Source organism: Adiantum capillus-veneris, chromosome 15 (assembly GCF_014529385.1).
Source record: "Adiantum capillus-veneris isolate H3 chromosome 15, ASM1452938v2, whole genome shotgun sequence".
In the NCBI taxonomy this organism is placed as follows: domain Eukaryota; kingdom Viridiplantae; phylum Streptophyta; class Polypodiopsida; order Polypodiales; family Pteridaceae; genus Adiantum; species Adiantum capillus-veneris.
Genome location: NC_140945.1, coordinates 72,359,086 through 72,431,174, shown reverse-complemented (window position 1 = coordinate 72,431,174; position 72,089 = coordinate 72,359,086). Strand labels below are relative to the sequence as shown.

General features: G+C 44.5%; 1 protein-coding gene across 3 annotated transcripts; it reads left to right on the top strand.

Moving 5' to 3' along the window:
* The first annotated feature begins 19,361 nt into the window (after nt 1–19,361).
* LOC147440879 (potassium transporter 7-like) lies at nt 19,362–69,267 on the top strand. Of its 3 annotated transcripts, none has more exons than XM_086482692.1 (10): nt 19,362–19,508; nt 21,177–21,335; nt 21,908–22,142; nt 28,616–28,861; nt 28,949–28,999; nt 34,541–34,801; nt 34,876–34,928; nt 35,030–35,144; nt 35,579–35,833; nt 67,975–69,267. In XM_086482692.1, the coding sequence occupies exons 2-10, from the start codon at nt 21,297–21,299 to the stop codon at nt 69,057–69,059; spliced, it is 2,340 nt and encodes a 779-aa protein (XP_086338818.1). In that variant the 5' UTR covers nt 19,362–19,508; nt 21,177–21,296; the 3' UTR covers nt 69,060–69,267. The 3 variants fall into 3 exon arrangements, with proteins under 3 accessions (XP_086338818.1, XP_086338817.1, XP_086338819.1); XM_086482691.1 differs by lacking the exon at nt 19,362–19,508 and adding an exon at nt 19,809–20,489; XM_086482693.1 differs by lacking the exons at nt 19,362–19,508; nt 21,177–21,335 and having other exon boundaries at nt 21,913–21,970.
* The last annotated feature ends 2,822 nt before the right edge of the window (nt 69,268–72,089 follow it).

Here is a 72,089-nt window from a genome sequence, read left to right as displayed (position 1 = left end):
TCTTTAGGAGGTTTTTTCCCCCGTGCATTGTATATACGCCCATCACTCTAGGGCTATCTATCTTTCCATTGCACACTAAGTAACACACTCTCTATCGTGTGCCTTGAGCTTCCTTCGTCTTCTCCAAGCTGTGTGTGTTTCTCTGCAACCCTAATTCCAACAATTGGTATCAGAGCAGGTCACGTCCTCCCGGGCTTGGTCGCCAGCTGCTCCAGCACACGCCTGCTCACTTTCTCCGATTTCAGTGAGCTTTGGCGAGCGTTCGCAGGTCGACAAATATTTTGGGAAAGCTCGAAGAGCTTGGTCTGCTCAGAATTTTGATTTGGGCTCATTTCGGCCTCCGTTTCCACTACGGGCAGTACTGCACAGGCTATTTCGTCATTTTGTGCAGATTTTCTGTCAGTGCCGTATTCTGCATAACAGGTGCCTTATAGTCTTCTACGGTTTGTGCTATATAGCACAAGTTGTTTCCGCTCCATTTCTCCTATTTTCGGGCAGTTTTCACATCAGGTGCAACATTTACCATGGTTGACAACAACAACACAGATGTGTTCAAGATGTTTGCTGCTGAGGACAGGTTGGATGGGGACAACTACCCTATGTGGGCTTATATGATGCAACATGTTCTTGTGTCAAAAGGTGTCTGGAACATTGTGCAGGGCATTGATGTACGTCCTGGTTCTGAAGATGTAGGCGATGTTGAGGATGTTGCAGGTCTTGCTGCAAGGATTGCAGCTATTAGAGTTGTTTTGCCTACGGCAGAACAAGCTCGTTGGGATCTAAGGATGCGCAGGCTCATGCATTGATTGCGTTGTCTGTGAAGCGCACCATTATTCCTCACATCCGTTCAGCAAAATCTGCAAAACAGGCTTGGGATATTCTAGCAGGTCTTTATGCAAGCCGCAATGAGGCTAAAATTGCTTTGCTGCGTAAAGAGCTAGAGTCGAAGATTATGCATGAGGAAGATAATATGGACACTTTCCTTGCTAGTGTCAAGGATATCAATGAGCAACTCATTTCTGCAGGTGAAGTCATTTCGGACAGTTCCCTTGTGCAGACTGTTCTTGATGCCTTACCAGATTCCTACCAGACTTTTTCTAGTACTTGGAGACTGATGACCCAAGGAAATCCTGAAGTTGTCAAGTTTGATGCATTATGCACATTGCTGTTGCAAGAGTCACTTTCTAGAAAAAACAGGACTAGGCAGCGTGCAGTTGAACAGGCTTTTATTGCTTCTCAAAGAAAGGGTGGTAACAGTAATGCAGCCACTTCTTATGGTTCTGTTGCGAGTGGCAAAAATTCTGTTCCTAATGCTTCTGCTGGCAGCACTTTGTCTGGCAATTCTCGTGATAAGGGCAAAAACAAGATGCGTTGCCATTATTGTAAAGCCAATGATCACTTGATCAAGTCGTGTCCTAAGTTGAAGGCCAAAGAGGCTAAGAAGAAAGAGGGTGGTTCCACTGCAAATGCTGGTTCCACTACAAATGCAGCCATTGTTGAGTCTTCTGTGAAAGGAGATTGTGATGTTGATGTTGATGCAAAATGGGCTTTTAGTGCTACAAAGCACATTACCTCACATCGTGAATTGTTTACCTCTCTCGAGTCTGTCCCTCATGGGAATTCAGTCACTTGTGCCAACAACGCCTCTTATCCAGTTCAGGGAGTTGGAAAGATTGTGCTCACTGCTGCTAATGGCAGTTCCTTCACACTTGTTGATGCACTTTATGTACCTGGGATCAAGAAGAATCTCTTGTCTGTATCCGCACTTGCTAGACTTGGACTTGTAGTCAAATTTGTGGATGACAGATGTACAGTTCATGATCTCAGTTTTGGTGATGAAATTGTTGCATCTGGGCTTTTGTGCTGTGGGCTGTATAAGCTCACTTTGTATGACAAGTGTGGACAAAATTTTGCAAATGCTGTTGCAGATTCAAGGGCTATTTCAGATGCAAAACTGTGGCATGCACGTTTTGGTCATCTGAATTTTGCCAGTTTGCTGCGTTTGCAGAAATCTGATATGGTTGCTTCTTTGCCGCCTCTTGAAGCACCTGTCAAACATGTTTGTGAAGGCTGTATTCTGGGTAAAATGCAGCGTTCTAAGTTTCCAAAGGATGGTTCAGTTAGGGCCACATGCAGGTTGCAGCTTGTGCATAGTGATGTTTGTGGGCCCATGCAAACTCCGTCCTTGGGCAATTACCTGTACTTCGTGACTTTCATTGATGATTACTCCAGGCATGCATGGGTATTTTCGCTTAAAGCGAAGTCCGAAGTTTTTATGTGCTTCAAACAATTTTTGGCTATGGCTGAAAATGTCTCAAAATGTACTATGGGCACCCTCCGTTCTGATCGAGGGGGGGGGTATATGTCTCATGAATTTAATGCATTTCTGGCTAGTCGTGGGATAAAACACCAATGTACAGTGCCTTATACACCTCAGCAAAATGGTGTTGCTGAGAGGAAAAACAGGTCACTAACGGAAATGGCACGACGTATGGTCAAAAGTCAAGCTTTGCCGCATTCTTTTTGGCTTGAGGCCATCATGTGTGCCACTTATGGACTTAACAGGTGTCCTACGAAAGCTTTACAGTCTATTACTCCATATGAAGCATGGCATGATAGAAAACCTTCTATTGAGCACATGCGTGTTTTTGGCTGTTTGGCATATGCTTTGGTGCCACAAGTGCAGCGTAGAAAATTGGATGATAAGGCTGTCAAATGTATTTTTGTTGGTTATAGTGCTGAAAGCAAAGGTTACAGGTTGTATCATCCGCAAACAAAACGTATTCTGGTTTCACGGGATGTAGTGTTTGTGGAAGACTCTGTTCAGCCCTTGCTGTCATGTACTAGAGACAGTAATGTAAGCTCACAAGACATTTATGACACTTTGTTGCCTCTTTTCAGTGGTGGAAATACGAATGTAAGTTCCAATGAGGCAAATGTACAGCCTATGGGGGTTTCTGAAAATGTTTTAGAACAGCCTATCACTGATGCAGATGTACATGATGTACTTGACGAGGAAAGGGCTGAAAATGAGCAGGCTAGAGGTATGCCAAAATGGCTGGTGCACACTTTGCGTGACAGTAAATTGGATGCACCTTTATCTAGTCGTACTCGTTCAGGCTCTCGCCATGCATCTTATGCATCAGATTGTTATGCTTTGGCTGTTTCTAGTTTACATGATGTTGAGGAGCCTCTGTCTTTTGATGAAGCACAGAATTCAGAAAATTGGATTGCTGCCATGAAATCAGAATATGATGCATTTATAGAAAATGACACATGGACTTTATGTGATTTGCCTCCTGGCAAAAAGGCCATTGGTACGAAGTGGGTTTACAAGTTGAAACGCAAGCCGTATGGTGAGATCGATCGCCATAAGGCTCGACTTGTTGCAAAGGGTTATGCACAACAAAAAGGCATAGATTATGAAGAGACTTTTGCTCCCACTTGTCGTATGACTACTGTGCGTTTTCTATGTGCATTGGCAGCTCATTTTGGTTGGGATGTACATCAATCAGACATTGTTACTGCTTTCTTGAATGGTGACATATTTGAGGAAGTTTATGTAACGCAGCCTCGCGGTTTTGTCATAAAAGGACAAGAGGACAAAGTGTGCAAATGTAAGAAGGCTTTGTATGGGTTGAAGCAATCTCCTCATGCTTGGTATGAGAAAGCTGACACTCATTTGGTTAAACGAGGCTTTCGTAACAGTCCAACAGAAAGCACATTGTATGTAAAGCGTAAGGATGATGTATTTCTCATTGTGGTTCTTTATGTTGATGATTTGCTGATCACTGGACCAAATGAGAGACATATTGCTGAATTTAAGGCTGATTTGAATGCTACTTTCAAAATGAAAGATTTGGGGCTGTTGCATCATTACTTGGGTATACAGTTTAAGCAGTGTGATGGTGGTATTGCCTTGTGTGAGAAAAGTTACATAGAGACATTGCTATGTAAGTTTGGACTTGAGGATTGGAAACCTATTGCCACTCCCATGGAAACAGGTTTGAAGTTGAGTCTACATGATGCTGGCGATCCTGCTGATGTCACTCTTTACCAAACTGCTGTTGGCTGCCTCATTTATGTATGCAACACGAGGCCAGATATTCAGTTTGCAGTCTCGCAGGTCAGCAGATTTATGCATAGCCCAGGGTCTAAGCATTGGCAGGCTGTCAAGAGGATTTTCCGCTACCTTAGTGGCACTTTACATCTTGGCTTGTTTTATCCCAAGGGGGGATCATTGCCGCCAGACTTACATGCTTTTTCGGACTCAGATTGGGCTGGTTGTTTTGACACGCGAGTGTCCACAAGTGGTTTTTGTTTCATGCTTGGCAGTTCATGTATATCATGGTTGAGCAAGAAGCAACCTACTGTGGCCACTTCGAGTTGTGAGGCTGAGTACAGGGCAGTCTTCACAGCTACGGTGGAGTGTGTATGGCTCAGACGCCTTATGGCTGACTTGGGTGTTGGACAGGACACTGCCAACACTATCTACACTGACAGTCAGAGCGCATTGGCAGTTGCGAGGAACCCAGTTTTTCATGCTCGCACAAAGCACATTGAGGTGCATTACCACTATGTCAGGGAGAGGCTCTCAGCAGGAGAGATCAGCTTGGCTTATGTGCCAACACAGGACAACCTTGCAGATCTTTTCACAAAGGCATTGTCTTGTGAGAAGCTTGAAGCTTTCCGCAAAGCTTTGGGCTTACTCCCCTTTGTGGACTGATCCTGTCCTCAGGGCATGGCACTTCCCTTTACTCATGTGCCAGCTCTCGTTCACCGCATCACTCCAGGGGGGATTTGTTACCATATACATGTGGTAGTGATGTGTGTGAACACACTAGGACCGCCGGGGCATTTTTTCCCTCTTTAGGAGGTTTTTTCCCCCGTGCATTGTATATACGCCCATCACTCTAGGGCTATCTATCTTTCCATTGCACACTAAGTAACACACTCTCTATTGTGTGCCTTGAGCTTCCTTCGTCTTCTCCAAGCTGTGTGTGTTTCTCTGCAACCCTAATTCCAACAAGTTTCGCTATCTCACTTTGGCCATCCGTTTGTGGGTGATAGGCCAAAGAGAAATTCAATCTTGTCCCTAGATTTTCAAAGAGACCTTTCCAAAAATTACTGGTCATTCTAGGATCTCTACCTGACACGATGGATGTTGGTAATCCATGGTGTTTGAAAATCTGTAATATGAAGAGAGTTGCCATTTGGTGTGCCTTAATAGTCTTTCTGACAGGAATAAAGTATGCTTGCTTGCTAAACCTGTCAACTATTGTTCATATTCCCGTATTCCCATGGATAGACTTGGGCAATCCAAAGATGAAATCCATGGATATAATCTCCCATGGTGAATTTGGGATAGGCAATGGCTGGAGTAACCCAGGTTGCCTTCCTCTGTCATATTTGGTCTTTTGGCATACTGCACATTTTGAAACATACTCTTGTATATGCACTTTCATGGTAGGCCAATGGAAGTATGTTTCTACTCCTCGAAGAGTAGGTTGAATGCCTCTATGCCCCTCATAGGGAGGAGCATGGGATTCATACATGACTTTCTCACGAAGGGAGTGGGTAAAACATAGCCTATTGCCGTGGAGAAGATAACCATCCTGCAAGGTGAGTGGTTCCTCTTTCTTCCCCAAAGCAAGGGCTGACATTATGTCTCTAAAGTCAGGGTCAGTAGCATACTCATCTATCGTAGAAGATAGATCATTATGAGTTGCTATAGACACCGCATTATCTTTGGTTGTCGTGAAAGTGCATCAGCCACTTGATTGTGCTTACCAGCAATGTGAGAAATATGACAATTAAATTGCGAAAGAAAATATGCCCACCTCATTTGTTTGTCGGAAAGCTTGGTTTGCGTCATGAAGTACTTGAGACTTTGGTGGTGGGTTTGTAGAATAAATAGAGTCCCCAATATATAATGCTTCCATGTGTCTAGGGCATGTAGAATAGCAAAAAGCTCTTTCTCATATATGCCACCTTCATCTGTATTGAGCCTTCGGCTCGCATATGCTATGGCATGCCCTTCTTGAAGAAAGAGTGCTCCAAGGAAATCACCACAAGCATCACATTGGACCTCAAATGGCTTTGAGAGATTCGGAAGCATGAGGACTGGTTGGGAAGTAAGCTTCTCTTTGAGCTTGTCAAAAGCATTTTGCTCCTTAGCAGTCCATAAATACTTAACGTTCTTCTTTGTTAAGTCATGTAATGGTCCGGCTATTTGAGAAAAATTTGCTATGAAGTGTCTATAGTATGCACACATACCTATAAAGCTTCTTACTCATGTAGATTCCTTGAATTAGGCCATGCTTTTATTACCTTTAACTTCAATGGATCCATACGGATACCAGCTTGAGAGATAATATAACCTAATTATTGAATCTCTTGAAGGAATTTTTTTTTTTTCTTTTGGTTGAGAAAAAGCTTGTTCTCCCTCAATGCTTGAAAAATCACTTGGAGATGTTCTTATGTTCCTCCAAAGACTTGGGAGTAGATGATGATATCATCAAAGAACACTCCAGTGAATTTGCGGTAGGGTAAAGATTTTCTCCATTAGACTATTGAACGTGGCTGGTGCATTAGTCAAGCCAAAAGGCATGACTAGATATTCATAAAGGCTCAACGTTGTACGAAACATGGTCTTTAGAATATCGTCATCCACTATCCTTATTTGATGACAGTCACTTTTAAGGTCGATCCTATTGAAGTAGGTAGAGCCTTCTAGCTTATCAAACATACTTTCTACCCGAGGCACGAAAATCTGTTTTGATAGTGATATGGTTTAGTGCTAGATAGTCCACACACATACGGTATGTACCATCTTTCTTTTGCACTAAAAGGATTGGAGAACAAAAGGGAGAGGAACTAGGCCTCACCATCCCTTTGTCAACCAATTCTTGTACTTGCCTCATGATCTCCTCTTGTTGAGCTTGAGAAACTCGATAAGGAAGATTGTTAGGGCGCGTGCTTCCTGGTAGGAGCTCAATTCAATGGTCATGATCCCCTCCTTTTGGAGGTAAGTCCATAGGGATATCATCAATGAACACCTCTTGGAATCCTTTTGGAAAATTAGACAAGTCTAACTCTTCTTGATTCCTACCATTTACATTTGATGAAACATTAGGATCTTTTAGGGACTCTTTGACAAAACTCATGTATGCAAAAAGTAGGCTCTTCATTGACTTACCAAAAGTAAGAGGATTTACAAGTGGTATAGTACGACCACACTCACTAGCATCTATATACATGTTATTTCCCCTGTAGGTGAAGTAAATTCTCCTGTCAAGGAACTTCATGTTGGCAACCATGCGGTTGAACCATGGTGCCCCTAGGATATCATCCTCATGTTGGAGAAGAGAGATGAGCCTCAACTTCCTAATCAAGGGAGTAACGGAGGCTCGTTGTCCCTTAAAAGCAGTGTCGGCCGTTACAACATCTCCCATCTTGAAAGCTTTGAATGCCGAACTTGGTGGCCAACTCCGTTCATATGAAGTTGTGAGTAGAGCCAGGGTCAAACAAGATGGAAGGCATCATGCTCCCTTACCTTTCCCCAAGCATAGGAGAGATCCTCTTTTGGAGCTTTGATGGTGGAAGCCCTAGGAGTCTCATTGCGAGCATTTTTCTTGGGGTAAGAACGATAGCCATGTCCTTGCTCCCCACACCTAAAACACTTATGGTCCTTGCAAAAAGCTTCAAGCTCTTGAGGAGAGAGTTTTTTTTAACCTTTGTAAGCTCCCTTCTCCTTGGACCAATTGTTGTTGTTGTTGGAATTGCCTTGGGAAGAATTTTGGGCATTGGTTTTCCCCTTTGCATCACTTTTCTCTTTGTTTTCCATGGGCTTGACATTTCATCTAGCCCCTTGCTGGAAATTGATGCGCGAAGCAACCATGGTGTGGTGAATTACTTCGGTGATAGAACCAGGCCATTGAGAGTTGACATACTCGGCCATCTCTTCAGGTAATCCCGCACAAAAGTGTTGCTTTTGCTCAACAAAGCCTATCGTTTGGAAGACAGCAGCCTTGAGATGTAAGTTCCAAAACTTGTCTATGTATTTGTGGATAGACTCATGGGGCAGAATCTGTAAACTGCACCATTCGGTAAGCACTTTGTTCTTTGCATCACTTGCAAAAGGAATTGCTTCATGATGAAAACTCATAGAGTTTTCCATGTATTTGGGGCTTCGCCGTTGCCACGAAGGGTAGCCCACCATTGACGAGCTGATTACTAGAAGTGCATAGCTACACGGTGTAGCTTGGAGGACTCCGTGAAGCCCTCGTCTCCAAAGGCCGCATCAAATTGCTGAATGAAGGCCAATACTTTGTTGGTGGCACCAAAGGTGTCATCATAGGTGAGAAATGAGATACTCTTTCCTCCCTCTTTGAACTTCTTGAGCTTTTGTGACCTTTGCCATGCAGGGTATGATTTGCAATGTCCTCTCCTCTTGTATTCTCTAGGAGAATAGCCATAGCTTTCATCGGAAGAGGAGGAATGTGAAGAAGAAGGAGAAGAGGGAGACCTCTTTCTTGCACTTTTCTTCCTTTGTTTCCTCTGTTTCGTTTCGGAGTGACGAGGAAAAGGATTGTGTGTTGATCTTTTCCTCGAGAGGAGTTGGCAATTGTCTAGACCGCCTCCTTCGTGGAGCCACATCTTCAATGGAACTTGATGTTTCATTGCTTTCTTGCTCTTTGGATTCCTCCTCTCGTATGGGCGAGAGTCTTCTTTTGGGGGTCTCATCAAGAGGCCTCCTAAGCTCTCTCTATCTCCTCTTGGATAGGAAAGGGTAATCCCATAAGCGGGAAGTTGTTGAATAACTTTGGCTTGCGAAGTAGGGTTGCCTATAGCTTGCTGCAACCTAGTAACAAGATAATTGGCAAACATGGGGGCATCATCATTAGCACCTTCAAGTGCAAAATCAAAGTTATCAATGTTCATTCTACTCTCTTGGTTATTGCTAGCCATATTAACAAAATTTGAGTACTTGCTTAATGTATGCTTTGGCAATTTAAAACTTTAGTTGCTACTCCTCTTAGCCTTTGAAAATTGGCACTTAAGTATCTACACCCACGACTCAAAGTGGTTAATTATAGAGAGTAGTAGAGTGGGTCTAATATTGCAGAGTTGCCGAGGGCTAGCTCCTTTTGGACTTCTTATGGCTCAATAATGGTAAAGCCGTAGGCAAGTCTAAAAAGATCCCATTATTAAGTCCAAAGATCCCGAGATGTGCACCATAGTGGGCTCAACAAAATCGATAATAGATCCCAGTCCCACTTATCCTAATATAATTAAAAAAATCAATCATTTATAGGCTACTTAAGGACCTCTTTTATTAAGCAAGAAAAGAACCAAATGCTCTGATACCAATGTAATGGAAATGGCCTATTAACTTTGAGAGTAGCGGAAATTAGAGAAGTACTTTTGTGAAATTACTTTGTGAGCATAACAGGTGAACTTAATTGATGGTAGCAATATAAACATAGCATTTAGTTAACTTGGCATGAACAATACTTTTACAAGAGAGAGAGTTTAGATAACATGACAACAATTGAGGACTGGATTTATGTGGAGCCGGTCCCCCCTCCAATAGGCATTTGTATTATAGTTTCTCCCATCAAGAGAGACTTGTTACAATACAATCTTTGTGTTCCTTGTGACCTCGGTGATGCAATGAAGATGGAAAGCTTCATGCATCATGAGCATAACATAAACTTTGTGGAAAGCTTTAACTATCCCAAACCTCAGTCCCAAGACCTCAAACACCTTTCGAAGGTGGAGAGAGCTAGCAGGGAATGAGGGTAGGGAAGAGGAAGAAGAAACATTTCATAGGAGAAAGAGTTAGTTCCTCACTTATCATCACTCTTCTTGCTAGCATACATAAAAGCATAGTAATTAAGATGGAGAAGATGGCAAGCTTAAGCATTGAAGCATGGCTCTTGGTTGGATTTGCATTCCATAGCCAAGAGTGATGGTGTAGGCTCTCAACTTCTCTACTAGCTTGGAGAAGGAGATGGAGCTCTTACACTTTGCACTTCACACAATGAGGGTGTGTGTGAGTGTGTATGGGAGAGTATACCCCTCAAGCAACCCCCTAGCTTGCTTTGGTCGACCCCCCCTTGTAGCTCATGCTTCAAGCTCATTGGACCCCTCCAGGCTTAGCCAATATCACAAGCAACATGCATATCAAGCAAGCATACTAGTCTTGGGACAAGTGTCCCCCTTTCCCCTTTGAGAGAGAGGACTTGATAAATGCAAAAACAATTAATTAAATAAAGTAATTTGTTATTGGACCCCTTGGGAGGCCAACCAATAGGCTTTAGGCACTCCATGAAGGCAACATGGGGAGGAGCTTGACAAGTGTCCCTTTTATTTTCTTTGTACCAAGCTTGCCTTGTGTGAGGGTGTGTGTGTTCTCTCTCTAGCCCCCTCTTGTAGGGCTCACCCCCTCCTTGTAGGGATAGTGATTGACTTTTGCACACCTTACCTCAAGCACCATAGTCAGCAAGCATGACAAAGCACCTCTAGCCTGGGTGGTTTTCCCACAAGCACCTCAAGCTCCCTAGTCGGCAAACACGACAAGCACCTCAAATACCTTAGTCATCAAGCACGACAAGCACCTTAAGCTTGGGCCGGGTTCCCACCTCAAGCTCAACCCTAGCTTACCTAAGGTCAAAGGACTTTTTAACACTAATCTTTGGAGGTCTTTAATGAAGCTAACCCTAAGGTATTTACGCTCCATTAGCTAACTTGCTCTTTGACAAATCATCTCTCATTTGGGCCCCTTTACCATTGGCCCCGTGTCGAGATAGACCTGAAAGCACATGTCTATATTCTAATCCTTGTTCTCGTCTATTCTCCCACATTAAATGATCAATTTAATTTGAGAAAATCATTTGGATTGGCTATATATTAGATTTTCTATCACACCTTCTTTTGCCCTTATCACCTGAATTGCCAGACGAAGTGCTGCCAGCAGAAGCGTTAGGAACAGAAGTTTTGCCACTCACAACAGAACCATAAGAAGTGGTTACATTGTTGTTCCCACCTTTTCTTTGAGTTGCAGTAAAAGCATATTCAACTGCACACTTCCTAGTACTGGTTTTTTTGGAAAGTGACTCTTGTAACAACAATGTGCATAATGCATCAAACTTGACAACTTCAGGATTTCCTTGGGTCATAAGTCTCCAAGTACTAGCAAAAGTTTGGTAAGAATCTAGCAAAGCATCAAGAACAGTCTGCACAAGTGAACTGTCAGAAATGACTTCTCTTGCAGAAATTAGTTGCTCATTAACATCCGTGACACTGGCAAGGAAAGTGTCCATTTCATCTTCCTCATGCATAATCTTCGATTCCAGCTCTTTACGCAGTAAAGCAATTTTAGCCTCATTGCAGCTTGCATAAAGACCTGCTAGAATATTCCAAGCCCGTTTTGCCGATTTTGCTGAATGGATGTGAGGAGTGATAGTGCGCTTCACAGACAATGCAATCAATGCATAACCATGTGCATCTCTTACATCCCAATGAGCCTGCTCAGTCGTAGGCAAAACAAGTCTGACATCAGCAACCCTGGCAGCAAAACCTGAAGCATGCTCAACATCGCTTGCATCCACAGTACTAGGATATACATCAATGCCCTACACAATGTTCCAAACTCCCTTTGATACAAGTATATGTTGCATCATGTAATCCCACATAGGGTAATTGTCCCCATCCAATCTGTCCTCAACAGAAAACATCTTCAACACATTTGTGTTGTTGTTAGCCATGGAAAATGCCTGCACCTGATGTGAAAACTGCCCGAAATGAGGAGAAATGAGTGAGACCAGCACGTGCTATATAGCACAACCCATAGTAGACTGTATGGGACCTGTTATGCAGTAATTGGCATTTACAAAAATTCTGCACAAAATGACAAAATTGCCTATGCAAGCCTGGTTGTAGTGGATACGGAGGTCGAAATAAGCCCAAAGTGGAATTCTGAGCAGACCAAGCTCTACGAGTCGTCTCAAATTTTTTATTGACCTGTTGACGCTCGCCAAAGCTCATTGAAATCTAAGGAAACAAGCAGGGGTGTCCTAGCGACGCTGCGACTAAGCTCGGGAGGACGTGACCTACTCTGATACCAATTGTTGGAATTAGGGTTGCAGGAAAATGCACACAGCTTGGAGAAGACAAAGGAAGATCAAGGCACACAACAGATAGTGTATTACTTAGTGTGCAATGGAAGGATAGATAGCCCTAGAGTGATGGGCGTATATACAATGCACGGGGGAAAAAACCTCCTAAAGAGGGAAAAAATGCCCCGGCGGTCCTAGTGTGTTCACACACACTAGGATGTTGTGGTAGTGATGTGTTCACACACATCACTACCACAACATGTATATGGTAACAATGAGAAGAGTAGGAGTTCCCAACTTCTTGCCACCAAGGAACATATCATTCTGGAAGAATCTCATCTGCCATCCTTTGGACCCACTTACATATTTTCCTTGCCAGGCCTTTGATCGCATGGCATTCCATGAATAGGTGGGCCAAATCCTCAATAGCTAGCGTGCACCCCAGGCATCGAGCTGACCCAATTCCACTCTCTTGGATCTTTACGCCCATCAGTAGAGCCACCCACATCGCCTTCTAATATCTTCATAAACTATGGCCACTTTGGCTTCCAAATGTTCTCCATGACTTCCTCCCACCATTCTTCAGACCATTGTCTCTTCCATATTTTGTTGAGGGGGCTAGACCAATTATTCTCATGCATAATTGCACGATACATGCCTTTAGAATGTGGTTTCCAAAAAAGACTACTTCTTGGCCATCTACAGGCATTCCAATCAAACCCGGATTCACAGATTGGCATTACAACATTGTCAAGCTCTTTTATCACTTTGTTGATTAACACTATCTCACAGCCATTTAGTTGATACTGGGTTGTGAGAAGGGCAATGGTTTTCCAGCTCTTACTGTTACCATCCCAGAAGTGAGCTAGCCGATTCAACCCCTTATTATTCACTTTCCTAGCAGTTTCTATCCAATAATAGGGGCTTTGTGGTTGTCCTGCAACTTTAGAGAGTCAGGGGGACCATTGCAAGATGGAGTTCTTGAAGTACCTGGTTTCTCCTCCCCACTCCAAACCCCCAGCTACTCTTTTACACTTCCTTACCAGTTCCCCTGAGATACCCTCCAAACTCAGGCTAGCCCACGTCGGGGCTAAGAATTTGTTGTCAAACTCTACTCCTTTCCACTTACCCCCTTTCAAACCCATTTTAGATGCATCTAGCATTATCATTGGTCATGATAGCCCAAGCTTGGTCCTGCTTAGCCAATGAGACCACAAATTTGGCACAACGGTCTCAGCATGGGCAACTGGGTTAAGAATTCTGAGACCTCCTTGGTCCACTGGTCAAGCAACTAACTCCCATCTGGCCCACTGCCATGATGTGCAGGATTTTGTGTTGTTTTTCCATAAAAAATATTTTTACTGGTTTTAAAAACTCTTTCCAGTGACACTTAGCCATCTTGAGAAGTGGGATGGTGAAGGAAATATAGGGGAGCATAAATGAATTTATCGCTTTAATCCGGCTCGGGAATGGGAGAAGGGCATACTGCCACCTTCTCATTTTTGTTCTCACTTTTTCAAAGAACCAATGAAATCTTTGTTGTGAGTTACATCCACCCCCAAGGGGGGGCCCAGGTGCCTGAAGATATTCCCTTTTGAGACAATCTCACCTAACCAATCAGAAGGTCGAATGAGTCGTTTTTCGATAGGGAGATTAGTCTTGACTTCTCAATATTACACTTGGAACCCAAGGCCATAAAAAACGTTTGGATGATCTCTAGAGCTTTTGTGACAACCTAGGGGCACGCCTTCAAGAATTAGAGTGAATCATCCGCAAATAGTTTTGCCAAGGGCTCGTCATTGCCCAGTAAAGTCAGGCCTTGTAACTCCCCTCGCGCAGCACTTGCTTCGAGCATCGTGATGAGAGGATGCGATCCGATGGAAAAAAGCAGGAGGGCCAAGGGGAATCCCTGCTTAATAGACCTTTTGACCTCAAAGGAGCCCACAATTCTATCATTAAACAGGAGCTTTGATTGACTGCCAACCCCTACTATGCAAATGAGGCGACAACACACGAGGCTCAAAGCCTAGAGCTTCCATATATGACCATGTTATTCTGTCATAATCCTTATCAAGGTCCACCAGCTGTAGCAGAATGCACTCTTGCCTGGTGAAGGATGAGTACTCGATGCCCACCATTGTTGTCAAGACGTTGTCATAAATGGATCATCCTTTAATGAACAAAATGGACAATACAATTCTATATTGAAACACAACAAAAACTACATGTGATTGTAAGCACTCATTAAGATCTACTCACGCGGAGGTCTAGAGTGCCAAGTTTGTGGTTGCAATCACGAAGCAAGATCAAGCTTAGGATGTTCTGACAAAGGCCATATGGACAATGCCAAAATGTGCTCGCAAGGTGGCCAGTGGAATGGGCTAGATCTGCTGACAAGCTACTTGAACCTATGTGGTTTAACTTGAAGCTTGGGGGCTTAACTGGCGAGCTTGCCCGAAAGTGCAACAGAGCAGCTGAGGCCTTACAATGGGGAGAGATAACTAGATACTTTCACAAGTCGATGTCTCGTTGGTCCCCGTGGTTGTCTAAGGCGGGACGCATGTTGTTGTATCCTACTTGGAGGGAGGTGGCTAGAAAGATGAACAACAAAGGACTACAACAATTGGGCCAACTTTGGGACTACATTAGGAGTGACTGGAAATGATCGCTTATCAGTTTTGGCTGCTTATCGACCTGTGAGTCTAGTTTTGAGTAAAAAGCATGGTGGTGGCCCATGGACAGGGCCCATGGACAGACACTTCCATAAACCAAGCACCAAGGAGGTGTACAATATCCTCATGGGATCGCTAGACTGGTTCTCCTCCCTGAACAAGCAGTGGGGCAAACAATGGCTGGAGGCAAGATGGGTGACATTGCTAAGAACATCTGGTGACCACAATGGCCGCTTAGAATGAAGGTCTTTCTTTGGAAGGTTCTGTGGGGGGCCCTACCGACTGGGGTGAAGGTCCTAGCTAGAGGGATTGGTCCGGACAAATGCCCACAATGCATATTAGCAAGTGAGAACCTCCCCCACCTTTTCAAGGATTGCCGAGGGATCTGTGGCTTGACAGGAAAGACATGCAAGTGGGTTCAAAAGACATGGAAGATTGGGTTCTGCAAGAACGATCTCTTCTTGGGTGGGAAGGTGTTCATGAGCCAACCATTTCTAATTAGTACACAAATCGTGAGGTTCTGTTTCATGAGCCAACCATTTCTAATTAGTACACAAATCGTGAGGTTCTGTTACTTTAAACACGTCTGGAAGGCCAGGAACTGTCGGCTATTTGAGAATGTTATTGAAACTACCAGATTCACAAAGATCATCCAAGAAAGCAAGGAAGCGATTATAGCCATTGGGAAATGAAGGAACTCTGAAGCGTGGAACAAGGTGGTGAATGTAGTAATTTTGGAACCACATGGGTAAGTGCTTTACAGTTGCCATGGGGTGGCCCCCTTGTTAGCTGATATACTGATGGTTGTTGGAAGATGTCATGGCTCGACACGAGCATGACTACTTATTCTAATTCTTTTGGGTTGTTAATATAATCCACTAACGATTGTGAGTTTTGCCAAAAATTAAATAAAAATCTACTCCCCATAACTCTCACCCCCTTAACTTTAGTAGGTATTCGGCCTTCTCGGCTCTTCACCTTGTTCTTAAAGACTTCTTCTCCTATCTCTTTCTTTTCCCCTTTGGGAGGTTCATATGAGAGTAGGTACTAGGTAGTCACATCGGTTGAGGTGGCCATCAAACTTGTCGCGTTGTTACTACATTGGGTTTATCGTAATGTCCACACTAGTCTATTGGTGGGAGTGGTGAAGTATTCTCTAACTTTGTCAAAGAAAATGTTGCTAAATTTAGCAAAGTTAAAAAACCACGACTTGGTTTGTTGACATCCAGGGGCGGGACTTAATCCTTGCAAATAATCCATTTGCAAAGACAACCTCTCTCACTCTCTTTCTTTCTCTAAGGGCGGGTTCACAGTGGGCGACGGTAGCAAAACCGCATTGGCAGCCAGTAAAACGCACACACATCAACTCGCGTGTTCATAGTGGACGGCAGCAATGTGTAGCAAGTGCCAGCGCATGGAACTAAAAGGGGGCTTTGCTTCCGAACCCCCCCCCCCCCCCGGCAATATCGTTTCCACCCTCCACGTAATCTCACAAGCCTATGACTTGGCAATTCACACCCTTTTAACCCCAATGTTCATGCTCAACATTTAAAAAAAAGGGAATATTACCAAAATACTGTGGAAATTTCTAAAGTACCCCTCAAATCTCCAAAATTCCCAAAATACCCTGGTTGTGAGAGGAAATTTCTCCAAAGATAAATTTTTTTGTAGCTTTTCGTAAGAAGACTGATTGTCTATCAATATAAGATACTAAAACTAGAATTTGAGCTGGTTATGTAGGCTTTGGAGATATATTGCTTCATTATTTATATATATTATTGCCTTTTTTTTGGGAGATGATTTGTGACAAATTACATTTTAAGCACTCAAATACGGTAAGTGATTCTTCCTTTCACTCTTTGTTCCGCCACCGCCCAATGTTCATAGTTAGCGGCGTAAGAAAACAGAGTCACTTTTTGTTCCACCCTCTATGTGAACAAATGAGTGGCGGAAGTGTGCATTTTGTAGCTCTTCCACTTGAAAAAGCACCTTTTGGAGTGTTTCTTCCGCCTCCTCCATGTGAACCCAGCCTTCACATCGAGGCAGCGAAAAACATGACACTTTATGGGCTCTTATGGGTGGAAAAGCTTGCAAACGTTCTCTTCCACCCTCCATGTGTTCACATTGATGGCAAAGGAAAATATGAGGCAATTTTCTACCACCGTCTTATGTGAACGCCAGGCGGCGGAAGAAGAAAGCGGAGGAGGCAAGTGTGGACAAAGGGGTGGGAGGTTTGGTTTAATGTGATTGGTGCCAACATGGCACTTTTTGCCAAGGTGGAGGGTTGGAAGAAAGAACTTCCGGGGGGGGGGGGGGGGGAGGGTTGAAACAAATCCCCTTTTTCTCTTCCACGATGTGGCACTCTCCATCTCACTTTTTCGTCGCCTTAGGCAAATGTTGGCCATGCCTAGGTGGCCGACTCTCATTTGCGAAGGAAAAAGGAAACGATGGCCTGCAGCTTTTGCCAGAGGGGCAGGCAAGAGAGCCCGGCCAACTTGTGAGGGAAACGGCCAGCTGCAAAAAGCGCGCGCGCGAAAGAAGCTTAGAGGTTTCGAGCTCTGCCAGTCAGCTTGAAATACGGACGCTCTACCACCTGGATACAGCCAGTTTGCTAGAGATCTTGGGCATTGTATACCTCATAGCCCAATGTGAATGCGTTTGCCTGGCCACCTTCCAAAAAGCGGTGTGGCCGCCTGCCCCAGTGTGACAGGGGCCTTATGTGAACAACAAGGTCCACAATGGCACTTTCTTGTTGGTTTATAAGCTTTTCCAATCCCTTCCACCACCTTATGTGAACCCAGCCTAAGACTTTTTCTCCTCTCTCTCTCTCTCTCACACACACACACACACACACACACACACACACACAACTTATTCAAGGGTCTCTCTTTCTTTTTGTTGAGTGTGCTGTTTAACCTAGTGGCATGCCAGTGGCTGACTTGGATGTCCCAGATATGAGAATTTGGCACAACTAGCACAACTTTTTTCATGCCATGATGAGAGTTAATTCTCAACCAATGGTCCCATGCACTAGACTCTCCTAGTCATGCTATAAGTGAAGTGCTTTCAAGTCCTTCCTTTCGCTTTGAGAGAGACATTCAAAGTTTCTCTCTCTCTCTCTCTCTCTCTCTCTCTCTCACACACACACACACACACACACACACACACACACACACACAAGCAACACACAACAACAACAACAACACATATTTTCCTCACTACACTTGGAAAACAAAAAGCAATATGCATGTGAAATGGCAAGGCCTTGGAACTTTGGAAGGCCAAAAATTCTCCCTCTTTTTTTCCAAAGAGGGTCAATCGATAGAATACATTAACCGCAAAAAGACTTACAAATGAGATTTACAACTGCTCTTGGGTTGTGTGCATCTCGGGTGGGGTGGTGGTCCCCCTATGGACACAAGACTTGGATTTTCTATGCATTGGTTATGGGCTTTCATCCAATAGAAGGCCAAAAAATTGTATTAGCCATGGGCTTCAAACCAAATAGAAGGCCAAAAATCCTCTTAACATATTATTGCATTCAAGTGATCCATCAAGACAGAGACATCATATCAACAAAACGAAGGGAAGACTCCGTTGCCTTCCAATTATATTCTTCCTTTCCACAACTCGTATTTGACAAACTGTTCATAATATGAAAGCAAAGCCTCGTGATTGACCTTCAAAACCAACAACCTCAAGCCTTTTGTTGCCTGCTTTCACAATAAACTAACATCTCCTTTGGATGCATTCCAACTTGTACTTCATTGAATTATCATTTCCTAATTATTGAGATCATTTATTGAATTCTTTGCAAGCATTTAGTTAACATCAACATCTCTTTTTGAAAGCTTTTAATTGTTGCATTCAACTATGCAAGTAATTATCAATTCTGATGTTGATCACATAAATTAATGGCTTCTTTCATCAATCAACATAGATGTTCTTTGTCTCATCAATTAGGAAATAGTTGCATGAACGGTTATACTAATCAAACCATTCAATAGTTTGCATGAATGGGATATATAGTAATTAAACCATTGTCATGAAATTTGTTTACGAGTAAAAACCCATCGGATAGATCGATCTCAGCGCCTCCTTTTGGATTGTAGTTTGCCGGGTAAATCGATTCGTCTCTTTGTCATTGTCTTTATAACATGTTACTTTTTCTTTTCACTCCGTTCAACATTGCATCCTCAATAATCAACCCTTTTATTGCTCATGTGCAAATTAGCTAGCTTTATGATAACCCATTCCCTTACCATAGTACCACTAACCGCATTCTTTTTTTCTCAGCACACAAGCACACAGGTAGTTTGATCTTTTTCCAAGCAACGTGGAAAATTATCAAAAACTATAGCTTGGTGTTCCATCATTAAAATCAAAGTACTCAGACAGCCTTTCTGTTACCCACCATGCGTTCCTAATGTCAAATAAAAATAAAAGCACTTCAATCACTCCGAGTGACCTGGCTTGTCCTACTCTAGGAGAGAGAGAGAGAGAGAGAGAGAGAGAACACACCGTTTGGCTCAATGAACAAAACCCACTTTCCTTAATCAAAGGAAAAAGCTACCCCATTCTTTAATCACAACTTAGAGAATGTGCAAGTAGAATCACTCTGTGTGAGAGGTGAAGGACCACGAGAGAGAGAGAGAGAGAGAGAGAGAGAGAGAGAGAGCCCAGGAAACTTTCAGCGAGAGAATGGATTTTAAAGGTGATGCTGGAAAACAGATATGCATTTGATACTTTGAACTGATTTTTGTACAATATCTGTGTTTTTGATTTTTGGCCTTTCTGGAAAACTCAAGCTTTTCCCCCCCCTCCAGTAAAACAGAAAATGGGTGTTTCGTTCTTCTTTGAAATTACTCTCGAACAAGCAAAATGGGTTGTTTCTTTTGTGAGAAAGAAGGGTTTTTTAAAGGGATAAAGAAGGGCGGGTTTATGCTTTTCTTCAAAGAAATACATAAAATATGGGGTTTGTGCATTACAGTTGAGATGAAGAGGTGGGAAGGTTGCATGCATGGAGCGTGTGAGCTTTGCTTTGAGGTTGCGGTTAGCAAAAGGGAAGCTTGAATAAGACAAAAAAGAGAGGGGCGGGGAAGGGCGGTAACTAGAAGGGGAGAGAAACGCATGCTCAGTGGCACACACACAGCTACACACAGATGTAATGTCCCAGGCGGCCCACAAAGCTCTCACACACGTCCTCAAGCTCAAAGCTCTATATACACGCACCCCCCCCCCCCCCCCCCCCCACACACACACACACAATACACAGATAAAGAGGTTTGATGATTTTACGAGCAGGAAAAAGAAGCGGGTTCTTCTTCTTCTTCCCTTCTTCCTCTCTCTCTCTCTCTCTCTCTCTCTCTCTCTCTCTCTTTAAGAGCATTTAGTTCAATTGTTGCTCTCCAGCCAAGACAATCACAAGAGGTGGGAAAACCCGCATTTTAGAACTCAAAATATACCCGAGTCTCATTTTGTGCTGCGCTGTACTGCAACAGCGGTAGTTACTTCGCCAAGAGAGGGTAGCAAAAGGCCAACCCGCCTCTCTTTTTCACGCTCTCAGAACATTGTCTTCAGCTCCAGCAAACGCATTTCGCAAAGAGACTGGCAGTTTATAAGAGGGTAGCTTCCATTTCTGCATCATTTTGCGTACTCAAGAGGGGACGAGGGCCAGCAATCGGACTGCACAAGGGCAAGTTTTTTTTTGGATACTCGCTTCATTTTTGGGTCAATTCCTCATGCTACAGGGTTGCCTTTGCCATGCACCGTGCTTATAGTCATGGGTTTCTGTGTTTACATTTGCTTCTTTTCTTAAATCTCAAATACTACCCGCAGCATTCATCTTTTCATATCATCTTAGTTCACAAGTACTGAATGTGATCGTCTTTAGCCAAGTCGTAATTGTTCATGCAGGCTCATAAAGACCTGCACTAGTGCACAAGCTGTTTCCCTGCATTAAAAATGACGCATAAGCAGGCTCATTAAGCACCTCCACTATCTCTACCTGTCCATCGTTCGTGATGAGATTGCTTGTCTATTAGCTCAAAGTGGTTTCCATTTCTGTACAGAACAATGATATTTTTTTGTTTATTAGCTCAAAGTGGTTTCAAATTTCTGTACATTTGAAGGCGGACGCTTGAATTTTATGGGCAATTTCTTTTTAAAGGGTAGTTCAATTTCTCTCTTCAACTGTGGTGCCCTCTTCCTGGTCAATAGGCTGTGGGTGTTTGTAGTATGTCGCAAGTGTGAATGGGGCCTTGTTAGTCACTCTTTGGGCAGCAATGAGGTTATGGTGGTGAATGATCATGAGACTTGGACTTTCTCTGTGTGTGCTACTTTATGGCCATGCTCACTAACAGAAACTTTTGGAATTATGCAGGTGCATTCTGTGTTTTTGAATAATTTATGAGTGTGCTTCGATTCGACTGATTTAAGTAAAAGGTCCTCACTCTTATTCGCATGCGGAATTTCTTCCTTAGTTCACTGCTGCTTGTTCCACATGGATCTTGAAGCTGGCCTTCAACCCAAGAGAGATGGGGTGAGTCTTTGCGCAACCTTATTGCAGTTTAGAAGGCGAATTGGCATTTGTCTTGTGTATGGAAGCTGTTCAATGCATACAGACTAGTGTATTCGGTACTGGCGTCCACTTGGCCCTGGTTTACAATTTTATCCACTCTCACAACTCCACACACACACTCAAAATATGCACTGAAATTAGATTATGTGCACACATATTCAAACCAATGTAGGAGGCTTGTCTGGACGTCCACTAGCCCTTGTCGACAACTTTGGTACAGTTTCCTTAGGCACATTATGAACTGATTTAACCTTTTATTGCGATCACTTATGCTTTATTAGTTTTAGTATTTGTTGATGTGAGCAGCATTGTCTTCGTATTTTTCTTTTTGTCATTGTTTTTGGGGTTTTAGTGGCTTTCAAAAGACATCATGATTTCTGCATTGTTGTTTCTATTTCGTGCAAAAAGTCTTATTTTTTTGGCAATTTAAAGATTTTAAAACAGAAAATATTAGGAGACATAGGTAATGAGATAGCTTTTTGCTGGCTGGATCCATTAAGTTTCCTCAACATAATTTCACTTGTGACATGCAGGGAACCTCCTGGAGAGTTTTGCTGACTCTTGCCTATCAAAGCTTTGGAGTTGTTTATGGAGATGTGAGCATTTCACCTTTGTATGTCTTCAAAAGCTCATTTGCAGGCATTGTAAAACTTTCCGAGGATGACGTAGAGATTCTTGGCATTACCTCTTTGATATTTTGGACCTTCACTTTGGTGCTAGTGATCAAATATGCCTGTTTTGTTCTCAGAGCAGATGATAATGGGGAAGGTACTTCTGTTTCCCTCATGAAAAGGTTTCTAAGGCTTTAAGTGCTCTATATATGGCACACAATGAAGCTGTTCTTTAAGTGTCTTCTGTGGTTCTTTCCATCCGGCAAGGTGAGAGATACAAATTCAACATTCTAGCAAAGGAAAGGCTCTAGCTTGAATTTGGAGTTGCTTTAAACTCCTTTGCAAGAATGCTTGAAAACGAGTCCCTCCTCTCTTTTTGAAGCCAGAAGACGTTTTTAGTCTCTGGCAGTGTCATAGGCAGTAGCAGGGCGTTAACCTGAATTTTGTGAAAAGGATACTTGAATATCCAGGTGGGGAAACAGATTTGGATGTAAAATTTGCTGCTTCGATGTCATGATTTTGATTGTAAGACAAAACAACTCAACAAAAATCAGACTTTATCTACATTCACAATTTAGTTAGCTCCTTTGACCAATGACCAAGGCTACCTGTGCCTAGGGTCATTAATGTAGAATTTTTCTTGAGTTTAAAGTCTTTTCTGGTTGGGTTTTCAAGGAAGAAGTTGCAGGGATTTTATTCAACAATTCTATCAACATCCTAATTGATTTAGGCGCCAATGACTTGAATTATGTGTACATGTTGACCCATTAGTTATTGAGACAATGCATAAACTCTTTGCATGTACTTGCTTCATCCATAAAAGAGGTTGAGACCATTCTAGTGAGTTTCATGATTTAGAACGTGTAAGTGATGGTACTACTCATGGTTTTTTGAGATACCAATCAAACATCAAACGCAGGTGAGCTTGAAAGGAAATGAGTGTGAGTCGGACCTTTCGGCCAAATCAGCCGCAGCCTTGAAATGATATTTTCATAATACCATAAGATTCAACTTTGCAGAGGAAGAATATTGACAACTTGAGAAGTAGAATGACAATGACATTGTGAAAGTCAACTTCTGAGGAATCGCGATCAATCATGTAAGCAAAATAACATTTTATCATCGATAAGTCCATGAAAGATGCTAAAAGAAGACCCGACAATGGGGATCTAGGAGGTTGGGACCTCAGGAAACCAAACAATGAAATGGACAAAGATAGCTGAAAATATGCATCATTTTCCAAAGATAGCTGAAAATAAGCATCGAGAAGTAGATGCAGGTACTAGTGAGTAGTGACTAGTGACTGGTGACTTGTGTGATTGGTGTGGACATTGGAGAAGAAAGTCAAGACACGACTCTACATTTTCATAATTTTCTCCTCGTTGCTCATCATCATCATCATCTGTCCATCAGCATCATGTTCATTCTCCTCCACATCATTGTCTTCATCGTGCTCATCCATAATACTGTGATCAAATGAACTGGTGCCAACAATTGCACTTGTGCTTGCTCTACCATGATCCACATGGCTTCATCATTCACTTTTGTTGCACATCACATCTTCTTCTTCTTCTGTTGCCTCTAGGGTTTAGGCCCCTCGGCTGGGATCTGCAGGTTGGCTAGGGTTAGGCTTGGGAAGTTCTAACCCGATCGGATCTTCAATGGCTTGACACGTCAGTAGTTTGTGACACCCCCCTTCTTGAAAGAAAAGTAATCGTCCATGATTACAGTTTATTTGCAAAACAACATAAGTTATGTAAGGTGCAGCGGAATGAATGTTTGCGCTTTGCTCAAGATGAGTGCTCCGAACTGTGCTCAAGGTTCCTTTTGTTCTTATGGAGGTAGAGCCTTCCGTTCTTAATGAGAGAATGTTATGATCACAAACAAAGTGAATGGACACTGTGCGTGCAAGTGTATGAGACCGACTCTTGAGAGATAGAGAGAGAAGAGAGATACGACACTTGAGACGTAAAACCCTCCTCCGAAGGCCCCACTCTCGTCGGCGAGAGTGGTCTACTTATGATTGCACAATCTGGTACAAATGGTATGCATGAGACTGATGCAAGTCTAGGCTATGTCGACGATGACGATGGTGATGAAGAAGTCAATTTAAGGGCTGAAATCTGCAATCTTTCTACTGCTGTCCAAAAACGCTATGGGCTGAAATTTGCGACTAGTCCAAAAACGCTGATTTGGGGGCTGTTTTCTGTGGGTCTTTGACGCTGAAAATCTGTAGGTTTAGGGCTGAAAACTAATGGTCTATCCGGGCTGAATCTGCTATTCCTTAGGGCTGAATCTGCTACTCTTGGAGGCCTGAATCTGCAACTACCTCATTGCTGAAAAACGTTGCAGTTGTAGCTCTTCAAAAACGCTAGGCATGTTGAGTTTCCAAAAACGCTAGGGAAGCTGGTCCAAAAACGCTAGCTGTTGGAGAAAACGCTGGGGTTGTTGAACTTCCAAAACGTTGGGCGTTGTGATCTGCTTGCGGGAGGATCTGATGCAAAAACGCCAATGCTGAGGCTCGCTTGGGCGATGATGCTTGACGCAAAACGCTGGGGATGCTTGTGGATGGCGATGGATTCTTGTTGGACAAAACGCTAGTGATGGTGTTCTTTGCTTGGAGGGAAACCACCAAGGCTTGGTCTTGCTGAGAAGTTGCCTGTTGAGCTTGGCTCCTGTTGCCTCTTCTGCCAAATAGTGCTAGCTCTAGTTTGCTTATATACAAACTTAGCAAAATTGTCCTACCTACTTTCCAACAAAAGTCACTTAAAAATAATAAGTGGAAAATGTCAAAAATAGGGAAAATAGGCTAAATGCACTGGAAAATTCCCCCGACTGATTTTGATGGATTCTGATGGGAATGCTTATGATCATGCTGTGTGCAACTAGAGGATATGCATCTACACTAAGTGTCTGGACATGCACGGTCTGCGAATAGACTCACAAAAGTGCCAGATCACTTCTAGATCTAGATTGACTGGACTGACGGAACCCTTGTCGTGCTGTAGCTTGTCCACGGACACATAGGGTTGGATGTGTCACGTGACAAGTTAGCTCAAAAATATCCGAGGGTCATTCTGAGGGACATTAGGTTTTCTCATTCTACATCGAAGTCCTTTATATTCCAGTGTAGCAAAATTAGCCATCACACTCAGACCGCGTTGATTTGGAATGGGTGTCTTGATGCACTAAAAATACATACCTAGGAATATTTAGTGGTTGGCACATCACAATGCAACACAATATACTTACATATGCATGTTACAAGACACATAAACATGTAGTCACTGATGAAACACCCCCCCCCCCCCCCCCTCCCCTTCCCACATGCAAATAACCATCCAGGTTCGGGCCATGAGCTGTTCAACTCCTCCCTCATGAGTCCTCCCACAAATAACTCTAAGAGGTCTAGGCCATAAGATATAGAGGCCTTTTACAACCAAAGACTCCCCAGACTGCAGCCTGCGTCGCTTAGAGGTGCAAAGAATAACCATTGCTTAAACCGTAAATAACCATCTAGGTCTGGGCCATGAGTAACAACATCACAAACATTCAATACTCCCCCCGTAAGTAGCCATTCAGGTCCGGGCCATGAGTAAAAACAACACTCAATCATTCAATACTCTCCCCTCGCAATTAACCACAAGGATCCGGGACACGAGTATGTGCAAACATTACCAAGCATCAATTTTCTTTTATACTCCTTCCGGGCGTAAATCACAAATCATTGAAATGAGTATCAAAACCAGAATCAAACAATTCTCAAATCGGCACCAAGACAGATTCAAAACTAATAACATCCATTACAAACAAATACCAAACAGAAGGGCACCACATGCCAATAGAAAAGAATAGACTCAACAGACTTTTAGCACTTTAAAACAATTGAACTGAAAGAGATTCAGGACACACGAGACACGGAGTGGTGGAGTTCCACCCCAAAAGAGCGAAGACCCCCAATAGAAAAGAACAGACTCAATAGACTTTTAGCACTTCAAAACAACTGAACTAAGAGAGATGCAGGACACATGAGACATGGACTGGCGGAGTTCCACCCCAAGAGAGCACTTGCCCCAAACCATGGCGCCCCTTTCGGTATTTCTTTATATTGCTTCATCTTAGTACAAAGGCGACACTTCTGCTCTGCATCTCCAGCCAGGAGCGTGCTAGAGAGTGAGCCTTCAGTTCGTATTAAAGGCCCTTGGCCATCTAAAAGGAGTTTCATCAAAAGCATCAAGCTCAAAAGCATGTGGTCTTCAAAAGTTGCCAGTGCATAATTTGGAAATCCCTACACTTGCCACGTTAGCAACCAACAACGCAAAATGCAGAACTGTCCGTCGAGTCTGCCACATCAGCAGCTCAACTCAAAAACCGTGTCGTCCTTAGTCCTGCCACGTCATCAGCTTCATACTCAAATAGTCTTTGTGTGTGTGTGGATCTTGCTTTATTTTATTATTGGCCCGATTGGACGGGATACCATAAGTTGGTAAAACTTTTAATAATTTGACCACTCGACGAGGAACTATAAGTTGGTGAGAACTTCTTCTTCTATTGCTTCTAGGGTTTAGGCCCCTTGGCCGGGCTATAGGTTGGCTAGGGTTAGGTTCGGAGAACCCTAACCCGGTCGGATCTTCAATGGCTTGACACGTCAACAGTTTGTGACATGTATCATAGTTTCCCGTTTGTTGCCGTCGGGCTCGCTTTGTAACAATTTATGTACTCGCCCTCATAATTGGCACCGTTTTGGTTAACCGTTAGTGTCCTCTCAAGGAATAGAAATCGCCCTCCTTTATTTGCACACGTGCACGCGCGTGCGCACGCGCACACACACACACACACACACACACAGAAATGAAATGAAATGTTATATTAACGTCTTCAAAAGGCCAAAATGACCTATGAGACCAATCAGTTACAAAATAGTGAATCTAATACCATGTCTGGGTACAAAAGAACTAGAAAAGAACTAGAAGTGGAACAAAATACTACTACTACTACTACAATCTAAAACTACGTGGGTGTAGCAGCTGATACAATAGGTACCCGGTAAACTGGATGTAACAGTGTGTGAAACAAAGATGGAAGAAATGGTGAGGATCCATCCTCATCTGCACTCTGGATGTCGAGAGAGTATGGCTCGAATCTTCTGTTGTAGTCTCCGTCGATGCTGTGTAGCTCCTCTCCTCAGTCGCGGTCGTCTGTATCTCTGTAGCTCCAATGCTCGGTCGATGAGAGTGCCAGTAGTGGTCGAATGAGTGTGGGACGAGCTCTGCAGTGGTGGCTGCTCCTCTGGCTGTCCCATATCTAGTGAAAAGAAATCTGTAATGTGTCTCTGGGACTGCCTCTCTCTAGCTCTCCCCAGTAAAGTGTCTCTATACCTGTGTAACTCAAGTAGATATAGTCCAAGACATCTCTGATCCTCATAATTCATGACCCTAGATAGAGGACCAAAACCCTCTCTGAATAAGCAGTGGAAACGCCCCCGTATCTCATAGAACACTGTGCAATGACATATGTAGTGCAACTCTGTCTCTGGCTCTCTCTGGCATAATCGGCATATCCTGCTGTCTGCTGGTATCCCTCTGAATCTACCAGTCTCAATCTCGAGCTGATGTGAGGATGTGCGTATCTGACCAATGGCACAACGCAAACCATGAGACATATGTGTGTCCATGTAGCTGGGTCGAATCACAAACCCATCTCCTGTGAGGTGGAGAAGATGCTCTCTATAGAAAGCCATCTTCGTGCTCAACTCCTGAGGCGGCTCTATCCATGTCCTCCTGGTGTCGAGCTGGGTCAGGTCCTGACGAATGAGTCTAGTGATCTCCACCCGTGTAAGAGACAGCGAGGGTGCCTGAAGAGAATACTGGAAAGGGGGCAACCTGTCCATGGTGAAGCCATGTGTCTGAAACCATGAAGTCATCTGTGCATACCAGCATGAAGTGTCCCCCTGTAGAGCTAACTGTCTGGAAGACTCAAGGGCCAGTCTAGCATATCTGTCTCTAGTAGTATCCCATAGGTTGTGCACAAAGGACACTGATCTGGTAAGCGCTTCAATCTCCATGGGGGGGGCAGCTAGCTCTGCTCGAATGATCGCGTGAGGTACGGAGGCCTTGGATCTAATCAATCGGGAGATCATAGATACCAAGGGCCTCTCCATACGTCTCCAACCATCCTGGCCTACAGAAGGTCCCCATACCTATACCCCATACATCATAGCTGAGGCTACTAAAGTATCAAAGAGCCATAACTTTGTCCGAGGTTCCTGGAACTGAACCTGCGAACACATCCTCTCCAAGCCTCCCAAGGCCGCATAAGCTCTGGTCAGTCTAGTCTCTGCTGCTCTCCCCAAAGAAAACCTCGGCCCAGTGAAGACTATCCCAAGGTAAGTGTATGCATCTGTATACTCCACAATCTCTTGACCATACGTGAAGGTCGGTGCCGATCTCCTGATCCACTGCGGTGTGGTGTTAAACACCATGACCTTGGTTTTACCAAGGTTTACAGACAATCCACTATCCTCTGCAAAACTGTGTAGAGAGAGAGAGAGAGAGAGAGAGAGAGAGAGAGAGAGAGAGAGAGAGAGAGGGAGAGAGAGAGATTTTTAATTGTATTAGTTGTTTTTTGAAGGTGGGACATTTGCACTATACTCATTGTTGTGTCGACATGCAAAGTTAAGTCACTTGCCAAACCTTCAAGGTGTGGATGAAGAGTTAACTACTTATAGATTGGAGTCCTTTTCAAAGGCAAAGCAAGGGCAAAGTTTGAAACCTTTTTTGGAGAAACATTCATACCTACACTCGGTGCTGCTCATTGTAGTGCTTGTAGGGACATGCATGGTCATTGGGGATGGTGTTTTGACTCCAACAATATCTGGTATTTCATTTTCTGTCATAATACAAGTATCATCTGAAAGCTTTTGTTAGTCATTGGTATTCATCTGTTACCTTTCATTTGTTGCAGTGCTATCTGCAGTCTCTGGTATAAGAGTGGCCGCGGAAAATCTCAATGAACGTGAGTAGCTATGATTTGAGGTTTGTGGGCTAACAGTAAAGCTATGCTTTGTTGTGATCTTGTTATATTTACATTACTCTGAAGTAAGTTGCATTTGAAGAGTCCCTTGATCATTTTCCATCTCTCTCTGTTTTTCAGAATTTTAATTATTAATAATCATTACAAATACTTCTTTGAACCAATCACAACAGCTGTATTAATGCTCAACTGACTGGCTTTGCTTCCACATAAAAGACTGACCATATGCCATAAAGATATTCGCTTGGAATGATTACCATATTAATCACACCATGACCCCTCGCAGTCTTTCCTTCACAATGTAAGTCATGACTAGTATGATTGGATGACCTCTTTGAGCAAAGAAAAGAAAGGCTGTCTTTTGTCCTGAGTCATTGGGTACCTGCAAAATGGCGGGCATGCCTGTCTAGTGATACTGGCTCTGAGCCTGTGAGTCTGCAAGTGAGCATGCAATGGATCAGCCGCAAAGCCTAAACTGTCAACAGGGGTCCAGAGCTTCACAAATGGCGGAGCAGTCCCTGCTATGCTGGTGCTTAACCAGAAAAAAAACTTTGTACTGCCCAAACGAGGCGAGTAAAAGTGGGCGAACGTGTGTATGTTATGTGTGTGTGCACGTGAGTGCTGCGAGTGACCTCTCTGCCCTTTGAAGCTCTTATGGTGTCCCAAAGCTGCAAGGTCACATCTGCGGCATTCACCAATAGGCAGCCCAATGACAACCGCTGCAGCCCACAAGAGGGCGAAAACTGAAGAAGCCAGCAGTTGCAAGGTGGCGAGAGCTGGCAATCCATACGGCACTTGCGTCAGGCTGAAAGGGGTGGACACATTGAATAAATCCCCCGTATGCTATTAGGCGCTGGGGGAGACACATTCGACCAGGGAGGGCAATAGGCTTATGCGAGGTCCTCGCAGGCTGCAGATTGCGATCAGGTTAAGATTGAGCATGCTATCTGTCTCTCTCTTTACAAAAATGGTGGGCTTGTACCCTTCATACTCCAAAGACGGAACAAAACAAGGCAGAAGCCAAATAACAAGATCTGACCGTCGTTGAAAAAACCCCTCAAGATCTCTAGGGTAAAGATACATGTAAATGGGTTTGAAATGGAACACAGGAAGTCACACATGTATATTTGATTTGTCTCATAGGCTGACTTCGGCCTCCTCTCCGGATTTACAGACTCCTATCCACTGAGGAGCCAGGACGACCTCTGGAGGAGCTTACTACTATACTGACACATACATTACATGATGAAGTAGCAGAGGCATACCCACACACACAGCATGAGCAGAGACGTCGTTCTTGGAGCATGCCTCAGACAGTGTTGTCAAGAAACGCGTTTCTTCACTCATGAAACGTACAAAATGTTTCAGAAACGTTTCTGTATGAGTTTGGACATTTCAAAGGTAAAGTCAAGGCTCGTAAGTTTTCGCACGTTAGGCTGTAGCGTTGATTTTTTTATTGTTTAAAAAAGTTTTGTATTCTGTTTTGTGTCGCCCAATATGTTGTATTCAGAAAATGAGGATGAGGAGGAGGAGGTGGGGGAGGAAGAGGAGAATACAGTTGATCTTGTTTGATTTGTTGCTCGTAGAGCTCATGTTACATGTAAACCTTGAAGCCTCTTTTTCTTTGTTTCGGTCATGAAATCCTCAATGTCAAGAATGTAGCTTCTATCTTGCTTCTAATGATGAAAGTTAGTCCTATTCTCCATCTTTTTCATGTCTAATTGCAAGGTAATGCTTAAAACATAGATCTCAGCTTATACCATTTAAACTTACGTACATTTCTTTAGTTTGCACGAAACTTCTGTTTTGGCGTTTCTTTCTCGGACGAAACCGTTTCGAAACTTTGAAACTCGTTTCAAATAAAACATTTCAAAAGTCCGTGGCAACTATGGCCTCAGAACAACTGGTATGATGAGGAATGCCGTCAGACTAGAGCTAGACTTCAGAGGGAAGTGCTTTTGGGGGACATCACACACAGACAATCACAGATTGACTTCCGACGCCTAGTGCGGCAGAAGAAGAGGGCATTTTTGGCTCGACTAGAGCAGGATCTATACCAGCTATTCTTGAGTCAGGACTCGCGTGAGGCATGGAGGCTCTTTCATGAGCACCCCCCCCCCCCCCCCCCCCGGGGCATTACCTCTACAGAGACCTGGGGTCAGTACGCATCATCTTTGTACACAGTTTTGGACAGCAGCCCGTTCCCGACCCCCCGATCCATGCCCACGTACATGTGCTTTTTTCACCGCTGAGATGGTGATTCGTGAAGAAGGCCATTGACAGGATGAGGACTGGGAGAGCAAACGATCATGATGGCTTAGTGGCTGAGCATTTCATGCATGCCAGAGATCTACTAGCATAGCTTCTAGCAGTTATGTTTAACCGTGCTATGTATGAGGGCTTGCCTGATACTTGGAGCCTATCTATGATGGTACCTATCTTCAAGTCAGGAGACCCTATGGAGTTTGGAAATTATCGCACTATAATGATTGGACACACATTGGCACGGTTGTACGCATCCATTCTTGAGCAACAGCTGAGTAGATGGGCAGAGAGGGAGGGAATGCGTGCTGTTGGGTAGGCAGGGTTCAGGAGAGGTTTTTCTACTCTTGACCATATCTTGACACTCAGGGCCATCATTGAGGAGGGCAAATCCCGTGGGAGACGGATCTATTGTAGCTTTGTGGACTTCTGCAAAGCATTTGATACAGTACCCAAAGCTAGATTGATGCGCAGATTACAGGAGATGGGAGTACCCGTGGAGCTCATTTGGGGGATCATGGCAGTGTACAGATTAGTAGTAGGGCATGTACGCACCTTTGAGGTTCTATCTACACCGGTTCACTCCACTATTGGGGTGAAGCAGGGATGTCCGCTCTCTCCTACTCTATTTGGTATGTATGTGGATGAGGTTTCTCACTACATTGAGAGAGATGGTGATAGAGGTGCACCGTTGGTAGGGACATAGCGGAAGTGTGTTGATCTCCAACTCTCCGGAGGGGATGCAACGTCACTTGGATGCTTTGCATAGGTTTGTCAACCTTGGTAAAACCAAGGTCATGGTATTTAATACCATCCCACACTTGATTAGGAGGTCAGCGCCCGCTTCACATATGGCCAGGAGACAGTGGAATATACAGATGCTTACACTTACCTTGGAGTGGTTTTTAGTGGACCAGCATTTTCTTTGAGGAGAGCAGCAGAGACTAGATTGACCAGAGCCCATTCGGCATTGGGGAGACTGGAGAGGATGTGTTCACAGGTTCAGTTTCAGGAGCCTCGAACGAAGCTCTAGCTTTCTGACACTTTGGTGGCTTCTGTATTGCTCTATGGAGCTGAGATATGGGGGCCTTCATTGGATCATCATGGGAGAACAGGTCGTACTGATGGATGGGGGGACATGGAGAAGCCTGTGGTCTCCATGATCTCGCGGCTCATTAGAGCCAAGGCTTCAATACCACGTGCCATTATTCGAGCAGAGCTAGCTGCCCCCCACTAGCAGTTGAGGCGCTCACTAGATCTGTTTCCTTCATACACCGCTTGTGGGAACTTCCCAGAGACAGATACGCCCACCTTGCACTTGAGTCCTCTCAACAATTAGCCAGGCAGAGAGACAGCATGTTGGTATGGGGAGATGACGTCATGGTTCAAGGCACATGGATTCAATATAGACAGATTGCCCCCCTTCCAGACTATTACACAGTCCGAGACCACCAAGCTCATCCGCCAGGACCTGATTTAGCTAGACACCAGGAGGACATGGGTACAGCCAGCATAAGAGCTGGGCACGAAGATGGCTTTTTACAGAGAGCATCTTCTCCAGCTTGCGGCGGACGGTTTTGTGACGAGGCCCATATACATGGACACCCATTTGTCTCATGGGATACGGTGTGCTATTGGCCAGATACGCACACACCAGCTGCGGATCGAGATTGGGAGATATAGCGGAGTGCCAGCAGAGAGGCCAGGACATGCACCCTGTGTGACATGGAGCTTGAGACAGACTTACACTACACATGCCACTGCCCCATCTACTACGAGATACGATGCCGCTTCCACTGCTTGTTCAGAGAGGGCTTTGGACCATTCTCCAGAGTCGTGAGGTACGAGGATCAAAGATGCCTTGGTTTGTTTTTGCTCTAGCTGCGCAGACACAGAGAGAGCCTGATGAGAGGAGAGGCTAGCCAGTCTCAGAGACACATCACAGACTTCTTTAGAGCAGACACTGGACACCTAGAGGAGCTACTACCACAGCAGATCTTGTCGCCTCACACCAGAGGTACACTGATTGTTCGAGCGACTGAGTTGGGGAGATCGAGACGCCCACGACTGCGGAGGACTACACAGCATCGACGGAGGCTACATCAGAGGATTCGGATCACTTTGGCTCGACATGCACGACGCCCGGTCAGACTGCTTCCATAGAGGAGATTGATGAGATCCGCCAGTGACCGATGCTAGATCTCTTGTGACTTGTGATTTAGCTACCCCCAGCTAGCTGCTTAGTTCACGCCTACCAGTTTAGGATCCCATAGTACTTTTATTTTATTACTCTGACTTTGTATCAGATTCACCACATTGTAACGCTCTGGTCTCATAGGCCATTTTGGCCTTTTGAAGACGTTAATATAACATTTCATTTTCTCTCTCTCTCTCTCTCTCTCTCTCTCTCTCTCTCTCTCTCTCTCTCTCTCTCTGGCTACGAGAGAAAATTCGGAGCACGCTGGCCAGCCATGCACGACGCCCGGTCAGACTACTAACCATGGAGGAAATTGATGAGATTCGCCAACGACCGATGCTAGATCTCTTGTGATTCAGCTATCCCAACAAGCCGCCCATCTTTTGCTTAGTCTTTTGCTTGGTTCACATCGATCAACTTAGGACCCCATAGTATATATCTTTGTTTTGTACTGTTGTTAGGTTATTTTGTTATTTTGTTACTCTGACTTTGTATCAGATCCACCACTTTGTAACTTTCGGGTCTCATAGGTCATTATGGCCTTTTGAAGACGTTAATATAACATTTCATTTCATTTTCTCTCTCGTGTTCAATTCTGCTGTGCATTGTGGCAGTTAGCGCTGAGTCTCATAGTTTGAATTGCAAACCAGTCGGTTGCAGATTTTCCTGGCAAATATTGCAGGACTATTTCAGTCTGCATTGACCTGTTTATGTACAAGCTACAAATATAGAAGGCGCAGCACTTGGAAGTTGCGCGCTTGCCCTTCGAGGATCTTGGAAGTAGGTGCCTGATGCAAGAGGCAATTTTATGACTCAAGATGCCCTTTGCCTCCTGTAGAAGTCTGTTTACAGCCAGACCTTTCTGCTAGCTTGTAAGGGTCCCCTCTAATTTCTTGGACATGCTACATTTATGGCCTACCAGTTTGAAGAGGTGAAAGAATAAGTCAGAGGTACATAAAAATGAAAAGGGACTGCTAAGATGACCTGTTTATACTGCTCATCTTTTAATTTTCTAGTAATCAGAAGCTTGCTTAATGGTCTCTGATAGTCAGGTTTGTCGACAGGTGTGGTGGTTTGTCTTGCTTGTGTTGTGCTTATGTGTTTATTTGCATTGCAACGTTTCGGCACACACAGGGTTGCATTCATGTTTGCGCCCATAGTCATAACCTGGCTCTTCTGCATTCTTGCTATTGGAATCTATAATATTTGCCACTGGAATCATGAAATTGTGAAAGCGCTTTCACCTTACCATATCTACAAATTCTTCAAAGTCACTGGAAAGGATGGGTGGATGTCCCTCGGTGGAGTTGTCCTTTCTATTACAGGTACTCTTCATTACAATAAGTCTGGCATTTTGATGTATTTGCAACATTTGCTTCAATCTAAGGTATTTACGTAGGTGCGGAAGCAATGTTTGCAGACCTGGGACATTTCTCACAGATTTCTATCCAGGTTTGTTTCTCTTGTGCACATGGAGAGCTTCACAGTGGATTTTTATCTGTCGGGTTGTACAATACACGATGCATAACACAATTTATTTGCTGGATATGCAGCTTGCGTTTCTCTGTGGTGTCTATCCATGTCTGATGGTTGCCTACATGGGAGAGGCAGCCTTCCTGTCCAAAAATCGGGAGGCTCTCGGATGGACCTTTTACAAATCAATCCCAAGTATGTTTTTTTTTTCCTGAGTACTTTGCTATGAGTTCTCATATGTGCAGCATTATAAGGTCTAGTCAGATATTCATCAGTCATACACACATATAGAAACATATCTGGAGAGGCACCTCATAACAAATAGAAGTCCTGGGTAGAATTTGAATGTTTGGTTCACTATCTTAAATTTTTTTCCATCCTTATCTTTCAAATGCTTTCATTATAAGTCTTATTGCTAAAGGACATCATTAAGATAGAATACTTTTGTACAAGAGTGAGCAGACAAAGTTCTTTTTAGTTTGTTTGGGTTTCTTGACCGTCTGTCACTTCAGTATTTATGAGGTTTCTTGGACTGTTGTTGCTTGAGCGTGCAATGTAAATGACTTGCCTTTCCAGTTTTATCTTTTGCAAAACGTGCTGTTGTTTCTAATGCCCTTCAAATTTTGCAGAGCCTATATTTTGGCCAGTATTTGTAGTTGCCACTCTTGCATCCATTGTGGGCAGTCAAGCCATCATATCAGCAACATTTTCTATTATCAAGCAGTGCTCATCATTAGGCTGCTTTCCTCGTGTGAAAATTGTGCATACATCCAAGAATATTTATGGACAGGTTTATGTCCCAGAGATCAACTGGATTTTACTTATTCTTTGCTTGGCGATTACTATTGGATTCCAAGACACAACACTCATTGGAAATGCTTATGGTTAGTTGTTGGAAAATTTTGCACTGCCGATTTTTATTGAAGTCCCTACATGATATTAACTTGTGTTTCTACCATTGTGGCCGTGAGAATGTGTTTGCTAGTGCATATGTAAAAGCGTAATTTGTGCGCACACATGTTTGTGCGAGGATGTGGATGGTAAGTAATGTACACATTGGAATGAGCGGTGTGTGTTTGTGGATGGTAAGTAATGTACACATTGGAATGAGCGGTGTCGAAGTACATATGTTATTATTCTATTTTGAGGAGTGTGCCTCCTCCTAATGTCTCACTCTCCTCTTATCGGTACTGGATAGTTCAATCTTCTTGGTCCGGTGATGTAAGGATTCTGATATTTTTGGCTGTGAGGACAAATGTCAGCAGGTACCTCTTGTCGAGTGTAGATAGCTTTTATAGAGCTACCAACATAGTTCAGGTTGCTTGGCATATTGGAGAAAATGGCATCAATTTGTGGCACTCATTTCATGTGCTCGGTACAACTGTAGATATATGTCCAATCTATAAAAGTGGCTGCTCCAATGGATTTCTCCTAGTCTTTTGATTATGAATGCAAGGGAGAGATTCGTTCTCAGAGAATTGTGGTCAGAGGTAGGGACTGTCACAAGGCTCAACCATAGAGACAATTTGGTCATAGGAGAGCACGATCCTCTGCAGAGCTGTACACAGCTACAACATAGAGAACAAGAGATCAAACCCAGCAACAATTTAGTCAGAATAGTTGGCAGAGACACAGGTAGACACAGCTGGGTAGACAAGGGCGGATGTAGCCTAGTATTGTTTACAGGAGGGTGGAGAGACTTGTTGTAGATGGTGATGATAAGTCTTTCCATAGACCACCAGATGGGATTGAGTCTTGGCAAGAGCCGAAGGCTACATCAGATCAGTTGGATTGGATCACTAGACTAAGGTACCAACGGAGGTGCACCTAAAGTTGTCTACAGGTCATCAAGCTTAACAATTAATGGGGCCAGCTGAGGACCCAGTGAGAGGTCCCACTCATGGCAGGTGTTCTTTCTGAGGGACATCAAGTGGTAGTAGAGGCCCTTTTTTAGGAGGAGGGTTTTGATTATTCTACTGACATAGCTTCTACATCGACTATTCCATTGTCCATGTGACAGTTTGTGACTACTATATTATTTTTATGCTTTAGGCCCGTGGAAACCTCAAGGAGAGCCTTTGACGGATGGCTTGATGTTGATACAGTGTTTGGTGAGATAGACCCTCAGCTTCCTCGCTGCAAAGAGTTCTCTGATAATACACTACAGATTTCAGACTTCACATGGCCAACTTTGGAGGGAGTCCTTTATTTTTGATGCATTGATTGATCAGACTTCGATTGAGGCATGAAATAATATAGATTATGAGTTTCCCCTCCGAACGATTGAGTGTCAGATTGATGATGCTTTAAGGATGTTTGGTCAGAGACTGTTGCATCATGCCACATGGTACCTTCCCTTCGTTCTCAACATGGAGGATGAGTGAATTCTTGGCAATGCCTTACCAGTGCGGCTTTACACTCTCTTAGGGGGTGTGCTCGATGACTCTCAACAATGCTCTGTAGCCTCCGATATGGACCTCGTCTATGATGTGAAGATCCTCGTATCGTCGGGCGTCATGAGCAGCCAAGCTGGATGGCTTGATCAAGAAGCATGCCTCTGTCACAAATTGCTGATGTGCCAAGCCATTGAAGAACGGAGCCAACGTGCAGGTCCCGGCCGAGGGGCCGAAACCCTAAGAAGAAGCAGAAGAAGCCGAAACAGCAGAAGAAGTTTTACCGACTTACGAAGTCTTGTCGAGTGGCCTATTTTAAAAAAGAGTTCCCGCCAGCTTATGGGTCCTCGTCCGATGGGGCCCTAGTGACATGAAGGCAAAATAAAGCAAGCCCACACATACACACGCGGAGATTGATGACGTGGCACTGTTGTATGGATTTCTGAATTTTGTGCTGATTGTTGACATGACAGCCTGTGCGGATTTTTGGATTTTACGTTGACATGCTTACGTTGCGCTTGTACGGATTTCCGCGTTTTGCGTTGATTGTTGACGTGGTAGATTGTACGGATTTCCACATTTTGCGCTGGTAGCTTTTGGGCAAGCAAATGGTACTTGAATTTATGCAAGAAGAAGGCATTGAAGAGGCGCAATGCAGTAATCATGCTTTTGTTGTATATGGATGATGTAGTGCTTCTAGCACACACTTTAGAGGATGCACAAAAGCTTATCCTTTTCCTTGAGAACTTTTGCATAGTGAGCTGATTGTGAATAAACCCTAAAGGTTATGCTTGTGAAAACCAATCATAATGAGAAGCCATGTATTGTGTACAACAATGAGACACTTAAAGTTGTTGAAGTACCTTGGCCTTGAGGTTCCAGCCAATCACAAGTGGAAGAATGTGCTATGCATCATTTGGTAGCCGAAAAGAGAGCACACTATGCACTTGAGATCATGGGTAATGTGGGAAACATCAAGTATTGGGTTCTCAAGATGTACATTTTTGGCACATTGGTGACACCGGTTCTTCTTTATGGAGTTGAAGTGTGGGGTGGGAGCATCTCAAAGTCTACTTGGAAAGGAGTACCAAACAACAGGAGAAGATGAAGAAGAGGACAACGTCACTGTCCCACTGGTCCGAAATAGAGACAAACTAGCTGAGCAAATTCCCAAAACATGGGTCCAAAGGTATAAGGAGGACGCTCAACGGTCGAGGGAAGAGTGGCTTGCAAAAATAATTGCAAAAAAGAAAAAGATGGACGAAGTCGGCTTTGATGCAGAGGATGAAGATGATCTTGAGCTTGACAAGAAGCTCGAAAAAATTAAAGCAGCCAAATGAAAAAACTCAAGCAATACAACGAAGGAAAGCCGAAGAAGACATTGAGCTAGTAGGATCTTTCAGACAGCACATCCACAACGTGCTCAAAAGGAAGGCAAAACAAAGAGAAGAGTAGGAGTCAAAAAGGAAAACAACGGCCTTGTACCTCATAGTATACCGGACAATGACAAATGTGATGTAACTCTGTCTTTGGCTCAAAATGACACAACTTGCATATCTTGGTCTCTGTTGGTACTCTCCTAAATTTGCCAGTCTCAATCTCTAGCTGGTGCTATGATGTGCGCATCTGACCAATAGCACATCGTATCCCCATAAGATAAATGAGTGTCCATATAGGCCGGTTTGAACACATATCCATCTCTTGTTAGTTGGAGAAGATGCTCTCTACAGAAAGCCATCTTCGTGCCCAACTCTTGTGTCGGTTGAATCCATGTGCTCTTGGTATCTAGCTGAATCAAATCTTAACGTATGAGTCTAGTGATCTCTGTTCGTGTGAGAGATAGGAAGGGTGTGTCCAAGGAGTACTGGGACGAAGGTAGTTTGTCCATGTTGAAGCCACGTGTCTGAAACCATGATGTCATCTTCCCATACCAGCATGTTGTGTCCCCTTGTAGCGCTAGCTATCGAGACGACTCAAGGGCTAGCCGAGCATATCTATCTCTGGGAAGGTCCCATAAAAGAGAGCCAATTTGTGCTTGCAAAAGCACATGAAGTTGAAGCCTCCCCTCACCGAGACTATCATGGCGGCTCAGAAGGAATCCCATGAAGCAACACACAAGAAGATTGTCACCAAGATACACGCGGTCATGCAAGAATGTTGGCTACAAGAATCTCTTGGCCTCGAGGTTAGGATTGGGGGGCTCCACCCATCGTGGTGCACTAGCAAGGACACCCTCGAGGAAGCAATCACCAAGCTCAATGACATTCTTCAACCTCTCTCCATTAAGCTTGAAATCGTCTCTTGGATCAACGACACATGTAGGCATGTACCACCCGAGCATTGCATACTCACTTTCAAGGATAAAGATGAACGGAGGAAGTTGCTACGGCAATCTCAATTGCTCAAGGGGAAAAAGTTTTGAATCGTTGAGGAACTAATCACAAATCAACTCAAGAGTAAAGCAAGCGAGTGCAAGAAGATGCATGAAGCACGTAAGCAAGGTAAATGGGCAGTCTACTGAGGTGGCAAAGCCATCATCTAGGAGTTTCAAACCCCAAACCGGCTCTCCCCTTAGCCGACCCCCCTTAAGTTTTGTTCTTTCCTTCTCTTTCCTTCATTCTACCCTCTCGATGGACCCTCAATCCTTAATTGATATGTATCAATCATCCTCACTTCGAAGGCACCATTGTAATGTTTTGTCTTGGTCCCATGGGTCATATGTGACCTAGTGGATGATATATGACCTCTCTCTCTCTCTCTCTCTCTCTCTCTCTCTCTCTCTCTCTCTCTCACATCGGAGACGAGTGCCACCTTTCAGCGGCCTCTCTATACTGGATCTACCCATCTGGGATATCCTAGGATAGAGGACAGGGAGATAGAAGTTGATGGTCAGATTTGGATGGGATCAGTCATGTATTTGTACATATTCTCAGTTTTAGCTTAGTTTTAGCTTTGTAGACTCAAACATCACTCTGATGTTGAGTATATCTTTTTTCTGTTTCAGTAGACGAGAGATGTATTACCAGATGTATAGTTTCTTGTCTCATGGGCCATTTTAGCTCTTTCGAGACGTTAATATATCTTTCTTTCTTTCTTTCTTTCTCTCTCTCACAGGAGAAGGTGACGAGTAGGCAGGCAAGTGGTTAAAATCACGAGTAGGTGAGCAGCCCCATCGCCATCTCTAAATAGGCAGGCAGGCCAGAGTTACCCGGAACGCGGAACGTGAACGGCGACGGGGACCCCCGCGGAATGTGGGAATGGCCAAGGGTCTGGAACGGAAACGGCGCGGAACGAGAGGCATAAAAAACACCCAAATAATGCAATTTTTAGCTTTACATGTTTGAAATTTGAATACAAGTAGTATTAGAGTCCTTTGACTCTAATACTCACAAAAAACTCGATTTGAAGACCCCCTAGGCCATGGATGATGCGAGAGTGAGAGGGAGAGACTCGAGAGGGAGGGAGAGGAAGAGAGCTTGAGAGAGAGAGAGAGGGAGAGAGCTTAAGAGTGAGAGGGAGAGACTCACGAGAGGGAGAGAGCTTGAGAGAGTGAGAGGGGGAGAGCTTGAGACTCGAGAGTCCAGAGAGCTTAAGGCTTAAGCCTTAGACTGTCACAAGACGGGAGCGTACACGAGCACTTGAAAATCTAAAATTAAAATACTTTGCAAATGTGAGAGAAGGGAGAAGATCGACACAGTATTGGGGACCAGAAGATGGGCTGGTCCCCCCCCCCGTTAAGAGTATTCTTTTATTCAGGGAGAATTCGTATACAAGCACGAGAACCCGAGGAAACCCCTCCGTTCTGTAATCTTAGACCCGAAGGTCGTTCTTTTGCGTAAAGGGCTTGGGCACAAGGCCGTTTCTTCCCGTAAGGGACTTAGGCGCGAAGCCGTACTTTCCCGTAAGGGACTTAGGCGTGAAACCGTACTTCCCGTGAAGGGCCTTCCCGTAAGATGGGAGATTCCTGCAAAACAAACCACACAAACATGCGACAACAATTCGTATGGCGAATCCACAATAGATACCTGTCGCTCTTGCGCGGGAAAAGCGACTTCCGTGCTTCGTAGTCTCGCGATCTCTTGCGGCAGAGTCTTCTCTTGCTGATGTTGGTACCTCTCGTGAGTGAGGGCATGTGGTGTTTTTATAGCTCCCTGGCCACGGCACGAATAACTGCTCGAGGTCGCGGTCGTTTTTTTTTTTTTTTTGTGCACTGCTCTACCCGAAATAGGGAGAGAGAATTCGCTGGCTGGTTTTGTTGCTTTATCTTCTAAGTGGTTGCCCACTTATTAAGTGGGCGGCCGGCATATTTTAAAATTGGTCTGAACCTGCCCAAAAACTCAATAAAACCTTATAAGTTAAAACCAATGCATTTAACAACACTTCCCAGGCGTCCTTGGATGCAACCACATGCACGAATGCAATGCAAACATAGATTCCTCGCGGGAAAGCGTCTGCCTTCCCACGATTGTTCCTGCTTTTCGTAAAAAGCTTCATTGAACCCATCTTTATTCTTGTGCTTGCGTTCTTACGCGTATTTTCATACTCAGTTCGGATTTCCTCCTTAGTCTACGGGATGCCCCCTTACTGATGCACCCGTCACCCATCATGTGACGCATCAGGGGCGCTCGTAACCCAGCCCTTTCCACCGAACGTACGGAAACTCCTTCGCGATGTTTACCGTCACCCATCAAATGACACATCAGAGTTGTCTGTTCCTGATGGCAGTTCCTGTAGCTACAATTTTTTAACAGTTCTTAGTGCACATAATAAAATATCCTAAAAAAGAAATTAATCATTAAAAATAAGAAAATAGTCCAATTAGCAACATTCCTCTGGCTTCTAAACAGTTGACCTCAACTGTAGTGCTTGGACATATACCCCCAGTATCTCGGGATAAGTTGCTAATTCCTCCTGCGTCATCCACTGAGCATTTAGATTCGAATAGTTCTTAAACTTAACCAAATACTTCCGTGTTATCTTTCCGGATTTGAGAGACCGCTCTTGATGACTTACTATCTGCTCCGGTTGGAGTATTTCTTCTGTTTCCTCAACCTCAGGAGGTTCCTTAGCACTAGGTTGGCTTGGAGGCGGTCCCACATACGGTCGGAGTAAACTGACATGGAAAGCATTATGGATCTTCCAATTAAGCGGTAGCTCTATTCGGAGGGTGACATCATTCACTCGCTCAGTGATCTTAAACGGTCCATAGTAACGGGTAGAAAGTTTTACCACCTTCCCCTTATGAGACGCTTGTTTCTTAAGTCTTGCCTTCTCAAACTTGAGTAAGACTAACTGTCCGACTGTTAAGTCGAGATTCCTTCTGTGCTTGTCTGCAGCTTTCTTATGCTTTTCCTGAGAGCGTAGAATAGCTCTCCTAACTTGCCCATAGGCAGTGTTCAAATCCCGGACAAACTCATCTGTTGCAAAGATCTTATCCTTAGTTAAAAGGATGGGTGGAAGCAAAGGCTTACCATAGAGAATCTCAAAAGGTGCTTTCCCCGTCGATGAGTGTATGGTATTGTTATACGCATACTCGACAAGAGGCAGATATTTCTCCCAGTCAGATTGCCGGTCTGACACATAAGCTTTTAACATATCCAATACTGTGGAATTGGCTATCTCACTTTGCGCGTCCGTTTGAGGATGGTAGGCAGATGAAAAATTCAGCTTTGTACCAAGATTATCCATCAAGGCACGCCAAAAATTTCCTGTCATGCGAGGATCTCGATCGCTCACAATAGACTTAGGCATTCCATGATGCTTAAAGATCTATGCTAGAAAGACCCTAGCCATATGATCTGCTTTTATCGTTTTCTTGACTGGTATAAAGTGTGCTTGCTTGCTAAACCTGTCCACAATGGTCCAGATCGCGTCATTTCCAGTCTGAGTTCTAGGGAGGTCCATGATGAAGTCCATGGCAATACTTTCCCAAGGTTCATTAGGCACATGCAAAGGTTGTAGCAACCCAAGCGTCTTATGCCGATCATACTTCACTTTTTGGCAAACCAAACATTCCCTGACATACTTATCAATGTCTGCTTTAAGGCTAGGCCAAAAGAAATATCTTTCCATTGCTAAGGTTGTAGGGAGAATACCCCGATGACCCGCATAAGGCGAAGCGTGTGCTTCATCCATGATCTTCTTTCTTAATGGTTCCGCCACACATATGGCCTGATGGTGGTAGAGATAACCGTCCCGAATGGAATAGGGAAACTGATTCTCTCCACGATGTAGCTTTCCCCAGATGGTGGAGAAGTCTGGATCATTCGGATATAAATCCGGTAGTGCTTCTAATTCTTGGTGATACACCGAAGTGATAGCGTTCACCCTTGGCCGCCTAGACAGTGCGTCTGCGACTACATTCTTACTCCCAGCCGTGTGAAGGATCTGGAAGTGAAACATAGACAAAAAGTTTGTCCACCTCATCTGCTTCTCAGATAGTTTCCTTTGCGTAAGAAAATACCGCAAACTCTGGTGATCAGTCTTGATCACAAAATCCGCTCCTAGAAGATAGTGCTTCCAGTTGGATAAGGCGTGAATCATAGCTGTGAGTTCCTTTTCGTAGATTGATGCATGCAACTCTGCATCCTTAAGCCGTCTGCTTTCATAAGCCACTGCATGGCCTTCTTGGTTTAACACTGCTCCGATGCAATCACCTGAAGCATCGCAGTGAACCTCAAATGGTTTCCTTAAGTCACGCACTATCAAAATAGGCCCATGGCTTAGCAAGTACTTGAGCCGATCAAAAGCTCCTTGTTGTCTCGATCCCCATCCGAAAGGAATCTTCTTCTTTGTCAAGTCATGAAGTGGTCCTGCTACATGAGCAAATCCTCGGACAAACCTTCGATAATATGAACATAATCCCAAGAAACTACGTACATCATGTACCGTAGTGGGAATAGGCCAATCTTCTACCACTCGGATCTTGGCAGGATCCATACTCACTTTATTGTGGGAGACTATATGGCCGAGATAGTGTATCTCAGAGAGAAAGAACTCGCTCTTCTTTGCATTCACATGCAACTCATGCTTTCGCAATTCTTGAAACACTAAATCCAAGTGCTTCCGATGTTCCTCTTCTGACTTAGAGAAGATGAGTATGTCGTCAAAGAATACTCCCGTAAAAGCTCGATACGGGCTGAAAATGCGGTCCATCATGCGATTGAACGTCGCAGGAGCATTGGTCAAGCCGAAAGGCATTACCAAGAATTCATATAGTCCAAAGGTTGTGCGGAAAGCAGTCTTATGGACATCCTCAGGGGCGATTCGTATCTGATGATACCCACTCTTTAAGTCTATGCGACTAAAGACACTTGCACCCTGCAACTTATCAAGTATATCATCAATCCGAGGGATCGGAAAGTGATTCTTGATTGTGATCTTGTTTAAAGACCGATAGTCTATGCACATTCGAAACGTGCCATCTTTCTTCTGCACCAATAGAACTGGAGAGCAGTAGGGTGAAGCACTTGGCCGTACTAACCCTTTCTCTAGAAGCTCATTGACTTGCTTCAAAATTTCCTCTTGTTGAGCAAGACTTACCCGATAAGGGGGTTGATTGGTATGAGATCTATGCGGTGATCTTCCGGGCGTACCGGAGGGAGTTCATCAGGAAGTGTTTCTGTGAAACAATCCTTGTACTTTTCAATAAACTGAAGACGCTTAATTTCCAAACTAGAGAGAGAGTCCCTACTAGTTTTATCCTTTGCAAAAATCAAGTAAGCAAAAACACACTTCTTCATTTCTTTCTTAATGGAGATACGACTTACAATTGGGAACTGCCAATCTCCTGCATCAGCTTGATCAAAAGTGAGGGTCTTTTCCACATAATCGGGAATAGGTGTCATGTGAAAGTGCCATGGCATACCCAAGATGATATCACATCCCTCGATGGGTGCCATCAAAAATGATTCGCGGTCCTTGTACTCGCCAATCCGAAGATTGAGCTGTCCTTGCACGGGAGTTGCATTGGTTGTCAACCCCTCGAATGCCGATCCGGATGTAACCGGTGTGCCAAGCTGAGCCGGTGTGAGGCACAAACGTTCCGTAGTATCCAGGGAGATGAAGTTATCCGTGGATCTTGGATCATAAAGAATCAGTACTCGCTGGTTGTTCAAAGACCCCCAGCCCTTTAGAAGTTGACGCTTCCCTTTCTCCATTTCTGTGTTTCCTTGAACATCTGGAATGGAGTTCGAGCTTGGTGGTGCGGGTTCCTTCCTTGCTTTCTCTTGCCTCGTAGAGGCTTGCTCTTGCCGTTGCTGCGTTAGCGGGCAGTCCGGTTTCATATGTCCTTTCTTGCCACAGTAGAAGCATCTTCCTTCCTCTCTGAAAGTTTGAAGTTGAGTAGGAGAAAGGTACTTAGTTCGCTTGCCAGTGCCCTCTGGCTTCTTAGAATGATCATCGTCTCTAGATGGAACACGTTTTCTTCCTTGGCCCCCTTGGTCATCGTAGACCCCTCTTTGTCTTGCACGGTAAGTGCTATGCTCCATCTTTCTGGGCGTCCCAGTTGAGTGCAAATCCTCAGCAATGATTGCTGACTCCATCATCCTATGAAGAGTGTCATGCGGATACACCTTCATACTCTTTCGAAGCTGCGGTTGGAGACCTGCTTCGAACTTTCGTTTCTTTTCCTCGTCGGCAATCTTCATGAAGGGAGTGACCTTCAGAAGAACCGATCAATACTTGTCCACATAAGTCGTTACTCTTTCATGTTCCTTCTGGGCAAGCCAGTCCCATTCCTTTCGTATGTCCTGCTCGAAGTCAGGCGGAAGAAATTGTTCATAAAATTCAGATTTAAAGCTCTCCCAAGTTCTGGCCTGAGAACCTTCCAGAATCTTGGCTAACCACCAATTACTTGCCGTTTCCTTGAGGTGCATCCCCACATGGCGTAATTTGGATTTTTTTGTGAAGTGCCCATTGGTAAAGGCGACTTCAAACTGTCTGATGAAGGACAGTGCTTTGGAGATGTCTCTCCGTCCGTTGTAGGTTTCGAACTTGATGTCCTTGTTGCCTAATTTGAAGACTCTCATGCGATGTTGAGACTTGCTACCTTGCTTCTTGAATCGAGGCTTATCTTTAGGTTGATGTATGGTAGTGGCGGTAGTAGCTGCTTCCTTCTTCTGACGAGATGATCGAGAAGTAGAAGTATAATCAGGAGAGTAGGATGGAGATGAGATAGAGATGTCCTTGCTCTCGTCTAGCAGAGAGAGCGCTTTTTCCTGGCCTTTCCTTGAAGTAGGCCGTTCATTCCGATCCGAAGATCCTTTGTGCACCTCGGCACGTGCTTCTTCTCTTGCCTCTTGTGGTCTCACGCCAACAGTGTTGTCTGGATGCTTCGTTGGGATGGAGATGAGATAGAGATGTCCTTGCTCTCGTCTAGCAGAGAGAGCGCTTTTTCCTGGCCTTTCCTTGAAGTAGGCCGTTCATTCCGATCCGAAGATCCTTTGTGCACCTCGGCACGTGCTTCTTCTCTTGCCTCCTGTGGTCTCACGCCAACAGTGTTGTCTGGATGCTTCGCTGCATAAGTTCCATTCGTTTTCTTCATTCCGCCCAAGAGCTTTTGGACGTCTGGCAACAGTAAAATTTGTTGCAACTCCGCAAGCTGAGCTTGCACTTGTTGAAGCTCCTCTTCAACGCTTCTCCCTTGGCTCGACATGGTTCTTCCCGTTCTTCCCGGAATCGTCCTTGTTTGCAGAGAAAGAGAGGAGTCCGAGCTCTGATACCACTGTCACAAGACGGGAGGGTACACGAGCACTTGAAAATCTGAAAATTAAAATACTTTGCAAATATGAGAGAAGGGAGGAGATCGACACAATATTGGGGACCAGAAGATGGGCTGGTCCCCCCCCCCCCCGTTAAGAGTATTCTTTTATTCAGGGAGAATTCGTATACAAGCACGAGAACCCGAGGAAACCCCTCCGTTCTGTAATCTTAGACCCGAAGGTCGTGCTTTCCCGTAAAGGGCTTGGGCACAAGGCCGTTCCTTCCCGTAAGGGACTAAGGCGCGAAGCCGTACTTTCCCGTAAGGGACTTAGGCGTGAAACCGTACTTCCCGTGAAGGGCCTTCCCGTAAGACGGGAGATTCCTGCAAAACAAACCACACAAACATGCGACAACAATTCGTATGGCGAATCCACAATAGATACCTGTCGCTCTTGCGCGGGAAAAGCGACTTCCGTGCTTCGTAGTCTCGCGATCTCTTGCGGCAGAGTCTTCTCTTGTTGATGTTGGTACCTCTCGTGAGTGAGGGCATTTGGTGCTTTTATAGCTCCTTGGCCACGGCACGAATAACTGCTCGCGTAGAGATCGCGGTCATTTTTTTTTTTTTTTTGGTGCGCTGCTCTACCCGAAATAGGGAGAGAGAATTCGCTGGCTGGTTTTGTTGCTTTATCTTCTAAGTGGTTGCCCACTTATTAAGTGGGCGGCCGGCATATTTTAAAATTGGTCTGAACCTGCCCAAAAACTCAATAAAACCTTATAAGTTAAAACCAATGCATTTAACAACACTTCCCAGGCGTCCCTGGATGCAACCACATGCACGAATGCAATGCAAACATAGATTCCTCGCGTGAAAGCGTCTGCCTTCTTGCGATTGTTCTTGCTTTTCGTAAAAAGCTTCATTGAACCCATCTTTATTCTTGTGCTTGCGTTCTTACGCGTATTTTCTTACTCAGTTCGGATTTCCTCCTTAGCCTACGGGATGCCCCCTTACTGATGCACCCGTCACCCATTATGTGACGCATCAAGGGCACTCGTAACCCAGCCCTTTCCACCGAACGTACGGAAACTCCTTCGCGATGTTTACCGTCACCCATCAAATGACACATCAGAGTTGTCCGTTCCTGATGGCAGTTCCTGTAGCTACAATCTTTTAACAATTCTTAGTGCACATAATAAAATATCCTAAAAAAGAAATTAATCATTAAAAATAAGAAAATAGTCCAATTAGCAACATAGACCTTGAGGGCATGTGGATTTGCTTGAGAAGGGAATGGGTGTGAGGGGGTGCATTTTGAGTTCTTGCACACTTTAAAAACCACCTAATATTCACTACAAATTTGCAAAAAGTTGCCTATTTCTCCCCATTTTGAGGGTTGGCCGTTCCGGAGCTGTTTCGGCCGGCCGTTCCGATATCAAGTGGTCACCCGGAACGGCAAAACGTTCCGGGACGTTCTGGCCTTGCAAGGGGGGAGGGAACGGCGTTCCGGCATTCCATGCTAGGTGCAGCGGAATGATTGTTTGAACTTTGCTCAAGATGAGAGCTGCGAACTGTGCTCAAGGTTCCTTTTTCTTACAGAAGGGAGAGCCTTCTGTTCCTTTAGTGAGAGAGTGCAATGGACACAAACAAAGTGAATGGAAGTGCATGAGATTGAGAGATAGAGAAGAGAATACGACACCGAGACGTTACCCTCCTCCAAAGGCCCCACTCTCTATGGTGAGAGCGGTCTACTTATGATTGCACAAATCTCTACAATGCTTTCGACTTGCCGACGATGTCAACGACCATGAGGACGACGACGAGACGGGCTAAAATCTGAAAACTGTAATGGCTGAAATCTGCAAATCTTTATCTGCTGAATTCTGAGTCTATGTTGATGGCGACGATGCGACGACGACGTGCTGAAAATGCAGATGCTGAAATCTGCGTTTTCCGGGCTGGAACTGTAAACCTTGCGGAAACTGACCGTGCGGCAAGGAAGTGCCGCGGGAAGGTGAGATCTGCGAGGTTCGGGACTTGATCTGCGGTGTCTAAGGGCTGAAAACTGAAAACGCTGAGGTTTCTTGATGTTCCGTCGCGGTGAATCTGCAAAAGGCCGGGGTTGATTTGCAAACCAAAAACGCTTCTTTGCTTCTGCAAAAACGCTAGGCTTCTGTTGTGTCTTGCTGTCGCCGGTTGTTCTGCAAATGCAAGACGCTAGGCTGATCTGCTGTGTCTTGATGACGTCGTGGCCGATCTGTTGTGCACAAATCGCCAAGGCTGATCCGATGCAAAAACGCTAGGTCTTGTATGGAGAAAATGCCAGAGTAGTCGCGGGGGTTGGTCTTGCTGAGAAGTTGCCTGTTGAGCAAGGTGCTCTTGCTGCCTCTTCTGCTAGAAAGTGCTAGCTCTGGTTTGCTTATATACAAACTTAGCAAAATTGCCCTACCTACTTTCCAACAAAAGCCACTTAAAAATAATCAATGAAAAATGTCAAAAATAGGGAAAATAGGTCAAATACACTGGAAAATTGCCCTGAAGGATTCTGATGGGAATGCTTATGATCATGCTGTGTGCAACCAGAGGATATACATCTACACTAAGTGTCTGGACATGCACTGTCTGCGAACAAACTCACAAAAGTGCCAGATCACTGCTAAATCTAGATTGACTTGATTGAACTGAACCTTGATCATGTTGAAGCTTGTCCACGGACACATCGGGTTGGATGTGTCACGTGACATCCCCTCCTTTTCAAAGTGAGGTACTGGTACCGAACTGTATGGCGTCGAGGGAGATCGCCAATAGCATCCGGAATCCTGGAAGGGACTCTTCGTCGGCCCACTCTGATGTGTGGGTCGTGCGGTACTTGAACTTCATAAAGGTCTGCAAAGTCTTCTTCTTTGGGCCGCGCTTTAAGCGACACAAAGTCTTCTGTGGCTCCTTCGATGCTTCAACTTCGTCTAGAGTCATGCTTCTTCCTTCTTCAAGAATCTCCATGGCTGAAAATTCCTGAAACCATTTCCAACACAAAACCATGAAGATACCTATTCCATGTAAAGTGAGTGGAAAAAATCTTGTCGTCCTAATAGACTGTACATGCGATGTAGATGAACAAAGAGACGGAGTGCCAAACCGTTCATCACACACACGCAAACAATGAGATCGAATCTTTCTCTTTTGACCTAAAGCAATCAACTATGGCAATTCACAATGGAAATGCCCACGCTTGGTGCTTATACTTTCATGTGCTCTTTCTACAACTGTGTCGTGCCAAGGAAGAGACATGGAATGTGACTCCCTTGAATGCATACTTCTCAGCTTTTCATGAATAATCCGCTTACATTCGTGCTCATTCATGAGTGAAACATGCTCAACGTACAATATGTCATGCCTAGGAAAAGGGATCACATAAAGATGCTGACTAAAATACAGGAAATGATCACGAATGAAACATTCGAACAATGCGTGCGTATGAATGATGCGAACACATAATACTTCCTGTGAGGGTTCTTTGGACCGAGGCTCGAGAGCCAAGATCGGTTCTTCTTGAAGGGGTGCTTTGGACCTAGGCTCGAGAGCCAAGATCGATTCTTCGTGATTGATCGAATGTGCAACGAGGTTAGCTTCACTAGAAAAATCATCAACTAACTCATCGTCCTTGTGAACAATCACGTCATCTTCATGCAAATCATCATGCTTGTGAGAAATCACATCTTGATTATCATGCAAATCATCATGCTCATCATTATCATCCAAATCATCATGCAAATCATTGGCATTCAAATCATCATGCTCATCATTATCATTCAATTCATCATGCTTCTCATAATTATGCAAATCTTGTGTGTCATTCTTTGGAGAAGAAGAGACTAAGAGAGTTTCCTTTTCCCGAATCTCTTGCATCTGTGCCTGAACTTGAGAAAAGAGTCGCAAGAATTCTTTCATGTGCTGGTCGCTCTTTTCTTTGATGGCTTTGTTCTTTCGGTCATATTCTGCTTGTCTTTCGTTGTTCTCGCGATCAAATTGTGCTTCGAATGTTCTCGCGATATATGGCTGCCACTCTTTCTGTGTATTGACGCTCTATGGCTGCCATCTTTTCTTCGTGTTCACGCTCTATTTCGGCTTTTCGGTCTAACTTCTTGTCCATAAATAACTGCGGCAACTCCTTCATAGGAGTTAGTGCAATCCTTGACGTAGGGGGAGGGTCGGAAAAACCTCCTGGTGGGGAAAATTCTTTTTCGCCTCTCTCATGCTCATCACCTCCAAGCGAAGTATCCATTCCGCTTCGAGCGATGACCATCCACTGAAGTCGTGGGTTCTTGTGGGTTCTTGTGGTCTTGTGTTCTTAAGTTCACGAGGAACTTGGGTTCTTGGGTTCTTGAGTTCTTGAGGTTCTTGAGTTCTTGAGGGTCTTTTTTCGCTTGCAATCTGTGCTCGAGAAGGATCTTCTCTTCACCCGAGTTCTACTCTTTTCCGGGGGCTCTTGTCACTCTTCAAAAACATGATTAGGAATCGACACGCCCAAGTGAACTTGGGTTCGTGCGACCTCAACAAGCAAAAAAAATTTATGTGGTTCTTGTGGTTCTTTCCTCGAGTGATACAGAACACTCCCAAAGCTCTGATACCAACGTTAGGTGCAGCGGAATGATTGTTTGAACTTTGCTCAAGACGAGTGCTCCGAAGTGTGCTCAAGGTTCCTTTTTCTTACGGAAGAAAGAGCCTTCCGTTCCTTTAGTGAGAGAGTGCAATGGACACAAACAAAGTGAATGGACACTGTGAATGGAGGTGCATGAGACTGAGAGAGAGAGAAGAGAATACAACACCAGACGTTGTAAAACCCTCCTCCGAAGGCCCCACTCTCTATAGCGAGAGCGGTCTACTTATGATTGCACAAATCTCTACAATGCTTTGGACTTGCCGACGATGTCGACGACGATGACGACGATGACGAGACGGGCTGAAATCTGAAAACTCTAATGGCTGAAATCTGCAAATCTTTATCTGCTGAATTCTGACTCTATGTCGATGACGATGTCGATGGCGACGATGCGACGATGACGTGCTGAAAACGCAGATGCTGAAATCTGCGTTTTTCGGGCTGAAACTGTAAACCTTGCGGAAATTGACCGTGCGGCGAGGAACTGTTGCGGGAAGGTGAGATCTGCGAGGGGGAGTGCATGCCCCCTATGCAATGACTTGGAGGGCGGACAATCAATTGACCACATTCTTTTGCACTGTCCGGCCTTGACCCGAGCTCGAGCTGACCGTCTCGGCAGGCTGCTGTATACCATTTGGGACCTACAGGACCCGGCGGGTGTCGCTCTAAGTGACGGTGAATTTACTATTATCCTCCTTGGTGGGGAGGCTCGCGGAGTCAGGTTGACCCATTGGGTTAGCCCGCATCCGCATTCGAGGGGAGCAGTTGCATGGCACCACCTTGTAGCGGCTTTCCTTGGTGAGGCAATACCACAATATCAAAGAGCATTTAATGCTAGGTTGTTAACCTAACGGACCGATTAGATGAATCCGAGATGAATCAGATCCCTCTGACGTATAGAAGGGGGGAAAGGACGAAATTCTCCTTAATAGCAAAAAGTTATGAAACTATGTGCTAAACCGAATGACTTAATGATACTGGTGCATGGGTTGCCTCATCAAATGGGCAAGAGGAGTGTTGGAGACTCTAATTGTCGCCGGATCGGGACTCCACCTAGAGCCGACGCCCAAGTTGGGTATGGCAATTTCTCTCAAAAACCCGCCGGGGTGATCAAGGTTTTGGCGAGTGAGGGCAACCAAGTCTCGCAATATCTGGATCCCTACGATGCTCTTGGGCATTGTCACGCCCCTAACGAGGTCCGCCAGGGATCCCTTGGATAGACTAACAAGGGTGCAAGTTCTAAAAGATTGAACGGGCGATCCATCTCCAAGGCGGTGTCTAAGGTCTCTAATTGAGATTGAAATCAGTGTCAAAAGCTTCACCTTGCGAGAGTAGCGTGCCCGGCCCCCCGGCTCGCTAAAGTAAAAGTAAAAAAAGTGAGATCTGTAAGGTTCGGGACTTGACCTGCGGTGTCTTAAGGGCTGAAAAGTGAAAACGCTGAGGTTTCTTGATGTTCCGTCGCGGTGAATCTTCAAAACGCTGGGGCTGATCTGCAAACCAATAACGCTAGGGCTGAATTCTGTGCTTCTGCAAAAACGCTAGGCTTCTGCTGTGTCTTGCTGTTGCCGGTTGTTTTGCAAATGCAAAACGCTAGGCTGATCTGTTGTGTCTTGACGACGCCGGGGCTGATCTACTGTGCACAAATCGCCAAGGCTGATTTGATGCAAAAACGCTAGGTCTTCTGTGGAGAAAACGCTAGAGTAGTCGCGGGGGTGGGTCTTGCTGAGAAGTTGCCCGTTGAGCAAGGTGCTCCTGTTGCCTCTTCTGCCAGAAAGTGCTAGCTCTGGTTTGCTTATATACAAACTTAAAATTGCCCTACCTACTTTCCAACAAAAGTCACTTAAAAATAATAAGTGAAAAATGTCAAAAATAGGAAAAATAGGTCAAATTCACTAGAAAATTCCCTTGAAGGATTCTGATGGGAATGCTTATGATCATGCTGTGTGCAACCAGAGGATATGCATCTACATTAAGTGTTTGGACATGCACGATCTGCGAATAGACTCACAAAAGTGCCAGATCACTGTTGTAGCTTGTCCATGGACAGATAGGGTTGGATGTGTCACGTGACATTCCAGGGCCTAGGGAAGGCGTTCCCCGGTAACTATGAGGTAGGCAGGCAGCGCGCGCAAGTCATGGAGCAGCATGCACTAGAGTAGGGTTACAGCAGGCAAAGCGCGCAGGTTTGAGGAGTGAGGAGTAGCATAGCGAGTGAACTGGAGGTCTATGCGCCACTAACGGTAGTTTGTGATGGATGCTTTTCCAACCTGAGGTGCACGCTCTGCTCAGCTAAGGTACCCCCCCCCCCTTCTCTCCATCTCGCGGTGTGCGCAGGTGGTTACAGCAAGAAGGTAGGCAGTGCGCGCAGGTGGTTACAGCAAGAAGGTAGGCAGTGCGCGCAGGTTAACCTTGCCCTGCCAGTCCCACGTCAGCCTCTTAGCCCCGCCAGTAGCTCTCTTTCCCTCTCGCGCTGCGCGCAGGTGGTTACAGCAGGCAGGCAGGCAGTACGCGCAGGTTTGGGGAATGAGCTTCAGAGGTTACGGCAGGCAAAGCGAGTGGACAAAGAAGCCCACAGACTCCGCACCTTGTAGCAACACACAAAGCGTGCGCAGTCTGCTTCGAGCTTGTAATGCAGCGAGCAGTATGATTAATTGCAGAGGTGGTAGCTGGTGTTCGATGCGCTGAAGCTCCTGCTGCTCGTGCGCGCTGTTGTCCCATTGCTCGGCAGTGAACATAAAGGGCAGGTTCGCAAGCTGCTTGTGTGTTGGAACAACAAAACACCTCTCTCCACCAGGTGCAAATAGGGTCCGTCGACTAGCAGCAGACCAGCGATTGTGCAGCACGCCCTCACGGTAGAAGCAAAGGAAGGGGGACTCGCGTAGATTTAGGGCTTGCAAGAATAGAAAACAGGGGCCGTTATGATGGAGGTCATGAGCGCTTCACCCGTTTGCAAGTCCCGTACGAAGGCAACCTTCATGCTTACAAACAAGCGGATAACACAAGTGGAAAGGGAGATGAAGGAGTGGAAAGCAGAGATGGAAGGATGGTGGAAGGAGAAGGCAAACCTTCTTCAAATGTTCCTCAACGAAGGCACGCAATGGAAAAAGGAGAAAGAGGACTTGCACGTAGAGATACAAGCACTTAAGGCGGATTCACAAGCACTCAAAGAAGAGGTCTCAGCCCTCAAACAAGAGCTCTCTGATAAAGCAAGCAACGGACTAGAGGAAGGTGAGTTCCAACCCTCGATGATCGAGGAAATTAAGGTCATCAAGGAATAGGTACGGATGATCAAAGAGGAAGAGAAGCAGAATGGGGCAAAGACGTCTTCGTGGGTGGATGTAATCACGAAGACACAGAAAAAAGCGGATGAGGCAGAGAAATGGATAGAAGTCGCTAAGAAAGGGAAAGGGAAAGAAACCACATCTATCCCCACTCCTACAATCATCAACATGACTTTAGAAGAAGAGCAACGAAGGAAGACTAGGGCTCTGCACATACGAATAACCGGTCTAAAAGATCGAGATGATGTGGAATGGGAAGTCAAAGAACTTCTACGCATGATGGGTAGTGAGGCTACTCATATAAAGGCATGGAGGGTAGGGAAGAAGACACAAGAAAATGGGGAGACTTCAAAGGAAAGAGCTCTAATCATGCGCTTCCCATCCATGGAGGCAAAGAAGGAATCCTTGAAGAAGCGTCCTACACTAAAGAAAACTGGCATATTTCTTGGAGATGACCTCACACTCACACAGCTTGCTCATATGAAAGAAGTTATGCCGGAAATATTGACAGCTCAAGAGAAGGGGAAAGTGGCCTTCTATAGGGATGGACGAGTGGTTATTCTGGAGAAGCGTCCTGCATGATGGTGCGAGACCTGTGGGACCACACTTAGAGTGGCTACATGGAATTGTAATGGATCTGTGCGCCTTGATTTAGGGGCCTTTGAGGATAGTTTCACAAGGAGAGACATCATTTTCTACTCTGAGACGCATCAGGCCCCGGGGCAGTCCATACCCCATGTGAGAGGATACAGATGGGAGACAACTTGCAGACATGAGACTCGATCAAAGCGCAGAGGACAAGGTTCAGGAGGAGTGGCAGTCTTATTCAGGGAGGAGCTACACTCTCTGATACATATAGCTCGAAGGGACGAGCATGCTAGGTACATGTGGGTGAGACTGAAGGCAGAGACAGGCAGATATCTCTACATCGCTATTTGCTATTTCCCTCCTAGTACGTCAGTATATGCATCACCTAGAGGACAATCCCCCTTCTCTATTTTAGATGATGATATATGGGAGTTTTCCAGAGATGGCGACATTATTATCTTGGGGGATTTCAATGCTAGGACTGCCCATCACCAGACAGTATTCTATGATACCTCAGAGGAGTTGATGCGGGAGCTTGATATTACAGAAATGGGCTTGTCTAGATTATCACAGGATGAAGAGTACACTAAGTATGGCAGATACTTGATTGATATGGGGACTGCACATGGATTGGCCATTTTGAATGGCCTACAGAGATTCCTTGCAGCTAGTGGTTTTACATGCTTTCCACATCGGCATGGTGCTAGTATAGTGGATTATGTTATGGCTCCGCCAAGACTCATTCCTTCCTTTCAGGATTTTGTAGTGGGAACTAGGCCGGTTGGGGTAGCAGTTGATCATGCTATCTTGTCTTTCACTCTATCGTTCCAATGCAACACAGCTCCATTGGGAGAGGCGGCCTCCACACATACTCGGTATACCTTCACAAGGGAGACGGATCCAATGTACATTGATGAGATATACAGGCAGCTATGCACTCAGGAGCCAGGGCGACCTCTAGATGAGCTCACCCAGATTCTGACAGAGGCGCTACATTATGCAACATCAGAGGCATATCCCCACAGCCAGCCTACACGCAGATCTGGAAGCATGCCTCAGAACAGTTGGTATGATGAGGAGTGTAGAGAGACGAGGATCAAATTACAAAGAGAGGTGCTCATGGGTACTACTACACATAGACAATCACGGATTATCTTTCGCCGCCTAGTGCAACGAAAGAAGAGGGCTTACCTATCTCAATTAGAGCGTGATCTGTATCAGTTGTTTATGAGTCAGGACTCTAGTGAGACATGGAGGCTTTTCAATGAGCACTCTCCACCGCCAGCCATCACTTCCACAGAGACATGGGGGGAATATGCTACATCTCTCTATAGATTATCGGGGCAGCCACCTTTACCTGACCCTCCAGAGGCATGCCCGGAAATATGTACTTTCTTTACTGCTGAGAGGGTAAGGAAAGCCATTGACAAGATGAAGACAGGAAGAGCACAAGATCATGATGGTATGGTAGCAGAGCACTTTATCCATGCCCGAGATATGCTTGCAGAGCCTCTTGCTATGATGTTTAATAAAGCCATGTACAAGGGTTTCTCTGAGACTTGGAGTATGTCCACTATTGTGCCTATCTTCAAGTCGGGAGATCCTATGCTTCCCGGGAATTACCGAACCATCATGGTTGGTCACACTCTGGCTAGGCTATATGCATCAATTCTTGAGCATGAGTTGAGTGGATGGGCGCAGAGAGAGGGCATACGGGCAGCAGGACAGGCAGGTTTCACTAGAGGTTTTTCCACTCTTGACCAGATTTTGACACTCCAAGCCATTATTGAGGAGGGTAGACACCATGGCAGGAGGATAGATTGTACCTTTGTGGATTTCCGCAAAGCCTTTGATACAATGCCACTAGCCAGACTCATACGCAGATTGCAAGACATGGGGGTGCCCACAGAGCTGATCTGGGAGATCTTAGCTTTATACAGGACAGTGGTAGGACAGGTACGGACTACTCAGGGCATGTCCGACATGGTCCACTCCACCATTGGGGTGAAGCAGGGTTGTCCCCTATCTTTGCTCACAGAGGTGCTCAGCTTGCAGGGACATGGATTCCGTTGCTATTATATGACGATGATATTGTGTTGATCTCAGATTCTCCAGAGGGGATGCAGCATCATTTGGATGCATTGCATGTATTTGCACGGGACAATGGATTGTCTGTGAACCTTGGTAAGACCAAGGTAATGGTGTTTAACACCATGGCGCGGTGGGTAAGAAGGTCCGCCCCCACTTTTACATATGGTCGAGACAATGTGGAGTATGCAGATACATACACTTATCTTGGGGCGGGTTTCAGTGGTCCAGTATTTCCCTTGAGGCGTGCAATAGATACACGATTGACCAGAGCCTATGTAGCACTGGGGAGACTTGAGAGGATATGTTTGCAGGTTCAGTTCCAGGAACCTCGGACAAAGCTTTGGCTCTTTGACACTTTGGTAACTTTGGCCATGCTGTATGGAGTGGAGATATGGGGCCCCTCAGTTGATCATCATAGCAGAGCTGGCAATATTGATGGATGGAGATGTATGGAGAAGCCCTTGGTGCTTATGATTTCTCGGATGATTAGGGCCAAGGCCTCAGTATCACATGACATTATTAGGGCGGAGCTCACTGCTCCTCCATTGGTAGTGAAAGCACTCACTCGATCAGTTTCATTTATGCATAGCACTTGGGCTCTCCCTAGAGACAGATATGCTCGATTAGCACTAGAGTCTTTGCGACAACTGGCATTGCAGGGAGATAGATCATGTTGGTATGCAGAGATGGCATCTTGCTTTTAGTTACATGGCTTTAGTATGGATCGGCTACCCCCATTTTAGTACTCTTTGGATGCACCCTCCATCTCCCTCACTAGTGCAGAGATTACCAGGCTCATCAGACAGGACTTGATTCAAGTGGATACGAAGAGGACATGGATACAACCTACACATGAGCTAGGTACGAAGATGACTTTCTATAGAGAGCATCTTCTCCAACTCACGGAGGATGGTTTTGTGATCAGACCAGGATACATGGATACTCATCTATCCCACGGGATACGATGTGCTATTGGTCAGATACGCACATCCTCACATCAGCTAGAGATCGAGACAGGCAGATTTAGAGGAGTACCCGTTGAGAGCCAGGATTTGTCAGGTGTGCCAGATAGAGCGAGAGACAGAGCTACATTACATATGTCACTACCCAGCATACTATGAAATACGAGGCCGCTTTCATTGTCTATTCAAAGAGGGTTTTGGGCCACGTTCTAGAGTCATGAGATACGAGGATCAGAGATGCCTCGGATTATACTTACTAGAGATTCGCAAACACAAAGAGGATCTCTTGAAGAGGGGCACAACGAGAGAGATCCAACAATAACGGAAAATTACAGATTTCTTTCAGTCACAGATAGAGGAGTCCGAGCAGCCCCAACAATTTAACAACACCAGAGGCACCGGAGGCATACTGCTTGATGGGGCGATAGAGTTGGGATGGTCCCGTCGCCCACGGATGAGGGGGCCCTCTCGACATCGACGGAGATTGTGACAAAGGATCCATACCATACTTGCGCGACATAGGAGCCGTCCCGACAGAGTGTACCTTGGAGGACATTGAATCTCTATAGCCTTCCGGATACTGATGTATAGTATATGATGCCTCGACTGTCAGAGAGCTCCATTGTATCAACTCACCCTTTGTATTCCCTTTGCATCAGCTTTCACCCCACCCCTACCCACTATTTTCTTTTCAGTCCTTTGTACTTTTTGTACCCAGACTTGGTATTAGGTATACCACATGTAACCGTTTGGTCTCATAGGTCATTTTGGCCTTTTGAAGACGTTAATATTACATTTCATTTCATTTCATCTCTCTCTCTCTCCCCCCCCCCCAACCAATAAAGGTCTGGCTTTGACCCTTTGCATTTTACAAAAATCGACCATCTGTCTATATGCAAGAAATATGGGAAAAACCCTAAGAGATGTACAATGAGATCATGGGGGAAAATCCCATAACAAACCACAGGATACATGTTAGGATAAGGATACTCTAATCAAGTAGTGAAATGCAGCTATCTGGATAGTGATAAAGTCTACATAATTCTGCCCAAAGTCCTATCCACTTCGGGTGATGTAGCAAAAACCACAAACTCCAGTGTTGTGTACCTGACTAATATAAAGCGTACGCTGAAAAAATGTCTTGTAGCAGCTCACAAAAGCCAAGGGATTGTGAAACCTCATGGCCGTACCTCCAAAATCATCCGCATCCGCTCTAAGTTTTCTTTATGATGTACCCCAAAAAGGGATGTGGATCTACGGCACAACCAAACTGTAAGAGAGATAGGAGGCACTCACTGGTTGTACACCTCAAAAGCCAAGTGAAGGTACAAGATGCACATAAACCAACTTCCCTAAGGGCCTCTCTAACTGACTCACAAGCAAATCTGCAAACTATCTGATATCCATAAAGTAATTGGCCTCGGCCATTGTTTGCTGCTCTATTATGTCATAGCCAGCCTCCCTTGTCGAAAAGGAGTCGTCAAGTAAAACCTGCACTCTAAATCTGATCATGGGAGCTCTCTGTGGACCGAGGAAAATGTATTGTGCTCTTGACAAGTGTAGGAAAAACATGTCTATACATAGTGGCCCAATCCTCAAAGAAACATCTCGAGATCCATGGACCAACCGCAAAGAAACTCAGCAAGCAAGATCTCAAAAATTGGGATATCTGTTGGAGATGCGAAGCCTACTAAATAGTCAAAATCCTCTGCAAACTGCAAAGACTCACTCTCTTGCTCCCCTTGAACAGTGCCCATTGTGAGAGGCACCTGCAATTGAATCTCCAAGAGATCCAAAGTCGGCTTGACTTGCCTGTTGCTCTTGGACTGCCGTCAACTGCTAGTCTTCCCTTATCCCTTTGTCCAACTAACTGCCTTCGTACCTCCTCTCGATCCTCCTTTGGTAGCCTCCCTTCCGAGGTCTGTCTCGGAGCTGCTCTGCCTCTTATCATTCTGTCTCACTGCCCGTCTGTAAACAAGGAAAGACTGCACCTGAACCTATTCGTCTGTTTATCTCTGTCTCTGTGTTTGTGCTTGCTCATCACGGTGATGCTGTGGAGCATCTTTTGTTGCTAACGATGCGCAGGGTCTTACTGCTTTGCAAAACTCTGTTGGGTCTGTAGTGGCTGCAAGGGTTGTCTCCTCCTGCGACTAGTCTGTCTCTGTTGTCAACCTCCAAGGTAAACCCTCACCAAGTGCCCCATCTCATGACATCTAAGGCACTGGTTCAGTCTGCTTGTAACTACTGTCTTCTGTGAGTGTAGTACCCTTTTTCACTCAAAACCCTCACCAAGTGCCCCATCTCTTGACATCTAAGGCACTGGTTCGGTCTGCTTGTAACTACAATCTTCTGTGAGTGTAGCACCCTTTCCACTCAAAAGTGATACTATCTGGAAACCCCTTTATAGATGACTCTTGTATTTGGATCTACACTGATAAAGATACAACCCATTTGCCTCAATATGTCTGGCAACCAAAACTGTGCAGGGAGCTTTGGGAAAGCTATTTTTACTGGATACTTTGGGACCTTACATTTGTTCTCAAAAGCAGCTAATGCAAAATCCTGGTACCACGGATGTAGAAAAACCAATCTGTCCTAGAAGCCGAGAGGAGTGTAGCTAACGACTCTAGAGGCTAGTTACTTTGATAAGAAAATAGCAATGAAAGTACCTCTTCCTAGCAAGATGATATCCTCCACTTTGCCTTCGTTTGAACGTGCTAGCGTGCATGTGAGCCACTCCTGGATGTTGACACGAGCATAGGAGCACCCCACCAAGCTATTGACATCCCCTCTTTGAGAGAACTGAGAACTTCAATACGATTACCAATCTTGTGATGTAGATCTTTTGTAATAACCATAATGATTGAGAGAGCCAGATGTAGATAGAATCCCAAGGCAAAACCTTCGCCTTTCCTTCCTCACCCGTCAAACCCGGACTGTGTGAGTGAGAGTGTGTGTGTGAGAGAGCCAAAGAGTCCGTGTGTGAGTGTGAGGCTTAGACCATGGCACTACACGGTGTAAGGAGGATATGGCAAGGAAGGTTGCTGGGACACGCACGAGCTAGGGACAGGCGGACGGGTGGGCTGGACGGGTAAGGTAGGTTGGGCAAGCGCAAGTTGGGCGGGGTTGGCTAGGCAAATGCCCCCTCTCTGAGTCAGATGATCTAGAGAGGGAGCACCTAGGTGCCTCTATATACCAGGTATGGAGGGCGAGGGAAGCCAAGCCCTCGTCTTGAGTGCATCTCTCCTCCACTTTTCTTCTCGGAAGTTGGGGGGTCACATTATTATTAATAAAGTGACCTTTGGCCATTGGCCTGCCCCTACCAACCTTAGGCGCAAGAGAGTAAGGGAAGAAAGTAACAGAGGGCTGAAGTAGAAACAAACCACCCAGAATTGAGCAGGAGATTGAATACTCCACCAAAGAATCTTCAAGAGCAGACTCCCAACTCCAAGGCGGTAAAACGACGCATCTCAGCAGAAGAGAATTCACCACTGCAAATCAACTCTGCACCAAAACTCCGAGAGAGAGATCACCTCTAGCCATCCCTGGTGTTATGACATTCTTCAACCTGCAAAAGAAGCTTAAGGCGAGGGTAAACATCCCATGCTTGACATCCTCAACCCACTCCAAAACCACAGAATTCTGCTTCCACCAAACATGAAACAAAACAACAAGAACATACAACAGGCAAACAAGCAACCATACACACACCCACACCCCACACAGACAACCACGCACATACACACAGACACCTGCAGTACATGCAACTGCAAACAATCACACAAAACAAAAAGTCACAAACATAAACAAGCAGACATGCAACAACCAAACAATCGTCAGGAAACCTGCGAATGCAGGAAAAATGACAAAAAGCAAGAAAACCAGCGCAAGACACAGAGGTAGTTGATGGGAGTGAAGGGAGAAGGGGTGTTGAAGCGAAGGGAGGGGTTGGCGGAGCATCAGATGGGGCCATTTTTTGCAGGCACAACGCAACACGAAGCAAGGGAGATGTGGGGGTCGCGAGACAGATCTGCATCAGGAGCTCTAAACGCACGATCCCCCCCCCCCCCCCCCCCCCCCCCCCCCCCCCCCCCCTCTCAAAAGGAAGCACATTGCTGATATTCTATTACTTGGACTCCTTGTAGATGCCCATAAGGTACCTACCTTACAGTGAAGTAGATCTCATACAACCACCCGAAGGAAAATCACAAGGCTGCCCGTAGGCATAGAACTTGTGAATCGCTAAGGCCCATAAAAAATTGAAGAAACTAAAATGTAACACCCTTAGGCAGAAACAACTACAAAACGGAAACATCCCAAGGAAAAAACCCATCCTAGTGAGGGTTAAAGCGCCCTGGACACTAGGTGGAGAGCCGAGAGGAGAAGGTATCCATGGATGCTTTTGGAAGATAGGCACCTCGTAGCTGTCGAGTGAAGAATCCTCCAAGTAAGTGGTAAGGGGGCAGCTATGCTACATAAGGAGGAGGATGGGCGAGAAGAAGCACTTGTAGACACTTGAGAGAGCCGCAGCAACACCCGCAAGGTAGAGGCGGGAAATAAAAGTAGGGCTCTGCTCTTAAGATTACATAATGTCGACCATAGGTCCATATACAAGAAAATGGGAAAAACCTTGAAAGGTATACAGGGAGATCATGGCAAAATCCCAAATCAAACCATGAAATACATCTAGGGATAAAGATAGTCTTATGAGGTGGTGAAGTATAGCAATCTCGACTGAGATAAAGTCTACACAAATTTGCTCGAAGCTTTGTCCACCTCAGGCGATGTAGCAAAAAACACAAATTCCAATGTTGCGTATTTGATTGATATAAAGCATCCGTTGTAAAAACTCCTACAACAACTGACAAAAGCAACTCACAAAAGCGAAGGGGCTGTAAAACCCCTAGGTTGTGCCTCCAAAATCATTCGCATCCAGTGTCACATTTCCTGATGATGTACCCCAAAAAAGGATGCAGATCTACGGCACAACCATAATACAATAGAGGGAGGAGACCCACTTGTTGACAACCTCAAAAGCCAAGGGAAGTTACGAAGTTGCACATCTCTCTTACCAAACCAACTTCCCTAATGCCTCTCTAAACTAACTCTTAAACAAATTTGCAAACTGTTTGATATCCATAAAGTAAGTGGCCTCGACCATTTTGTGCTTCTATATGGTATCATAGACAGCCTCCCTCATCCAAAAGGAATCATCGTGTAAAACCTGCCTTCTAATTCTGATCATAGGAGCTCTCTCTGGACAAAGGATTATGTGACATGCTCTTGACAACTACTCGAAAAACATGTCGACACATAGTAGCCCACTTCTCAAAGAAACATTTGGAGATCTCCATGGGCCAACTGCAAAGAACTAAGCAAGTAAGATCTCAAAGACCAAGACATCTACTGGAGATGCGAAGCCTGTTGAATAGTCAAAATCCTCTACAAACTACAAAGACTCACTCTCATGCTCCCTTGAACAACGCCTACTATGAGAGGCACCTCTGTGTGTGTGTGTGTGTGTGTGTGTGTGTGTGTGTGTGTGTGTGTGTAAAGCGAAGTGATGGCGCTCTCTCTCTGCAACGCGAAGTGATGGCGCCCCTCTACAACACGAAGTGATGGCGCCCCTTTGCAACGCGAAGTGATGGCGCTCTGTCTGGTGACGAAGTGAAGGCGGCCCTCTGCTTGCCAAGTGATTCCCCCCCCCCCCCCTCTGCAGCGCGAAGTAATTATTGGTCGTAGCGTGAAGGGATGGCGGCTCTCTGCAGCGTGAGTAAGTTCCTCTCTCTCTCTCTCTCTCTCTCTCTCTCTCTCTCTCTCTCTCCAGTTAGTCATTTCATCACTTTGTCAGTGGAGGGTCACGGGTAGCAGAATTTCGTCACGTGCACCAACAACTCAGGGTTTGCGCAGCAAGCCCTACCTGCCTCAACGACGCAGTTAAGTTCACACAAAGCTCGTAGTTACGGTTTGTGTAGAGCTTACTTCACACACAAGGCCGTTTCCTCAGCTTGTCTCTCTCTCTCTCTCTCCCAGATTAAGCTTGCATTTTCTTGCCCTCATTGGAGTCGCACATTAGAGGGTTTTTCTACAAGGATTGTGTCGATACCTCCCGTAGTCCATCAGGGTCGGCCTCAAGCCAAGCCAGTTGTGGTTGGCACGCGAGTGTAGCTGCAGCATGCGCAAGGTTTTCGACATTGATGAGCAACTGTAGCTTGGCGTCTTTGGGAACTGCACATTGACGGCAGTTTTGTGATTTATCGAAGAAAATTATGCCAAGACTAGTTGCAACAACTGTAACACACAGTTGTGGGGGAGTACATAGGCTTCAACGGGGCAGCCCGACATTGCTCTGTGGTGCCAGCAGGTCCCATGAGGCAACAACATGGCAGTTGACCTCGCAAATGACGATATCTATGAAACCCGGCCTAAATCGAAAGCGACATTTAGGCGGAGGATCTCTGAGAGAGCACACTATCGCTTGGTTGTGTGAGTGCAGAGAAACTTTCTAGAGTCAAAGATGACTTAATGTTTGAGAAGGTACAAATGATGATTAAGGCGGAGCTGAGCCTTTTGAGGGGTGACATGGAAAAAGAGACGTACGCAAATGCGGAGACTTACAAAAAAGCTATGTATGCAGATATGAGGAAAGACTTGGACAAAGTGATGCTTAGTAAGCGTGACGAGATGTACACATCTTTGAAGACCAAATGCAGACGATTGTGAGGGCAAAAGTAAATGTAATGGAATGTATGATGCAAAAAACATGAGAGGATGCACTTGTTGCGTTTGAATCTTGGAAATCCAAAATGAAAGAACGCATGAATGAAAAGGATGCATTGAGCGAAGCACGTAAGAGAGACCTCGCAGCTTGCAAAAATACCCTTGTAAAGGAAGGAGAAAACCAACCCTCAATGATAAAGAAGCTATAAAGGATTAAGGAATTGGTGAACTCTCTATGGGAAGAGGAAGAGGAAAAGGTATAACAACCTCTTCATGGACGGAGCACCTTTTCAAAAACACAAGAGAAGGTTGATAAAGCTGAAAAGTGGATCAATGCGGAATCCCGAAATATGCGTTGGCTAATGACGTGGCATCCTGTACGGCTTTTCGCAAATTGCGTTGATTGCTTTTCTAGCAGATTTTGGAACCAGTTGCTTTTGGGACTTTTTGCTATTAAGTTAGAAACTTTTGGGGCATTCCTTGTACGAATAATTAAGCCCAAGGGGCCTCACTCTTGAGAGCATCTGGACGCAGAGAGTGAGAGCAGAGGATCCCTTCGGGAGTTGTACTTTGCTCAAGCATAAATATAATAAAGAAATACCGAAAGGAGCGCCAGGTTTTTGGGCACAGGACTATGTCGGGCCGTGCCGACCAAATTGAACTGTGATTTTTAAGTTGTGAAGTATTTTAAGTAATTCTGTCGTGTGTCGTGTCGTACTTCTCCCAAGCCTGTGACAGTGGTATTAGAGTATCAAGCGTGTGCTTTTCTCAAAGCATATTGGTCCTATCAAAGAGCAGACAAGACACTTAGGCACTTTGGAAATTGTTATTGAAGAATGTTTGTGTCCTGACCTCGGACTTATTAGCCACTCCCACCCTTACTTCATCGTGCATCGGGCGTGCTCCCGTCTTCATCGCTCTGTCTTACAGGGCATAAGCCATAAAGAATCCTAGATTACACATGGGTTCTTGTGGAGAATCTGACAGAGATAGCACCTCTCAGCGTAAAGGCAAAGAAATGTTGAAAATTTGGCGCGGGAATTGAAGAAAAGAATGAAGAATACGACAAATTTTTGGCAAGGAAGTTTGCCAGAAGACCTTTAAAAATCTCTCTGACGGTTGAGAATTTGGATATGCGACAATTGATCCTCTCAACAAGCACTACGCATTGATGCAAACAAATCTTATATCCAACAACTTTGGAAAATTAGGGCTTTTGGAGAAAATTTCAGTATGTGTGGAATTAATGTTTTTGGAAGCTCTTGTTATCTGTATACAGATAACTACTAGGAGCGATGAACATGCATATGAAAGCATTTGGAAGCATGGAACAAGACATTGACTCTTTTGCAACGAGGTGAACCATTTGCTTGAATTTTTGCTTGTTTTGCAAGTAGAATTGAGATTGACATGGCGAGGAAATTGGCATCTGAAAGCAATCGAGAGCAACGGTAGCTCGGGAATGAATCTGTCGGATCAAGATAAAAATGATGAATTTGTTTTGAAATTTGGATGATGATGCATAAGGAATGTTGAATGATGATGAATGATTCTAGTGCATCAAGATTCCATATGAATGAGATGACTGGATACTGTGGTGAGCGCATCGAGAGTTCCTGCGGGATGAGATGGCTACACAGGGATCTAGGTGCATCAAGACTTCTGACACATGAGATGACTAGATGATTGAAACACTACGTTCAGTAAGTGTGTGATTTGTGAACTGCATGGAAATTCCTCAAGATAAATCTGATTTATGTATGAAATTAATGTTTTTTGGAAGAACTTGCTAGTTGTGTGTAGATAACAGGTGAAAATCGAAAATCAGATAATGATGATTTTGGAGCAATGACAACTCTTGAATGAACGTGATATCGAAAAGAATCATGAATTTTGAATCATGAATGATTTAATGGAATTGTTGTGAACACATCAAGAGTTCCTGCGGGATGAGATGGCCACATAGCTAGAAGTGAATGATTGAACCACTCTGTTCAGTATGAAGTCAGTGTGTGATTGATGGATTGGGATCCCCGGAAATGATTACTCGCACACAACAGCGTTCGAGTGCAGATGGAATGATTGACCAAATGCTGCAGCATTTCGGTCTCGAGAAATCTATGGACATGATCGCAATATGGGATTAGGTGATCTGACATCAGTGAGATCCGGGATGGATCTAGATGCGATTACTAAAAATTGAACTGCGATTTTAAAGTTGTGAAGTATTTTAAGTGATTCTCTCGTGTGTCGTGTCGGAAGCCTGTGACAGCGTGCAGTCGGCACTCTGTGTAAGCGGGTTCCAGGCTGCGGCAGGAATGCTATGCCAAAGGTCGCCAGATGCATAGGGCGAGCAGCGCAAAGGGTCATTTGCGAGAAGCTCGCGCAGGGGCATGTTGAGCTTGGCATGGGGCAAGGCTTGTGCCTTAACGCTCCCCCATAGGGCCGCCTATGTCCAGGGGAAGATGGGCTGCGCGCACAGAATTTTGACCTAGTGTTCACACACACACACACACACACACACACACACACACACACACACACACACAGAGAGAGAGAGAGAGAGAGAGAGAGAGAGAGAGAGAGAGAGAGAGAGAGAGATTTTGATTGATTCATTTATGATTGGTTGACAGGTCTTGCAGTTGTGACAGTTATGCTCGTGACGACATGTCTAATGTCACTTGTCATTGTGGTTGTGTGGGAGAGAAACATTTTGTTAGCATTAGCGTTCCTTCTGTTTTTTGGATCCATAGAATTGGTCTATATTTCCTCCTGTTTGATCAAAGTCCATGAAGGTGGCTGGGTTCCTCTTGTGTTAGCTATAATATTTATGGCAGTCATGTACACATGGAATTATGGCCTAAGGAAGAAATATGAATTTGAATTGCAGAACAAGGTGTCCATGAAATGGCTACTCACACTTGGCCCGAGTCTCGGTATAGTAAGGGTCCCAGGAATTGGTCTTGTATATACAGAATTGGTCTCGGGAGTCCCTGCAATTTTCTCTCATTTTGTGACAAATCTTCCAGCATTTCATCAGATTGTTGTGTTTGTTTCCATAAAAGCAGTGCCAGTTCCATATGTACTACCAACAGAGAGATTTTTGGTCGGCCGGATTGGGCCGAAGGAATATCATATGTTTCGATGCATTGTGAGGTTTGGCTATAAGGATGTTCACAAGGACGACGATGACTTCGAGAGCCAGCTTGTCTGCAACCTTGGAGAGTTTATACAATCAGAGAGTGATGAAGTAACGGGGTCAGCAAATGAGATGATTGTGGATGGACAAATGAAGCTAGTGAGAGCAACAAGCAACTCTATTACAAAGCTTGTGGAGTCTCAGCGAAAATCAGATGATAACGAGCCGTCGTCACTTTCGCTTTCATGTGACGAATCTCTTAGCAGTAGTCAGAGCCTCGGCCAGCTGAGCTCAACTTTCGGAAAGAAGAAAGACGTCAGATTCGAGCTGTCAAAAAACTCATATATAGGTCAGGGAGTGAGGGATGAGCTGAGGGAGCTAGTTGAGGCGAAGGCGGCGGGAGTTGCGTATATCCTTGGCCATTCTTATGTGAAAGCTTCTAGCAGCTCCTCATTTTTGAAGAAATTTGCTATCAATGTGGCATACAGTTTTCTCAAGAAAAACTGTAGAGGACCCTCTGTTGCATTGAACATTCCTCATACTTGTTTGATTGAAGTGGGGATGATTTATCATGTATAAGTCTAAATATGCGGAGGGCTGAAGCAAAATGAGATGGCAAGCAGTTTTGTATCTTCCATGAGATAGGTTCTTTCTGTACAGATTTTTTGAGTTGTGGCGGGTCGGTAAGCTTGGTTGAGGGGGTCATTGTACATGGGTTTCAGAGGGCTCTATACCTCTTATATTTCAGGCTGTTGTATACTAAGGTACTATCAAAATCAGAGAATTCTACCTTGTGTTTGCTGAACTTACATGTGAGAGAGTGGTTGTAAATATGGGTCTGGATGGGAACTTTTATTTGGGATTGTCTTTTCTTTTGTGAGTGCATATTTCCTTTGTTTTTTTGTTGCTTGCCTAGGCAATGCATCTCTAAGGTAGTTCACTTCTCTCTCATCTTTTCAGGTCTGGATCATTTAAATGAACACTTAATATAGGACAGTTCCTTTGTTATGGTTGAGTATCATTTGATTACATCTATCCACACACCTACTAACATAATATGGCGGAAGGGGGAGCCCTTTACACGTGTTGCAATTTGCGATTTGAAGTTCAAGTCCAAAACAAAAATAAGCCCCTTTGCACGCGATAAAGATGGAGAGAGGGGGAGAGAGAGAGACCGCCGAAGGCGGCCGGCTGTACTAGTATGCAATAAAACTAAGGTTTGACAGGTGCTAGTGAAATTCACATTGAAAAAAGATAATGCTACAGAGGTTGAAACGTTGCCCATTCTTGAAACCTTGATGAGTGACACTAAGTTCTAACATAAGCTTTGTAGCCATAAAAAACTTCTATGCATATGTTGCAGTTCAATTGCACTTGTGGCGGCTTGGACATATGTTATGGCTATTAAAAATGTAGGCTTTTACTATGACATAAGCTTGGTATTTGTATACATTCTTGGTTGGCTCTAACTAAAATTAAAGATGCTGCCAATGATTATTTTACTTTTGATGTGACATAATCTTTAGATAATTTTGGTTTACAAATCTAGCTGCTCTGATACATGTAATGCACTCTTCCTAGCTTTTACCATTTCCTATATTGAATGGCTTCATCTTGTATAAATGACCTATGTCCAATCGATGTTTGGGGTTGCTATGGATTAGTTTGATGAGTGTTTTGATAACAATTAGGCTTTCATTGCATTTCGTCATAACATAGATTTACAATGACTAAAGATTGATTTCAAATCCTTGTAAAGTTTATGTTTTCGTTAACAACGGCTAGAAAGGTTTTGAAATGGTTAGATATGATGATAGCTTTAATGCTTAAGTGAGGTCTTTTATGGAAATGGAGGCTATTGGATTTTTGAGAAATCATCTAAAATATGATTAAAATGTTGACCAATTGTTTCAAATGGAAGTTTAAGCCATGGCTTACAAATCTACTTGATCTTGGCGTAGTCGTTACTTCCTTTGTAATTTCTGACACCGGTAACAAGGGTAAGGGGTCATTGACACTCGTCTTCTCAAGTAAATTTGTGTTTCTTGGATGATGGCTCGTAAGAGGTTCCTTGTTACAACAACTACAACAAAATCAGGAGATTATAATTTACTGTCTAGTTTTATTTTTGTATATCATTGATAGATTGACCTTGTACGTTCTAATATCAATGTGTATTCTCATTCAATATATATAATTTTGTCAATTGTAATGTTTATTGTAAAATCAAAATTTCTTTATGTACAGACATATTGTACGTCATCTAGTCCTAATGTATGGTTATAGTTTGTGTTAACCAAACTCTTGTTAGGCAAACACACACATTCATGTATATATAGGTGTAGGTATAGATATAGATATAGATACATATACATGCACACATTTTGGCAGATCAATGAATGGTTATAATGTTCAACCATACATACTTGTAGAGAGACTTCCTTGCAACTCTAAGAGGTACAAAAAAGGATGCCAAACTTTGGCGCCAAAGCATCTTGCTGATTACAGTGGTATCAAAGCTCTAGTCGATTCTTCTTCTACGGAGGATTTGGTATGCCTTTGTGTAGGACACTCCATGGATTCTAACTATGTTTTCGACAAAGAATATTGAAGTAACCCAGCGACAATACAAAGATAAAAGCACCCAAATTCAAGTCGGATTCAAATGATGAAAGAGAGGTTGACGAGGATGACTTGGAGACTTAATGGGTTTTTGACATAGGATCTAAACCTTGTAGGTTTTAAGTGGTCGATGCAAGTTATATCTTATGCCAACTGACTTCTTCAGTATGCAAATATCCTCAATATCTGAAACACATGGAGCATCAACCACTAATTGAAGTTTACGAGAGATGATAGAAGGTTGCAAATGCAAATCTCAAGTTAGCAATGGAGCTGAAAGCAAGTCCAAAAGTAGAAAAGCAAAGAATTTGTGGGTTAATTTGGTGCATTGTGTACTTCACGAGGGGAGCCAGTTCACTTCTTTGTCATGCATAGCCAAGAGGGATTGTTTTTAACATTTTAGGGGTGTTGGTAGGTTGATAGTACTCTGTTGCGGGACTTTACGATATGTATATAAATAGTTGATCATGATTTGTTTTATTATGGTTCAAATTCCTTAAAAAATGAATGATTCTTGTACTCTTTCAATTGTCCCTTTGTTTTAGTATATGTGTAAGATGAAATGTTTGCAACATTTTGTCTTGGTGCACCTGAGACGTGATATGAATCTATAAATGACAAGATTTAGTACATCAAGACATCTAGTATAGATTAGTGCGATCTGGATGTGGTTCCTACTTAAGTCATGATGATCACGATTCACGTTTAAGATCACAACAAGGTTAATAGTGTGAATGTGATTGTGATTGCTCACTAACTTGTGTCTTTGTGATAGTGCATGGTTTATATGGCCAAATGCAATGTCTACTAAGTTGGCTATTGCCCATTGTCTATTTTGCATTGTCTATTTTGCAAGCATAATCGACAATGCATTAGGAAGAGGATGGATTCTAGGAAGACCTCTTTATTTGCCATGAGATTATGGAGGTGATTAACATTCTGACAAATGGGAATACGCCATGTGTGCAAGAATGGTGGGTGTATAAG

Excerpts from the sequence above, each read along its gene's own strand:
- LOC147440879 (XM_086482692.1), top strand. The coding sequence starts at position 21,297 with ATGGATCTTGAAGCTGGCCTTCAACCCAAGAGAGATGGG. Across the intron at positions 35,145-35,578 it reads CTTTTACAAATCAATCCCAA|AGCCTATATTTTGGCCAGTA; the intron begins GTATGTTTTTTT and ends CAAATTTTGCAG. Across the intron at positions 35,834-67,974 it reads ACTCATTGGAAATGCTTATG|GTCTTGCAGTTGTGACAGTT; the intron begins GTTAGTTGTTGG and ends ATTGGTTGACAG.